General features: G+C 44.5%; 2 protein-coding genes and 1 non-coding gene across 3 annotated transcripts; all 3 read right to left on the bottom strand.

Annotated features, from left to right (window-relative positions):
- Nucleotides 1–9,607: 9,607 nt before the first annotated feature.
- On the bottom strand, nt 9,608–9,744 carry LOC113836982. The gene has a single exon (XR_003487524.1).
- Nucleotides 9,745–13,706: 3,962 nt separating this feature from the next.
- Snrpg (small nuclear ribonucleoprotein polypeptide G) lies at nt 13,707–22,812 on the bottom strand. Its single transcript, XM_027428582.2, has 4 exons — nt 22,675–22,812; nt 17,494–17,516; nt 16,524–16,648; nt 13,707–13,880 (listed from the first exon to the last, which is right to left on the bottom strand). The coding sequence occupies exons 1-4, from the start codon at nt 22,704–22,706 to the stop codon at nt 13,830–13,832; spliced, it is 231 nt and encodes a 76-aa protein (XP_027284383.1). The 5' UTR covers nt 22,707–22,812; the 3' UTR covers nt 13,707–13,829.
- Nucleotides 22,813–23,960: 1,148 nt separating this feature from the next.
- Nucleotides 23,961–29,232, bottom strand: Fam136a (family with sequence similarity 136 member A). Its single transcript, XM_027428581.2, has 3 exons — nt 29,094–29,232; nt 28,153–28,293; nt 23,961–25,200 (listed from the first exon to the last, which is right to left on the bottom strand). The coding sequence occupies exons 1-3, from the start codon at nt 29,178–29,180 to the stop codon at nt 25,012–25,014; spliced, it is 417 nt and encodes a 138-aa protein (XP_027284382.1). The 5' UTR covers nt 29,181–29,232; the 3' UTR covers nt 23,961–25,011.
- Between the last annotated feature and the right edge of the window lie 33,561 nt (nt 29,233–62,793).

Below are 62,793 nucleotides of genomic sequence, written 5' to 3'. Positions count from 1 at the left end.
TACTGTTACATCCTCTGAAGGAAGGGGAGTTCTTTCCTAACAGTTTGATGGACTTTACATTGTCTTCTTTTTTAGACATTTATTATTTGATGTGTATATGTGTTTGTGTGCATGTATGTATGAGCACTGCATATGTGCCTAATGTCTGCAAAGGCCAGAAAAGGGCATCAGATCCCCTGGAACTGGAGGTACAGATGGTTGTGAGATGTCATGTGGGTGCTGGGAGTCAAACTGAGTGGCCTGAAAGAGCAGCCAGTGCTCCTTATCACTAAGCCATCTCTCCAGCCCATTGTTTTTTTTTTTTTTTTTTTTTTTTTTTTTTGTTGTTGCTTTTTGTTTTTTTTTTTTTTCAGTAGTACACCTTACAGATCTTTTTTGAGATGGTCCATGAATGGGATCTGGCCATGGGTCATTAGGAGTTAGGGTCTGAGTGTTTAAGATATCACAAGTCGGGGTTGGAGAGATGGCTCAGAAGTTAAGAGCACTGACTGCTCTTCCAGGGGTCTTGAGTTCAATTCCCAGCAACCACGTGGTGGTGGCTCACAACCATCCGTTATGAGATCTGGTGCCCTCTTCTGGTGTGCAGATATACATGAAGGCAGAATGTTGTATACATAATAAATAAATAAAATCTTTTTAAAAAAATACCAAATCACTTGGGTCAGGCTCCAAGTAGTGGTCTGATTGTTATAGTGTGGGGATTTTTGCTCTGCTGTCATCCTGCTCCTTCCTATGCTAGTCCCTGACATTAGTAAAGTCAAATCATTGCCAAGGGATGAAGCTAATCTGGAGTTTCTGGACAGATGCCTAGTCAGCCTTAGTGATCTGTCATGGCTGTGAGACTATAAGGCATTGAAGGTGAAGGGAGCAGGCAAAAGCGCCTTGGCCTGAGTACTGCCATTTTGATTTCAGACTCCATTTTACCTGCAGGATGAAATAAAGTTCAGGTTCCCAAGCCCTAGGGGAGCTGAGAACTTCCCAATGACTCACCAACCTCCTCCGTAAACCATAGAAATAGTCATTATACATCTTTAGTTCTTTAGAAACATTACAACTTCTTAATACAAGAAAGAACAAATAATCTGATTGGTTGGACTGAAAGGCTTGCATTGTATATTGACTGACAATTCAAGGGAACCCCTAATCTATAATCTTGATTGGTGAAAATTGTAACTGTAACTTGGCAACAAATGTTTGTGATTTGTGTGCATAAAAACCCTGCTTCTGCTCCTGCCTGGTGCTGTCAGGAGAAACAAGGCTCCCGAGTCCTTGTCCTGCAGCCCTGATGGATCAGTGACCACTTAATTAATAAAATCTTTAGAACCATAAGTGTTGTCTCTCCTTTCTCGTGCCACATAATGGACTAGGTGTAACAAATGCTCCACAGGCATTTTGTTAGTAGAGAAAGTTGTTATCACAAGAGGTTTAAGGCTGGAATATGATGAAGGCTAAGAGGTCCTTGGTGCTAGGAAGCAGGCTTGATGCTGTTGGTGGCTGTTGATATCCCCGAGACCACACCATCTGGAGCCTAATGGCCTGTGATCTGGGAGATTACAGTAGTACCAGAAGAGTAAGCAAAGGCTGGAAAGAAGAAGAACACTGTTGAGCAGACCCCAGAGTGGTCATAACTAGGAAAGCCAGCCCCATGGCTGTTCCATAGGAACTATTTCTCAAAGGCTCTCTCTTAAATAAGATGTCTGTCATTTTAGGGTTCTAGCTGCATCTGTACTGTGCAAAACTCACTGGCAGAGACACAGCAGGACCAGCCAGGAACCCCTTGTAGCCCTGTAAGCATGTCCAGGACATGGTGGTTTTGGAGCACCCTGGGGCAGGAGGAGCAGCCTCGTCCTGAAGGCCTAAAGGGTCACTGAGATGTGGTCTAGTCCCGTAGCTAATTTGACTGACAAATTATGTTAAGCATAAGAAGAAACCCAAGTCCACTCATCTACTGTTTTAAAATTTCAGCAGGGCTGGAGAGATTGCTCCGTAGTTAAAAACACTGGCTGCTCTTCTAGAGGACTTAGGCTCAACTTCCAGCACACACTTGATGATTCACAACTCTCTGTACAGGTTTCAGGGGATCCAGTGTGGACCTAGGCATGCGTGTAGTACGCAGATGTACAGGCAGGCAAAATACCTATACACATAAAAACAAATTAAAAAGATCAAAACCAAAAGAAATCCAAAACAACACAAGGTAGAAATGGCCTCTCATTTGGCATCTGATTGATGTATTTTACTTTGAGCCCCAGTGCTGTGTCATGGTGAAGACCTTGCTTTAGTGGGACTCCTCTGGGCTTCCCCAAGCTGCCCCTGCTCCTAAGACTGCAGAAAGCCCAAGCTTCATGCACGTTCGGCAAGCTCTCTACCAGCCGAGCACACCTCCAGCCCTCCTCCTCCTTCACAGGTGCATCAAACACCTCTGTGTGCATGTGCTATGTTTCCTCTGTCCACTCATCCATCCATGGACGGCTCGGCTGATTCCAATACTTTGCTGTTGTGGATAGCACTATAGAAAACAAGGATGTGTGGGTATGTATCTCTGTGGTTTTTCTTTAGTGTGCTTTGGGTACATACCTGGAAGTCAGAGTTCGGTCCGTTTCCTCCTCCTCCTCCTCCTCCTCCTCCTCCTCCTCCTTCCTCCTCCTCTTCTTCTTCTTTTTTTTTTCGAGACAGGGTTTCTCTGTGTAGCTTTGGAGCCTATCCTGGCACTCGCTCTGGAGACCAGGCTGGCCTCCAACTCCCAGAGATCCGCCTGCCTCTGCCTCCCGAGTGCTGGGATTAAAGGCATGTGCCACCAACGCCTGGCAGTTCGGTCCATTTCTAAGTCACTGGTCTCAGGTGGTTTTTGTGTGTGTGTGTGTGTGTGTGTGTGTGTGTGTTGTTGTTGTTGTTGTTGTTATTTAAACAGGGTCTCACTATGCAGCCTTGACTGGCCTGGCACTTACTTTGTAGACCAGGCTTGTCTTAAATTCACAGTTGTATGCCTGCTTCTGACTCTGGAGTGCTGTGATTAAAGGCGTGTGACATCACATCTGGCAACCATGCTTTATTTTAAACTCCAGGGTCACTGGTCTGCTAGATAACTCCAGAATTTCCTCCCCAGGAACCAGAGGCCTGGTAGGAAAGTACTTTGCAAGCAAATGGAGACTGTGACTGAGCAGCCCCAGTCCTCTCAGTCCCCCAGTGGGCTTCCTTGGCACCAAAGGGAGACTCCCCCATCCCCCACCCTTGCAGAAGCAGCTTCCTTGGTACAAGTATTGGCATGTAGACTATTCTGTTTTGCTTCCCCCTTCATTTAACTGTAAGACAAATAGCACTTAAAGCCTCTCTTACTGAAAGTAAATTTCCTTTCCTGTTTCTCACCAACTCTTCTGCTGGCTTTTTCTCTGGTTTGGGCTGCTGACTAGAGTGCACTGGGATTTCTGGAAAGGCTTTTCCTCTGGAACTCCAGTGTTAACACTGAGAGAGCCAGCCCTGAGGTGAGTGAGTGCCATGCCCACAATGCTACAGCAGCCAAGTAGGGTATCCCACACTGGTGAAAGTAGGGAAGGCCTTCACGCAGCTGTTAAGTTAACATGTTTTATATGCCATTCCTTTTTATCCTTGTGCTGGGGCCAGCCCTGACAGCATTTTTTTTTTTTTTTTTTTTTTGCCACCATCTGGAGAAGCACAGAAATGACATTTCTTACGAGTTCACAGCCCTTTAGGTTGTAGCCATTGGCACATCCTTTCCCAATGTTGCTAGGGAACCCTGCCTGCTCTTTTTTTTTTTCTCTTTGTTGTCCTGGGGACTAAACCAGGATCCCTTATATACTATACAATCAGCTTATCTCTTCCTTTTTGTTTCAATACCTTTGGGCTTTTTTTTTTTTTAAGATTTTATTTATTTAATATGTATACAACATTCTGCTGTCATGTATATCTGCACACCAGAAGAGGGCACCAGATCTCATAACGGATGGTTGTGAGCCACCATGTAGTTGCTGGGAATTGAACTCAGGACCTCTGGAAGAGCAGTCGGTGCTCTTAACCTCTGAGCCATCTCTCCAGCCCACCTTTGGGCTTTTTGAGGCTCGGGACATTTTTTAAAAAAAATTTTTTTGGAGGTGGGGCTGGAGAGATGGCTTAGAGGTTAAGAGCACCGGCTGCTCTTCCAGAGGTCCTGAGTTCAATTCCTAGCAACCACATGGTGGCTCACAACCATCTATAATGAGACATGGTGCTATCTTCTGGCATGTAGGCAGAACAGTGCATACATATAAATAAATCTTTAAAAAATACATATACTTTTTGATTTTTCAAGATAGGTTTTCTCTGTGTAGCTCTGGAGGCTGTCCTGGAACTCACTCTGTAGATCAGGCTGGCCTCGAACTCACAGAGATCCACCTGTCTGTCTCCCGAGTGCTGAGATTAAAGGTGCTCGTCACCACCACCTGGCAAGAGTTTAAATTTTTATTTATGTGTATGTGTGTGTCTCTGTGTGTGTTGTGGGAATCTAAGTACTCCCATACTAACGAGAGTGGATGAAAGAGAAGTAGTCTCCAGTGGACCAAAGCCTGAACAGCTCCTTACAGGCCTTCATCCCAGGTCCAGTCTGCATTCTCGTTTTACATCTAAAACCACTAGGAGAATGAACAAGCAGGTGAGATTTTACAGAAGTATACTTGGCAGCCAGACTCTTGTTTTTAGAGACATAAATTATAGTTGACAGCGTAAGCTTTTGTGGCCAGGTTGTTAAGGGCAACAACACATTGTTTCAGCTATGTCTCCAGGTCATTCTGTTCCAGGTAGCAAGTAAAACATGCCTGAGAATGAGCAGTACTAACAGTGCTTTAAGAAACTTTAAGAAAGGCATTGGTGGCCTTTAATCCCAGCACTTGGGAGGTAGAGACAGGTGGATCTCTGTGAGTTCAAGGCCAGCCTGGTCTACAGAGGGAGTTCCAGGATAGCCTCCAAAGCTACACAGAGAAATCCTGTTTCAATAAATAAATAAAATGTAAAAAACCTTATCTGACTTCAATGTATATGCATGCATTTAAGGGGATGTCCATGAAGGCCAAAAGAAGTAGTTAGAGGCAGCTGTGAGTTGTCCAGTGTGGGTGTGTTGGTAAATGAATTAAGTTCATTATCTGGAAGAACAGCAACTCTTAACTGCTGAACAATCTCTCTAGCTCCTTAGGCCTTTTGATTTAAGTTAACTTAATTAATTCATTGAATACTTATTTTGAGATAGGATCTTTCTATGTAGCCCTGGATGTCCTAGAAGTTACTCTGTACACCAGGCTGGCCCTGATTAAAAGGCATACTCCACCATGCCTGGTTTTAGGCCATATTTTTTAAAAGAAGAAATATGAAAATTTCAGACTTTTTGGAACTAGGTCAAGAGACATAAGATACAGAGGTACCAGGGTGGTTTGGAGAACCCTGATGTAGCTTGTAACTAACGGTCCAGAATACTAAGTCCAAATCATCAGGAAGGCCCCTGTGGGAAATCCTAGCTAACTGGTCTACCAACAGCTAAGCACCTATGGTAGAGGAAGGTTACATGCTGTTACACAGCATGGCCTGTGTGGTAGATTAAGGAAAAAGATGACCTTCAAATGGGTCATTGAGATCCCAACTCAGTTTACAGCTCAAAAAATTTCCCCAAAGATCAGAAAAATAGGGCAAAATACCATATGTTCAACATTTTTCTCTTCCCATGTGACAACTAGGGTGTTGTTGAAGACAGGCTCTACAGAAAATGTCCTGGTGGCTTCGTTCCTTAGTTGTGTCTGTGCCACTGGCTGCCCGTTTCACTGTAGCCTGACAAGTAGAAGCTTTAGCTGGGCATACAGCAGCAGCCTTCAATCACAGCTGAGAAGAACCACTGTGCTGTTCTAGAAGGAGCTCACACCATGTGCATACCCCATCTCCACCGCTCTTAGCTCAAGCCTTTTCCCAGATCACAAACATGTCTCAAGCCTTTGCTTGGAATAATTGACGGCTAGAAGGCTGTCACCTGCAGTGCACATCTCTTGGGTCTGTGAGACACAAGGAAGTTCTGAGCTGGATGGCCATCTGATGAACATCATCTTCATTACCCTTCTCCGGAGGAACTGGCATACATGTTCTGAAAGCCTGTTTCTACCCTTCACAACGACTCCCCACTTAATGATCATATCACACATAAGCAGCCACATTGGTACTTCCTGGTCTTACACTGGGGAGATTTCTACTGTGCATGGGGTACTTGGGGAGTTTGCTCAGTTTGAACCTAGGGCCTTATGCAGGCCATGTTTGTGTTGTGAATTGCATCACAGTCCTGGTATAATATGATTAGAACATAGGAACAAAATGGTGGGAGGAGGGGAAAGGCTAACAGAAGACCTCTTGTAGGACATGAAACCACAGAGGCCTGTTAGAAGAGATCCATATCTAAATTGGAGTTATAAGCTTTATGAGATGCCAAGTCACCATGACTCAAGTCTCCTGAGGGCTGGGGTTACCTGCATGTGCTACCTTACCCATATGGTTTTATTTTTAAACAGGGACCATAATCCCTATCACAGACATAAGCTAGTTTCACTATGGTGCTGAGATCCAGAGGACTGAGATTATAGGTGTGCACCGCCTGACCTTGCCTTGAAAGAAGTGATAACACAAACCGTTGGTTTGAATTTAAATCATTATTATAAATAATGATTTAAAGTATTTCTCATATATTCACAGAAAAGGAGCTGCTAGAACATAGAATGTTTCTGTTTTAAATTTTGAAGCTCTCCTATACTGGCCCAGTGGTTGTGACATTTCCGTTTCCACCAACAGTGTAATGTACTTCAATTCCTCCACACCCTCAATACTTGTTATTATTCCAAATTTGTATTTAACTTGATTTTTGACTTTACTTATTTGACTATTTCTGGTTGCAGTTTTGCACTTTTCTGAATAATGGTTGTACTTTCTTGCACCTATTTGTTTGTTGTTAGGGAAAATATCTATTCAATTCTCTTGCCTGTTTTGTTTTTAAAATGTCTATACTCTAATGAACTCACTAATAAAAATGACACACAGCTATATTAAGGCAAACACTTAAATCCTGACATCAGGATCCCCAAAGAGGCTGCATTTCCATAGTTACTACATTATTAACAATGATGCTGGACTGCAGAGATGGCTCAGTGGTTAAGTGCACTGGCTGCTCTTCCAGAGGTCCTGAGTTCAATTCCCAGGAACCACCACATTGTAGCTCAAAACCTTCTATAGTGGGATCTGATGCTCTCTTCTGGCATGATAGAGCACTCATACATAAAATAAATAAATATTAAAAACAACAATGATGCTGCTCTGTAGAACAGATGAAGAAAATGGGGGAGGGCTGAGTCAAGGCTCAATGGTTAAGAACACTGGCTTAGAGGACTTGGGTTCAGTTCCCACAACCCAGATGTTGGCTTACAGCCATTTGTAACTCCAGTTCAAGGGGATTCAATGCCCTTATCTAGTGTCTGTGGGTACTTCATGCATGTGCACAGACATACATGCAGGAAAATACCCATATACATAAAATCATAAAAAATAATTTAAGGGCTGGAGAGATAGCTCAGCGGTTAAGAGCACTGACTACTCTTCCAGAGGTCCTGAGTTCAATTCCCGGCAACCACATGGTGGCTCACAACCACCTTGAATGAGATCTGGTGCCCTCTGCTGGCATGCAGGCAGAAGACTGTATACATAATAAAAAAATTAAAAGAATGACTTACAGTCAGCACAGCAGACAAATTCCATAAATTATAAAAGAGGAAACTGGGGGGTGGGGATACACATGTGAATGTGATTGTCAAACAGACACCAGGTACACACGCAATAGAATATAATTTAACCTTAAACATATAAGAAGATCTTTTCACTGGGTCTGGAGAGATGACTCAGTGTTGTGGGATATTTGTTCACTGTGTGGAGATGTGTTGTTGTGATTGGCGTAATAAAGAGCTGAATGGCCAATAGCTAGGCAGGAGAGGTTAGGTGGGACTTTTGGGCAGAGAGAGGAACTCAGGGATAGAATCTGGTGTGGCAGGAGAAGCCAGGAAGACACAGAAGGTGCTGGACAGAGGTACAGAATGGAGGAGCAGTAAAGAGCCGAGTGGCAGAACATAGATTAATAGAAGCAGGTTAATTTGAGTTATAAGGTCTAGTTGGGGAGCTGGAGAGATGGCTCAGAGGTTAAGAGCACTGACTGATCTTCCAGAGGTCCTGAGTTCAATTCCCAGCAACCACATGGTGGCTCACAACCATCCCTTATGAGATCTGGTGCCCTCTTCTGGTGTGAAGATATACATGGAAGCAGAATGTTGTATACATAATAAATAAAGTCTTTAAAAACAAAACAAAACAAAAAGAACACATTGCTCTTGCAGAGGACTCAGGTTTAATTTCCAGCACCCACATGGTGGCTCACAACCATCTGTAACTCCAGTTCTAGTGAATGCAATGTTCTCTTCTGAACTCCATGGGTACTAGGCACTCATGTGGTGTTCAGATACACATGTAGACAAGACATTCCACATAAAATAAATGAATCTAAAAATAAAATAACATGGGACATTTTGAAAAAAATATTACCATACAAATAGAATAGTAAAAAAGCGGTCATCTTCACATCTCTCCAGACCTTGTACAGGCTTCATTCATCACTTGTGTGTTCAGCGGAAAGGCAGGGAGAACCTACATGGATTATCAAGGACAAGGCCCTTTTTATTGAAAGGAAAATTTATAGCCATGTCACCAGGAAAGCAGGTGTCTGATCCAGCTACCATATTCATTAGGACTTAACACCAATGAAACCCACAAACTGAATAACCAACCCTTAGAGGGCCAGGGTCACACCAGACAGTAGAGGAAGCAACTTAGCTACCAGCTGTGCACAAAACTACCCCCAATAAGACAGTTGCCCAGTGCTCAGAGGTCCCAACACATCCCTTTGGGACCATATCCTTTTGCAGATTGGCAAATGGGTTTTAGCCAGATACCCGAGGTCATGGGAAACTACACACTGGTTCTGGCTTTTCTTTTTTCCAGCTGGACTGAGGCATATCCCTGAAACCCAGAAAAATCTCCAAGTGGCTTCAGTTTACATAAAGACATTATTCCCAGCTCTGGAATGTCTGACTCCTTAAGGAGATAATGGTCCTGCCTTCATCTCCATAATAAAGGAGTGGGGAGGGGCTGGAAGGGAACAGAGTTCCAGTTCACTGGAACTGTACACCACCCAGACACCTTGATTGACAGCTAATGGAAAGGGTAAACTGCAGAGACTTCAGGGTTGGGAAAATGACTCAATGGGTAAGAGTGTATGCTGTTCAGGTATGAGGACTTAAGTTGAGATCTGCAGATCTCCAGGCTGTAAATGTTATGATATGCGGTGCTACGGAGACCTTGGTAGATCCCATGGCTGGTGAGACAAACCCGCTATGTAGGCAATTTTCCTTCCTCAAGGGGTGTGATGCACTGTAAGCACTGAGCTGTTTGCTAATTATGACCTTTGTGTCTTAGTCTTTTTTTTTTTTCCCATCAATCAGTTTTTTGTCCTGTTCATCAGCTCCTCCTGCTAAGTTATCATGGTTAAGAAAAATGTGAGGCCAGGCTAGCCTGGGTGAGGCTCCTTCCTCAAACCTCCTATGAGAGAGGAGGCCTGGCCCCTTTGTTCTAGGCTCTGCTGAGGGGAAGTGGGGGCAGGCTGAGCCCACATCCCAGGAAATCAAGCCTGGTGTCTTAGTCTTACTATATGGGCCTGCTCCCTTCATCTGCTTCCAAAAGGGAAGGTCCTGATGTCTTTTTCCATTATATGGTATCATGCTGACTCCTCTACACTTACCAAGTGAACTCTTGCCCTTAACGGCCTCAGGCTCAGGACCTGGACTGTAGGACCTTTATACTTAGGGTGAGGTGTGTTCAGTTATCAAATCTTCAACTTTTCCGTTCTTCATGTAATCAGGAGGGCATAGTGGCGTTCCTGTGTGTAGAGTCCTGACACTTTATGGTTTCGAAGTGGCAGGGATTTTTTTCCAAAGAATTATTTAAAGAGGCTTCCATTTTATACATTTTCTTTTCTTTCTCTCTCTCTCTCTTTTCTTTTTTTTTTGAGACAGGGTTTCTCTGTGGAGCTTTGTAGACCAGGCTTGCCTCTAACTCACAGGGATCTGCCTGCCTTTGCCTCCAGGTATACATTTTCATTCTTCAAAGTCAACAAAATTTCCCAAAGGAAAAGGCATAAGGGAACTCCATAACACATAGTGAGAATCATTAAAGATGTAAGTAAGAGGGTGCTGGGAAATCGTCATCCACAAAGTCAAAATACTGAATTTGTCAAGCAGCAATGGTTGCTATGCAGTCCACACCGGACCCAAGGATCAACTAATGAGAAATGGATGGGCCCTTATCGTGTGCCCCTAACCACTCTCACCCTCGAGTTTTAGTTATGTTGTGGAGTCACATCTGAATGAGAAAGACCACCAGGCAGACTCTACTCCCTGGTTACTTGCAGATCGAGGCTGGGTGACATTCCTAGAAGGCAAGACTGATCTTAAGCCACCATGAATGAGATCACAGTTGCTTTTAATTTGTTCTTGTAGCTCAGACTGAGCTCACTGTAGTTCACTGTGGATGTATATGGTACTTACTGAAGTCCATCATTAGGCTGTAACAGGTTTTCTTGCCCCCTCTGTATCCCCCCCCCCCAGTCCCCATAAGTTTCTCCCTGATGCAGTACGCCAGACCAAACTGAATTGAAAAAGTGTAACAGGTTTATTGAGAGCAACTCCGGGACAGGTTCTCTGGTCCCAGAGATAGAGGCCAGAGAAGTCACAGCCCCAACTACAGATTTTATAGGTTGTAGGCAAGGGTTTATGATATGTCTGCCACAAGCTGGGTTTGTGCCCAAGTACAGTCAAAAGCTGAGTTCACAGGCAGGGACTAGGATGGCTGGTGACTTCAGGGGGGCGGGCAAGGGAAGCTGCAACAACAGCTAAGTAACTGTGCTTTTGGACTCTTTTTTTTTTTTTTTAAAGATTTTATTTATTATTATGCATACAGTGTTTTATCTGCATGTTTGCCTGCCGGTCAGTAAAGAGCATCAGATGTCATTATAGATGATTGTGAGTCACCATGTGGTTGCTGGAAATTGAACTCACGACCTCTGGAAGAGCAGCATAGTGCTCTTAACTTCTGAGCCATCTTTCCAGCCCCCAATAATATTTTTTAGGTTTTTCTTTGTTTTTGGAAACAGGGTTTTTCTGTGTAACAGTCCTGCCTGTCCTGGAATTCACTCTGTAGAGCAAGCTGGCCTCGAGCTGAGATCCTGCCTCTGTCTCACAAGTGCTGGGAATAAAAGCGTGCATGATCACTGCCTGGCAGCACCTTTTCTTTATTCAGAGACTCCCTGAGTAGGTGGGGTTTGGAGAGGTGGAGTAGGGGGTGGGGCATTCCAAACTGTGCAGGTGGAGCCATATACAGGCTTCAACAGTAGGCTTGAAACAAATAGGCTGCTCTAGAAAAACTGCAGTACTCTGAGAGAAAATTTCTTTTTTTTTTTGGTTTTTCAAGACAGGGTTTCTCTGTGTAGCTTTGGAGCCTATCCTGGCACTCACTCTGTAGACCAGGCTGGCCTCGAACTCACAGAGATCCGCCTGCCTCTGCCTCCCAAGTGCTGGGATTAAAGGCATGCACCACCAACACCCAGCAAAGAAAATTTCTATTTGGCTCAGGAATGTGAAACTTTCTCACTAACTGGTGAGAACTACGTCCTCTTTTTCAAAGTGGAACCCTACAATATTTATACTCTAGGTGAGGGAGCCAAGAGCAGTCAATGTCAGTCATAGGATAGACAAGCTTGGCTACAAAGGAGGGCTGCCTATGTACTGAAAAACTAAACGACTCTCAGAGTTGCCAGAATAATGAGCTGTATTATCTAACACATGTGGAATACAACTGTCTCACACCACTTCACTCCTGGGAGCCACAAACAAGAGTCTCACCATACCTTGGTTGGTCTGGAGCTCACCATGTAGACCAGGCTGGCCTTGAACTCTGCCTTGCTGGGATTAAAGCATTGACCACCACGCCCAGCCACAACTAGTTTTAGCTGAGTACACAGCAGCCACCTTTGATCATGGCTCAGACTCACTCTGCCATTCCAGAAGCTCCTCTGTGCACATACCAACCTTTCTTCAGTTTCTAACTCAGGCCTTACCCAGAGTCACAAAAAAGATCTCAAGAATGAAGCCTATGTGAGGCCTATGTATGTTCTGAGCTGGGTGGAACTGCCATATAAAGGAAAGTTGTTCTGAGCCTTGTTCCTCCTCACAAGCAAGGCATGGTGGCATACACAATCCTAGCATTGGGGAGGCAGAAGTTAACTATGAGTTCAAGGATAGTCTGGTCTACACAGCAAGTTCCAAGACAGAGCTGTAACTCATTGCAGCCAAAATCAAGCAAAAATACTGTATAGGCTAGCTGATGGGGATGTCCTTCTGTATATGTTTCTCTTATTGGTTGATGAACAAAACAGATTGGCCAGTAGCCAGGCAGGAAGTATAGTTGGGGCTACTAGACCAGAAGGCTGGGGAGAAGGCAGAGGGGTTGCCAGAGAGATGCCATGCTGCTGAAGGAGCAACATGCCAGATTACAGCAAAGTCATAGCCTTGTGGCAATACATACATTAAAAGAAATGGGTTAATAATTAAGAGAAAGCTAGCCAGTAAGAAGCCCTAGCCATTGGCCAAACAGTTTAATATAGTGTCTGTGTGTTTTTTTGGGGGAGAATCGGCTGCAGGACCAGATGGGACAGAAATTCCATCTTCAGCTAGCCAGATGGTTCATTGGTATAGGTACTTGCTGCCAAACCAATGACCTGAGTTCAATCCCTAGAACCCAAATGGTAGAACTGTTAGTTGACTGCTGCCAAGCTGTCCTTTGACCTCCACACATGCACTGACACACATATACACCCACACAAAAAAAGGGTAATATTATCAAGAGGCAACATATAGAGTTATGAATAGGAAATAATGAACTTCTTGTTTAGGTTTGGATCCTGTGGTGGCTTCACTGAGAACCATCCATGGGCTCATGTATTTGAGTATTTGGTCCCCAGTTGATGGAACTGTTTGGGAAGGATTAGGAGATGTGCTACTAGGGGTGGGCTTTAAGATTTCAAAAGCCCAGGGCATTCCCAGTCAGTTCTCTGCCTACAGATATAAGCTCTCAGCAACTGCTGCAGCACCAGGCCTGCCCACTGCCATGCTCCTTGCCATGACAGACATGGACTCATCCTCAAAACTGTAAGCCGCCAATAAACTTTTTCCTCTTATGAATTAGTCATGGTGTTTCTTCATAGTAATAGAAAAAGAATAAAGGCTGCTCCCATCCTAAGATAGTTCATGGCATATAATATTTTAAAATATGAAACCCCTTTGTCTTAGAATTTTGCATAAGGGACTCAACTCAAATTTGAAGTCACAGGAGGTCAAAGGCACTAGAACTAATGTTTGAAAGACCCACGTTTGCAGCCCATCTGCTCAGTGCTACTGATTAGTTATTACTGATTATTTGTCTCCTTTCATCCCGAGTCAAGAAGTTTCCACTTGAATGCAGGAAACAGCCTGGCCAAGAAGATCTGGTGAGAGAAGAGTACCCAATCAACTTCTACATTCAGAACTCCAGAAACACACTGAGTATCACAAAGGTTTATTTAGCAAAAAGTTTCTTATGAAAATGTACATGACCCAATTATACACCCCAGTCAAACAGTCCTTTGGGGAAGGATGTGAACTCCTCTGCTGAGCAGCCATTGTTCAGACTCTTTCCAAGGCTTCTAACATGATGATGCTGTTTCCTCGTATGACCTAAAGAAATCAGTTGAAAAGAATAATTCATTTAAATAAATCTTTTTTAAAAAAAGATTTATTTATTTATTTATTATACAGTGTTCTGCCTGCATATATCCCTGCAGTCCAGAAGAGGGCACCAGACTACATTACAGATGGTTGTGAGCCACCATGTGGTTGCTGGGAATTGAACTCAGGACCTCTGAAGAACAGCCAGTGATCTTAACCTCTGAACCATCACTCCAGACCATATAATACCTTTTCAACATGGCACATCAGCGAGGTTTTTCTCAAGCCACAAAGACCAACTTAATTCTTTCTTTCTTTCTTTCTTTCTTTCTTTCTTTCTTTCTTTCTTTCTTTCTTTCTTTCTTTCTTTCTTTCTTTCTTTCTTTCTTTCTTTCTTTCTAGACAGGGTTTCTCTGTATTGCTTTGGAGGCTGTCCTGGGACTCACTCTATGTATTCCAGATTGGCTTTTCTCACTGTTCTCTTGCCTCAGCCTCCTTAGTGATAGAATTGCCGATCTGAACTGTCACACCTGGCCTAAAGAAACATTTGTAAGTACCAACGAGAGTGGACATAAACTACAAATCCTTTTATTAAAGTCCAGGTATGAGCCAGGCAGTGGTGGCTCGAGCCTTTAATCCCAGCACTCGGGAGGCAGAGGCAGGAGGATCTCTGTGAGTTCGAGACCAGTCTGGTCTACAAGAGCTAGTTCCAGGAGAGCCTCCAAAGCCACAGGGAAAACCTGTCTTAAAAAACCAAAAAAGTCCAGGTATGGTAAGGCTTGCCTATAAATTAGCACACAGTGAGGCAGAAGGATATAAAGCTTGAGGACACCATGGTCCACATATCATTACCACATCTTTTTTGTTTTTGAGATAGGGTTTCTCTGTATTGCTTTGGAGGCTGCCCTGGCACTCGCTCTGTAGACCAGGCAGGCTGGCCTCGAACTCACAAGATATCCATCCACCTGCCTCTCTGCCTTCCGAGTGCTGGGATTAAAGGCATGTGCCACCAACACCCGGCCCAAGTTAATTTTTAAATTAAGACATGAGTGAGGTATGGTGGCACACACTTTTAATCCCAGTAACTCAGAGGCAGAGAATCTCTCGAGTTCCAGGCAAGACAAGGATGCACAGTAAAATTCTGTTTTAAGGAGAGGAGAGGGGAGGAAAAAGCCAAAACAAGCTATTCTAATAGGCCTATTAGAAGAGACTGATAGCAAAATAGAAAAAGGGGTCTACCTTTACCCTGATACTACCCAACCTTAACAAAACCAAGGGGTTGGGCACTCAGCTCAGTGGATGAGGTCCTATTTTCAACATAGGAGGTGTGGTAGTTTGAATGAAAATGGCCCCCACAGGCTCATAGGGAGTGCTCAAGCCAGGCACTGTTGCTTCCTGCTACACATGGATCCAGATGTAGAACTCTCAGCTCTGGCACCATGCTCCCCATCATAATGATAACAGACTAATACCTGTAAACTGTAAGTTCTTATATTTGAGGATTACAAAAACCTTTCTTTTGTGACCACATTTTGTAGGAGAGTCCATGTCTAACATGAAAGCTCAGCTGCATATGGTGGCTGCTGAAGCCTATAATTCCAGCCCTTTCATAACTTGTAGCAAGAGTACCCTGAGTTCCAGGCCAAATAGCCAGACCCTATCTTAACCCCCACCTCCCCGTTTGCCATTCAGGTTTATCTTATTTTTCTGTCATGAATGGCATGTTTATCACCCAGGCTAAAATGCAAGGTAATGCCTGTGTGTGTTAGGTAAACATTATAACACTGAGCTACATTCCTAGGCCCCAAACCTGTATTTTTCCTGATTATTTATTTTCAAAAAGATTCTATTCATTCATTCATTCATTATGTATATAACATTCTGCTTCTATGTATATCTGCACACCAGAAGAGGGCACCAGATCCCATTACAGATGGTTGTGAGCCACCATGTGGTTGCTGGGAATTGAACTCAGGACCTTTGGAAGATCAGTCAGTGCTCTTAACCTCTGAGCCATCTCTCCAACCCCCTGATTATTTATTTTATACAATTTTTTTTTACTGTGTCAAAGTTTTGACTTCATGTATGTACACGCACCATGAGCATGCCTGGTGCCCAAGGTCAGAGGAAGGGACTGGATTCCCTGCAACTGGGTTAAGGATGATTGGCAGCTGCAGTGTGGGTGCTAGGAATCCAGCCTCAGTCCTATATAAAAGCAACCAGTGCTCTCAAGAGCTATGCCAAGGGCTGGAGAGGTGACTTAGTGGTTAACAGCATTGGCTCTACCTGTACCTCCAGTTCTGGAGGACCTAATACCCTCTTCTGGACTCCACAGGCACCAGGCATACACATGGTACACAGACGTATATGTAGGCAAAAGTTTAAAAATGGTTTCCAACAGCTGGCTGTTTCAAGCTCTATGCTGAGAAAACTCTAAATTAAGAGATGAGATCTTATCCACAGGTACTTGGAATATTCTCACAGCTGAATGTGACCACACATAAAAGGAAAGAGGAATTACAAAGTCCCAATCTTTCCTTTTGTTTGTCTTTCAGAGGACAACAAACTTGAGTTTAATATGAGAAGTTGATATAACGGAAGTGAAGACACACACACACACACTCACTCACTCACTCATTCCACTTAACTTACCACCATGCCGATGTTATTCTGTTGTCCACTAGTTGCCATCTCCACACACTCATCAATCACAAGATTCATAAAGGGATCAAAGCCCCGTAGTATTCCTTGTACGTGTCTGCCACCATTTAACTTCACTGTAAGAAGGAAAAAAGAAGTTTCAATAAAGCCCTCCAATTGTCAACCATCCATCACAGATCGGGAGGGAAAAGACAGGTTGTTGGAATGTGAGACCCTTACTCCATACCTTTACTATCTGCCCAATACCAGGCTAATATTTTAGTTATTCTTTTCCTACATTTTAGCCTTTAAGACCCTATGAAGACATTACATGTGTTGTCTCATGACTATGATTCCAGCACTTGGCATAATGAAGGAGGACTGATTCAAAAGGAGTTTGAGACCAGATTGGGCCATATAACAAGACCCCATGTCAATCAATGATTCCCCACCAATAAAACCTCCCCAATGTATATAAGTAAAGTAGTATTATCTTTACACAACGGAATCGAAATTCCAAATAGCAGGGTTCTAGGCTAAGAGCTGTTGTTTAATAGATCAAATAAAGACTAAAATCCTCTTATTTTAAAAACTCAAATATATACTACAATGCACGGGGTCAGGTTTCTAATTAAGTCTGTATTTCCTACACATTCACAAGAAACAGCAGTGGCTGCTTGCCTGACTCCTTGGTAGCTTGTTTAAAGGAAAAACAGTTGATAAAGTTTCAAATATTACAACACAGGAAACTCCTAATTCTGTCAATGTCAGGGAGGCACAGATGAAATAATCTGAAGTTTTAGGTATTGGCAAATGGAAATTAGGCAAAGAAAAAAAAATGTCCAACTAGAACTCTAGAAACCTGATTAATGGAGATGAATCAGACGGTTTTGGGTACTTTAAATTTTACTGTCTCCAAAAGATTACATACTGCTAAGACAGGCAAAAAGAAACTGAGTAACTGACGTGGTGGCAAACTTACATGATAACTTCTTGTCCATAAATCTGAAAAACAAAGAGTAAAAATTATGATTTACTTTAAAAATTCTAAGCATAAACGAGCACAGACTCAGTTAAATTAAAACCGTATTCTGGGGTTGGAGAAGATGGCTCAGACGTTAAGAGAGCTTGATGCTCCTCCAGAGGACCTCAGATCAGCTCCTAGCACCCATGTCTATAACTCCAGCTCTAGAACATTCCAGGGCATCTGTGCTCAAATGCACACACCTACACATACACACCCACTCACACGTACGTCTCAAAAATATTTTGCTTGGAGCAACGGTGGTATATGCCTTTAATCCCAGCACTCAGGAGGCAGAGGCAGGTGGAGCTCCGTGATTTGAGGCCAGTCTAGTCTAAGTTCTTAGACACTTAGGGTTGTTATACAGAGAAACCCTGTCTTGAAAAACAAAAAACAAAACGAAACAAAAAAAGAAGCTAAAATCTGGGCTGGTGAGAAGACTCAGTGATTAAGGACATTTACTGTCAAACCTGATTTTGATTCCTAGAACCCACATCTTGGAAGCAGAGGACAAATTTCTTATTCTCTGACCTCCATACCTGATACATGTACACACATACACAAACTAATGTAAAAAGTAACTCTTTAGAATTTGTACAGCAGAAATACAATATTTCAAACAGTAAAAATCCTGTTTGTTTCTGTGTATGAGTGTATGTGTACCGGAACAGTTTATCAGTGGCCAGAAGAGCATCAGATACCCTAAAACTCCTCATAGACAGTTGTGAATTTCCCAAGGTTGATGCTGAGAACTGAACTCAGGTCACTCTTAACTGCTGAGTAACCTCTCCAGCTCCCAAGTCCCATATTGTTATGGGTCAGTATATTTAAATTATTTTAATAGGCAATACAGTGAATATTTACATTAATATAAAGATTTGGTGTCATTTTGGTTGTTCTAAAATAACAAAACTATTACCTAATTCAGCAAGTACAGCTAATGCTGGCCTGAAATCCTGTAGTCCAAACTGACCTCAATTTTGCAATCTTCCTGTTTCAGCCTCTTTAGTGTGTGTGTGTTATTATAGGGGTGTCTGACAATAGCGTTTTATTTAACAGTAAAGCATTAAGATATTAGTGAAATAAGTGCATATTTTGAAAATGTAACAGGTTACATATGAAAGTTTAATTTTATAAAGACATATAAGATCATTAAGACATGCTGTCAGGTCACTTGAAACTTAGTAATTTACATGTCTGTGTGAATATATGTTATGTATGAGTGGATATTTAAAGGGGCCAGAAGAGGGTGTCAGAGACCTTGAGAAGGTAGGAAGCACTCATGATCACTAGAGCCATCTATCTCTCTAGTGTCCAAATCAGCTCTTTTTTTTTTTTTTGAGACAGGTTTCTATGTAGCTCTGGCTGTCTTGGAACTCTGCAGACCAGGCTAGCCTTGAACAAAGAGATTTGCCTGCCTCTGCCTCTGGGATTAAAGGAGTGCAAAAGCACAGCCCTGCTAGCTAAAATGTCTTTAAAAATGTTGCGTTCATCATGGTGCCAATATGGAAGTCAGAGGACAACTTGAAGGAGTTGTCTTTGAACCTTCAACTGCTGCCTTCCAGGAATAGGCTACAAAGTTTCCTTTTCTTTCTCCCTTCCCTTTTTTCCTCACTACTGATGACTGAATTCTAGGCAAATGCTCTACCACCCAGTCACATCATCATCTCTCCTTTTTATTTTTCATTTTGAGACAGTCTTACTTAGTTACCCAGGTTGGCTTTGAACTTGCCTCAGCTTCTTCTGTAGCAGATATGTACTATACCAGGCCTTGCTTTATTGAGTTTTAATGTATAGAGAATCACAGAAAAATTCAAATATACAGTTAAGCCACAGAGTCTGATGGAAGGGGGAAATAGATACATTTACAAATAATAGTTCTAAAACTAAAAGAAAAAAATTTGTTTTTTGGTTTTTCGAGACAGGGTTTCTCTGTGGCTTTGGAGGCTGTCCTGGAACTAGCTCTTGTAGACCAGGCTCGTCTCGAACTCACAGAGATCCACCTGCCTCTGCCTCCCGAGTGCTGGGATTAAAGGCATGCATCACCAATGCCTGGCCAAAAAATTTTTTTTTGAGACAGTTTTTTTTTTTTTTTTTTTTCTGTCTAGCTCTGTAGACAGGGCTGGTCTCAATCTCAAAGAGATCCACCTGCCTCTGCCTCCTGAGTGCTGGGATTAAAGGTGTGCACCACCACCACCTGGCTTAAAACACTATTTTTTAATAGGAGTTATTTCATAAAGCAACAAACATAGGAGCATGTTTAACTCTTACAAAGAATGTACTATTATTACCATTTAAACAGATGCAGGACTAAGACTCAGTGTGGAGGTTTGAATGAGAATGGCCTCCTCAGGGTCATATATTTGTGTGCTTAATCAATCTCTAGCTGATTAACTGTTTGGGAGGAATTAGGAGGCATGTTCTTGTTGCTCGAGTTGTCACTGGGGTGCTGGTGGGGCAAGCCTTTAATCCCAGCATTGGGAGGCAGAGGCATGTGATCTGAGTTCGAGGCCAACCTGGTCTACAGAACAAGTTCCAGGACTGCCAGAGCTACACAGAGAAACTTTGTCTCCAAAAACCAAAACCAAACAAAAACAACTAATGCCAAGCCCAATGTCTCTACCCTGTCTACTTCTCAACATGATAACCATAGACTAACCTTCCAAAATTGTAAGCAAGTCCCCAATTAAATGCTTTCTTTTATAAGAGTTGGTCATGGTGTCTCTTCACAGCAACAGGACAGTAACTAAGACATCAAAGTTTAGAATTGTTCTCAGTCATATACCAAGTAAGAATATGGCTGCTGGACTGCAGATAGAGGGGCTCGAAAGCTGGGCTAAGAAGTCTGGATTTGAGTTTGCAGCAATAAATTGTTACAGCAAAGTCAATAAGTGGCTCACAACTGTCTATAATGAGATCTGGTGCCCTCTTCTGGTGTGTATGCAAACATGCAGGCAGAAACTGAAAATCTTAAAAAAAGAAAAGAAAAAGGTGGGAAGGAGACTGCACTTAGGCCAGGGAGCTCAACTTTGAAACTACTGAGATATTTGGCTAGAAGTGATTAAGAACCACTCTGCTATGCTAAACTAAGAATGAAATGGTGTATAAGAAGGATTTATGAGAAAATAAAGGAGGCAGATGTAACAGTATTTCAAAATTCATAAAATCTAGGGATGAGAAAGGTATGAACTTCAGGGAACAGATGATAAAAACTCAGCAGTATAGCAGCATGCACAAAGCCCTGCCTCAATCACAACACCACAAACAAGCCAACAAATAAACTGTCACACAATACAGACACAATCACTAGTTTCGGTCTCTGAAAGGCCCAAGTAAAGAATCAAAGGACATTTAAGATTACAAGTAGAGAACAGTCCTTTTGTTTAAAGCTGATGACCTTTTCTTTTTCCCAAATCCCCAATGAATCCAGAAAATACAAGACTTCATTCACTAGCTCATTAATAAAACCAACAGCAAAGGATAATTTCTACTTTTTAATATGTCCAACCTATGGTTTAATAATTTTTTTAACAGATCCAAACAAAAATGAGGGGGTTTCAGATCGAGGTTTCTTTGATAAAAATGTGCACTCAAATACAAAATCAGTAAATGTGACCTTTTCCCTGCATTGGAGTCTTTATAGGTCCATAATAAACCAAGCTATACACAAGTGCAGCCTAACAACTATGTGCAGAATCTCAGCATTACAAATGGGACAGGTTGGGCTGGAGATGGCTCAGAGGTTAAGAGCACTGGCTGCTCTTCCAGAGGTCCTGAGTTCAATTCCCAGTCACCACATGGTGGCTCACAAACCATCTGTAATGAGATCTGGTGCCCTCTTCTGTCGTGCAGGCATAGGTGGAGGCAGAGTGCTGTATACATAATAAATAAAATCTTAAAAAACAAACAAACAAAAAAACTAATGGGACAGGTCAGGCCAATCAGTAGTGTCTGAGGAGACCAAAGCTTTAAATTGGGTCCTGTTGAACCGGCATCTTACTGCCTGATTTTATTGAGTGCAGAATAAAACCCTGCAAAACACTAGCTTTCTCCGATCACAAAACGGATTTTCCTCCACGGACTTATTACCAGGGCAAGATACTACCTAACATCCAAATTTCACTTGCATGCAAGAAGGCACATAAGTACATCTGACTATGCACCAAAAACCCAATTCTTGGGGCTTGGCTCAGGACCTTCTGCTTTTCCAGAGAACCTGAATTCACCCACAGTACTCACGCCAAGGGGCTCACAACCTCCGTCGGATCCGAAGCCCTCTCAGCACCCATGTGCACAAACTCAATTAAACATGTCTGTGAGCATCAAAAAACAAACAAAAAACCTCACCATAAACTTAAAATGTTTACAAGGGTACAAAAAAGAGGGATGGTATTTCCAACCCCGTCCCCATACATACAAATTCATTGTTTTTGTTTGTGGCAGGGTCTCACTTTTTAAACCTAGACTAGCCTGGAACCCATGGTAATCCTCTTGCCCCAACCTCCTAAGTATTGGCCCTAAAGACAAGCGCAACCACGCCCAGCTGCAAATGCACCACCACCCCCATCCCCGAGACAAGGCTTTTCTGTGTAACAGCTGTAGCTTTATGGAATTCTCTTTGTAGACCAGGCTGGACTCTGCCTCCCGAGTGCTGGGATTAGTGAGCCACCAAGCCCGGCTTTTCAAACGCACTTAAAAAAAAAACAACCTATTTTTACTTTATGTGCATTGGTATTTTGCCTGCACCTAAGTCTGTAGGAGGGTGCCAGATCCCGGAGTTAGACAGTTGTGAGCTGCCATGTAGGTGCTGGGAATTGAACCCGGGTCCTCAGGAAGAACAGGCAACGCTCTTAACCACTGAGCCATCTCTCCAGTCTCAAATGCACTTTTTAAAGCTGTGAGTTTCCGGTTCCTCACAGGCAACCACGCGCCTCTGTGCCGCTAACAGGGTAGCCTCGGGCCGCCCGCTCCGAGTTTAGCTTTGGGAAGGCGGAGGAACCGCCACTGCCGTAACCATGCCGACCGGACCTCAGGGCCACTTCCGGCTCCCACGAGCGCCTGGACCTCACCCGCAGCCCAAGCGAGGCGGGAGGATGGTTCGTGCGGCCGGGAGGCCTCGGCCGGGCCGGCTTTACTCACTTCTTCAGTTCGGGAGGGTGGGCCTTGCTCATGGCGACTCTTCGGCGGGCTCGGCACTATGGAAAGGAGCGGGCGGCCTCACGAACGCGCGCGCAGCAGCCCGGGCGCTAGTGTCTGACGTCACCGCCGCGCGGGGCAATCGCCTTCCGGTACGCATTACCTTCATCTCGCGATACTGAGGGCGCTGGAACCGCCGCCACGCTTCCGGCTGCGTCGTCAGTGACTGGCTGGGACCGAGGGGCGGGGTCCCGGCCAGGCGGCCTTTGTGTGTGTGAAACCGAAGCGGCAGGTCCTGTACTTCTTTGCGCGTCACTTGCTTTCTTAACTTTTCCCTCTCCGTCGTTTCTCCTTTCCTTTCCGCTTCTCCCCTGCCCTGCTTCATTTTTGATGTAATTCATGCGGGCCTCGAGCGGAAGGGGCCGGGGCTGTCTGCATCCACTGCCTCCACAGCTTCACTTAGCACATCACAATCCCTGCACAGAAAATGGGAGGCGAGCCACACCAAAGTCCTGAGGTTTGAGCCTGCCTCTGCCTCCTGAGTGCCGGGATTAAAGGTGTGCCCTTTCCCAGGGGTGGGTGGCTCTGCCCTCAGTTAACTGGGCTTTCTCACATCAAGAAAACATCCCCGGAAGGCAGAGGCAGGCGGATATCTGTGAGTTCGAGACCAGCCTGGTCTACAAGAGCTAGTTCCAGGACAACCTCCAAAGCCACAGAAAAACATCCCCACAGACATGTTGTCTACAGACTTGTCGGTTGGAGGCAATTCTTCAACTGAGGTTCTTTCCACGTGACTAGTTTGTGTGGTTGTCAAAACAAACCAGTACAAACAGTCTCAATTTATACTCTTCCCCCCACTTGCTGCTAGTTGTAACTAGATTAACATACTAAAAAACTTGGCTTTTTATTTTTTTATTTTTTGAGGTCTCAGTATGTAGCCCAGGCTGTCCTCAAACCAGGGGTTCAATCCTCTTCCCCTAAACCTTAGAAGTACTGAGTTTACAGGTATGCATTCCTAATTTTTTTTTTTTCCTGGAGGGGATTTCGGGATGGGGTTTGTCTGTGTAGCCCTAGCTGTCCTCGAACTCATAGATTTTCCTGCCTCTGCCTCCCAAGTGCTGGACTAAAGTTGTGCCCCACCAAAGCTTGGCTCTGGGTATTTTCTACATTAACAGACTTTAAACTATGATGCTCTGACTTTATCTTAGTGTTTTCCATCCACTACTATGCACTCTCAGGATGTCTTAAAATTCAGAGACATACTGATAGATCACTACCAACTAGGAAAATGTTGGAGCAATGAAACTTTATTTAAAAACCAAACCACTTGGAAAATATATTGCAGGTTTGATAGCAAACTGACAAGTGTTATCACTATTTCAAGTAATTAATTGGTATGAATACAACATAGTACTTATCCAAAAGATAAGGTGTTATGTTGGGGCAGCAACACTGCACTGCAAAGCCCCAGGCAAAAAATGGCATTTGGTAATAGGTGTGCCTGTCTTGCTCTATAGTGGTCCTAGCTTCCCTTGGCCCAAGTTGCTTGCTTTTAGGCCTCCTTGTTGCTAGAAAACTATCTCTAAAAGGCTCTGTGAATTCAGGGGCTGAGGGAGTAATACTGGCTTTGGACTTTTGTTCTGTGAAATCTGGGGATATGTTACTTTGCTACACAAGTCAGAGAAGGAAGCTGTTTCCCATACACAGCATGATGCTACCCCACTTCTTCAGGGGCTTCTAGAATGACAAAATTTGAAGAACTAGGCTTTCCCATCTTGATGGCCAGAAAATACAAGGAACCTTTAGAAATCATTCAAGCTACTCTCCCACCTGTATCTTAAATCCATTTTGTGTCCTTTTAGACAACCAAACAGAAAAGATCTGGAAAGGAAACCTCTCCCCCCTCTAAATTACTAGTCTATTGGGTTTGCAAGGTGTGGTGACACTTGTGGTAAGCAGGTGCTTGGCAACAGACACATCTCTCCTCAAACTTTACCAGCAGGTTGAAGAAAGCTGCCAGCTTGATGTCTGTGCAGTAAGAATCGGAACCCTTGTTTAAGGGCAATCTCTACTGACAGAACAAGCACTTGCACATGAAAATTTAGAATCTAGAATTCTCCCCTGTGCTATCTGTGATCCATATTTTAGCACCAGCTTCTTTCCACTTCACTGTCTAAGATCCAGATGCAAAGGAACTGGTGTCCAGAGGTGAGTGGCATTTGTCTGGAACTTGCTGTGTCCTGAGTTTTCCTCATTCATAAACATTGCTTAACAGACTAAACTTTTCTTTCTTCCTTTTAAATATCGTGCCCTCAGCCCCATGGTCACTGGCAAACAATTTTATTTCCCGATGGATGACAGAGACTCCTTCATTTTTTTGGTCATTGTTGGGATGAGATTCATGTGGTCATCCACACACTTAGCCACACAGCTGTCCAGTTGTCGCTTCACCTGCAGCTCCTTATTTCCTGCATCTATCGAGTCTTTGGCTTTGTCATTGCAATGCATGGTGCACCGGGCCAGGCGGTCCTGTGGTGAGGAGGAAGAGAGAGGGGAAGGCTGAGAGTTTGGCTTCCATCGTCTGAATGTTGGTCCCATGTTAGTTCTTGGGCTACAGGCTTCATACAGATTGTTTCTCTGCCAGTTACTAAGTGCAGTATTTTCTTAGCTAAAACATAAGATACCACTGGAAAGGCTCAGACTAAGCACTGTTAGAAAGCAGAGGAATGAAAAAAAAAAAAGAATTTTATTCAAGATGCTTGCAGCAAACAAAAGACTATTAAGTTTTTCTTTTCTTCCATTTTTTCATGTGTGTGGTTTTGGATGTGTATTTGTGGATATGGAGGCCCAAAGTACATATTGGGAACCATCCTCCATTGTTCTTCTATATATTCACTGAAGACCCAGAACTCACTGATATCGCTAGTCTTGCTTGCCAGCCTCCTCTAGAGAGTCTCTGCTTCTGCCTTTTGAGGCTGGAATTACAGGTGGGCTGCCATGCCAAAGAGACAATGGTTTCTGGTAAACAGAACTGAGCATGCTTGTGTGGCAAGTGCTTTCTTTAACCCCTGAACCATCTCCCTAGCACACATTTTAATTCTTTAATGTCTGTCCTTGCTGTAGAAAAACAAGTCAAACATTTGCCAAGCATCTACTGTGTGCCAGGCTTTCTTGTGATGTGACATCAATACAGAAATGAGTGCAGGATAAATGTTCCTGTTCACGTGGAATTTACAGTCCGGTGTAGAGATGTTAAGAGATCGGGATATGTGAATCGGGAGTTCAGGAGTGAGGTCTTAAGGCCAGAGCTGTCAGGGATATCTAACATCTGGTTTCTCTTGGCCATACTGTTATCTACACTTTATGTTCAAGAAATATAAAACTACTAGGTGTGGTAGCACACACCTTTAATCCCAGCACTCGGGAGGCAGAGGCAGGAGGATCTCTGTGAGTTCGAGGCCAGCCTGGTCTCCAGAGCGAGTGCCAGGATAGGCTCCAAAGCTACACAGAGAAACCCTGTCTCGAAAAACCAAAAATAAATAAATAAAAATAAAATGACTTAAAGGAGCAATGCTTTCTTGTTATTACTTCACAATGACCAGGCCTTCGAAGAGTTTTGTACATCAGAGTGTGTACAAAACTTCACCTTAGGTATAACTGACATGAGAATGGAAACCAGGGCTAGTGCTTGCTTCTAAATCCCACAAAACACACTTGAGGATGGGAGGAAAATGAAGGTATGGACATTTTTGTTGTTGTTGTTCCAGGAGAGAAAGAGAGATTTATAGTACACTGTAGGGGCCTGGTGTCACAGGTTTGTAATCCCAGCACTTGGGAGGCTGACACAGTAGGACTGCTCTAAATTTCAGGCTAGCCTGCGCTACAGAGCTGAGACCCTGTTTCAAAAGCCTGTAGAATACAAATGCTTCTGAAGACTGAGCTTGAAGCCTCTCTCCAGGTGTCAAATAGGGGACATTCTGTGGAGGGTTTAAGTCTCAAATACCATTAAGATCTCACTCTAATCTGAACCTTTTAAAGTAAGTGTGTGTGTGTGTGTGTGATATGCCACTAAGATGAGAGGACAACTTGTGGAGTTGGTTCTCTCCTTTCCTCTTTATGTGGATTCTGGGGATCAAACTCAAGTTGCTAGACTTGTATGGCAAGTACTGAGCTAGCCACTAATTTACATCTTTTTAAGACTAATACCTTCCTCAGTCCATTTTTTAGGAAATTTCATTATTTTAAAAGATGAATCATGAAGTCACATTCTTAGCTGATGGGCAGGTTTTTTTTTTTTTTTTTTTTTTTTGAGATAGGGTTTCTTATGTCTAACCTGGAACTTGCTCTGTAGACCAAGCTGTCGTCAAACTCAGAGATCTTCCTGCCCCTGCCTCCAGAGTGCTAGGATTAAAGGGTGTACCACCACTGCCAGTTGGACAGCTTAAAACAAAATTTTTATATTTGTGTCCTTGAATATATGTATATGTACCATCTGCAGGGATCAGAAGAGTTGTCATATCCCATAGAACTGGAGTTGCAGATGGTGTGAGCTGCCATGTGGGTGCTGGGAACCCAACCTGGGTCTTCTTTAAGACCAGTAAGTGCTCTTATTCACTGAGCTATCTCTCCAGCCTGAGCTACTAGTGGTTAAAGGCTGCTGCAGGAAGAAGAGTAATTTTCCTTTAGTGATGTCACCACTGTTAAATTGCCCATTCTGCAGAGAGAAAAGTCCCATGCCCATGCTCATGCAATCAACCTTAATTAAATCCAGAGGACACAGTTAAAACAGGAGGAAGACTTGTAAAAATGGGTTCAGGAGATTGGGGGCATGGGGGTGAGGAGTAAGAATGTTTTCAAAATACATTCCATGTGTGAAATAGTCAAAGAATGAATAAAAAATAATTGAGTTTATGTTTTACTTTTTTTTTTTTGGTGATTTTTACCTTTTAAGTGTATGAGTGTTTGCCTAAGTATGTCTTCACCACATGTGTATAGTGACCACAGAGGGCCAAGGAGGGCTTCAGATCCTCTGTGACTGCAGTTATAGATGGTTGTGAGCTACCATGTTGGTGCTGGGAACTGCCCCTCTGGAAAAACAGCCAGTGCTCTTAACTGCTGAGCTACCTCTACAGCCCCAAGTTAATATACATTTTAAGGAGTTTTATCCTACACAGCATAGATTGTATTTGGCATTCAGCACATCAAATGACAACCAAAACGGCATAAGGATGCTTGGCTATAAATTCCCTTGGTCACTTTCTATTACTATGGAAAAATTACATTTCTGTGGGAAAATATGGCACAACTTAAAAAGCACTCAACTCCCAGGGCTATTTCCAAAATTTCAAATCCCAAGAATACCAGTTAGCCAAAGGGTTGCCACCAGTTTTAACAGAACCAAGGCCCTGAAGCAGAATAAATGAGTCTCATCTCCCGCCAAAGAGCTATTGAAGGACTTGAGAACTCTGAGGCATTCCTCACCTGGAACCTTTCCAGTTCACTGGTCACCAAGGCCTGGGCTTGAGCTAAAGGCGCATGGCAGCGCTCGATGCATTGGTGCACCTGCTGCATAGATGCCTGGTTATCCTCACAGCAGTTGGCACTGCACCGGAACATGAGGCCCTGGGGAGCGAGGGCAGAGCCTGGTTATAAAGGAAGACTCCGAGGACCGCCCACCAGGGACTACAAGGGCTTGGAGGCTACGTTTCTACCTGTATGTTCCTCGCCACCCTCTGCTTCACTTTCCCTAAGAATATCATCAGGATTTCATAAGACTGGGACGATCACCGGGCCTAGCATTTGTAGGATGAGGATATATGTTCTTCGGAGAGCGCCTGCCTAATTCGAGGACAGCCCTGTGTTCCATCCCGCACCGCATAAACACCAGGTTGGTGGCTCATGCCTGTAATCCCAGCACTCCGAAGGCGGAGGCAGGGAGACCAGAGGTTGGAAGCCAACCGGGGTTAAACGAGACGCTGTCTATTGCTACTAGCTCACTGGTACATAACGCACCCAAGACTGGGCGGAAGAAAACACGTTCTGAAAACCAGGTATCTGCAGCAGAGTTCAGAGGTCGGCCTGGCTAGTCAACGCCCCACCAGGGGACAACCCACACGGAGAACGGTGGGCTCGCTAGTTTAAGAGAAGCCAGCAAGGAAAGGGAGGCGGGGCCGCGCCCGTGGTGTTCAGGGTTCCTGGCATCTGAACCAGCACAGGACAGCACGAAGAGACTTCGGCCTGGTGGTTCTCTTGAGCTGGGTCCTTGGGGCCTCGTGCCGGATCACCCCAGCTGCGGCCGAACACACATAACCAAGGCCAGGCAGGAAGAAACGGCCCCGCGCGAGAGGCCCTGGGCTCGAACGTCACCGCCCCACCCCGCCCGAGCTTTCCAATGCCATCCCCGTGCGGGGCCGCGCCGCTACCTGCATCTTCCGAATGTTCTCTCTCTCCACACTTTTCACCATGGCGTCCACAGCCTCCTGCACTCGGAGCTGCTGCACCTCCGCCATGGCGAACCAGGGCCGCGCCGAGTCGGCGCCCGCGTGCACTCGCTGCGCCCCGCCCCTTACCTCACGCCCCGCCCCTCTCCGCCCCCCGCGCCCGTGCCGGATCCTCCCATCGCCCCGCCCCTATCTCACGCCCCGCCCCTCGCCTCCCAGCCCTCCGTAGATTCGCCACGCCCCCTAGCCACTCAGTCCCGCCCCTTCACATGAACCCGACCCCCCTCTCCCGCCGCCGGGTCACTGCGAAGTCTATCGGGTACCTTGCCCCGCCCCCTGGCCATCGCGCAACTTGCTCTCAGCACGCACTCCCTTCCCGGGCCCTCATCGCCCCCTGGTGTCCAGACTGTACACGCAGTAACTTCTTCATTAGAGCCAAGCCTTTCCCTCTCTCCTGTTCCTTCCAATTAAAAACAAAAACAAACAAAAAAATTAATGTAATTATCAGCTCTTGGGTGTACAGTTTGACCTGTTATTATTCTGCCTTGGTTTCTTTTTGTTGTGGAGTAGAACTGGATTATATACCACAATTTGTTTACTCAATTTCCCAGTTGGTGGGCATTTTTGTCGAGTTACTAGTTACTGTGAATAAAGGCTTCTCTTGAGGAAGTCATCTGTAGATACGGTTTTTCTTTACTTTTGGGTTAGGGTTAGGGCCGATGTATATTTATGCATGTAGTTGTGAAAGGAGTTAGCCTAAAGAGCAGTGCGGGTGTAGGGAGGCCTGTGGATATCGAGACTGTAGAGTGTATATGCCAGCAATAGCGAGCTGTTTCTGAGCTCCTGGATTGCTTTTAATCAGCCATGTGCCCGCACGCTCCCATTTCTATTGTCTTATGCTGGCATCTGTCAAACACACGTGGCCGCTGGTCTACGTAGGGGCGGGGCGCAGAGAGGAGCTTCCAAGGGAAGGAAGGGGGAAGCTGAAGGCTTCGTTGGAAGAGCTGGGCTGGAGGCGGTCCCACTGGAGAGAAAGGAGGCGGTCCGAGTGTTTCAGGAAATCTCTCCCCTAGGCGGTGAGCTTGCATTGAATCTCTGGGTTGAACCAGAGGTCCTTGCCTGGCATTCCAGAGGAGGAGGAGAATACTAGACAGGCACGATTAGCTGCAGTGAGCAAAACAGAGAAAAAGGTTAAAGTGTTTGTGGAAATCTGGAGCGGAAAAAAGAGACAGGCGTGTGAGTGCGGGAGACTTTAAGTACTTACGGCCACTGGCCACTAGATGGCAGGATAATTCCGGTTTGAGTCAGGGAAAGCCTGCCACAATCCATTGTCCTTTGAGGAAAGCTGCGCTTCTTTATGGCTGGACTGGGATTGGGGGCAAGACATGTTCACTATTTCACGCCAGGGATACAGGGGGCTTCCAGGAGCATCTGGAGTCAGGGCAATGACAGCGGCTACCAATAGTCCAGGTGTTTAGCAAGTACTTTGCTTGGGGTCTGAAGTGGGTTGTTCATTGTCCACTTTTCTCTCATTGGGCGGGGAATGCAGGCAGACGAGGTAAAGGCTCTGAAACTTTTAAATCCTAGTGGGGCAAGATGCCTCACCCAGCCCGCTGACACCGGACTGTGTCATGAGACTGACTTCATGATTCCAGAGTCCATAGAAAGTTCTTTATAATAGACAGTTTAACACTTCTCTCTGTCACACTGAACTGTGGTTGAAAGTCTTGGCTAACACGACTTTGCTAGTTTCAGTATGCAAGACAGTGTGGCTCTGTAATATTTATCGAAAGTGACTCCTGACACGTGGTGTCACAATATGGCCTGCCCTTTAGGACGGTGATCACTTTTTAAAGGACAGATCTCACAGCCTGAAGACAACAGGCCAGGCCTCTCTGCAGCTATCTGTGGGACCAAAAGTTAAGAAGCTAGCTGTCTGTGCTGTGGCCTCCGCGGGTATTCTCTGATTAATGGTTCTGACCAGTATTTGGCTCCTCCATCCTCTTTGTCATGGATGCTATGTTGAACTAATTTATATGGTATGAAATGCACCCCCCCATTTCCTCAAAACTTACATAGAAAGCTCATATTTTCACTGTTTGTAGGATTACTTTGGAGACGTTCTCTGAAGAGGCTCATCTGCCCCCACCGATGCCTCTCCTGGCAGTTTCTCTCTCTCTCTCTCTCTCTCTCTCTCTCTCTCTCTCTCTCTCTCACTCTCTCTCTCTCTCTCTCGTTCTGGGACTTAAAGGCATGTGCTACCATCGCCCGGCTTTATTCTTTTAAAATATATTTATTTTATGTGTATGTGTGTGTGTGTGTGTGCCTACATATATGTATGTACACCACATGTATCAGGAGCTCATGGAGGCCAGAAGACGGTGTCAGATCCCCTGGAACTGGAGTTACAAGTTGTTGTGAGCCTACATGTAGGTGCTGGGAATTGAACCTGGGTCCTCTGCAATAGTGGTAAGTACTTTTAAGTGCTGAACCACTGTTCCAGCCTCATCTTATACTCATTCATAATAAAGCCCCTCTCGAATTTTTTTCTTTTTGAGACAGGGTTTCTCTGTGGAGCCTGTCCTGGAACTCGCTCTGTAGTCCAGGCTGGCCTCAAACTGAGTGATCTGCCTGCTTCTGCCTCCTGAGTACTGGGATTAAAGACACGTACCACTATGCCTGGCATTATTTTTTTAGTGTTTGAGGCAGGGTCACACCATGTTACTCTGGGTGGTCGGAAACTAATAACTGAGCCCTGGAACTTGTTATGTAGAACAGGCTAACTTCAAACTCACAGAGATCCATCTGCCTCTGCTTCTTGAGTGCCAGGATTAGAGGCATGCACCACACTTAGCTCCCTCTCCAGGATTTAATGGGAAACCTTTTTCTCCTCTTTTGGGGTCAGCTATTGTCTCCACTTGCTCCCATATATTTAGTGACTGTATGGAAAATGGAAGAGGAATGAAATTAAAACACAAATATTATGACTTCAGCAAGTCCTAGGGGGGTGATTGTCAACAGAACCCTCAGATAGGTTGAATACTCCAGGGAAGAGTCAGGTGTGCCTTTAGAATCCCAAGAAGGAATGACCATGTGGTATATCTTGTGACAGGGGCTCAGAGGCACTCCAAGACTCAGTGTGATTAGCAATTGCCTCCCAACAGCAGGAAGCAGGCAGTGCCTCTGATGCCTCTGTGTGGGTCTTCAGTTCCCACTGAGTGTAAGCAGTGCTATAGGAATCGGTCATGATGGAGCAGAAGGCACTGGATTAGTACCTGGATCATTGACAGTAAGGGTCAAGGAACTCTTCTGTGAAAGTTTAGTTCAGATTTCAGATGTGTGTGTGTGTGTGTGTGTGTGTGTGTGTGTGTGTGTGTGTGAGAGAGAGAGAGAGAGAAAGAGAGAGAGAGAGAGAGAGAGAGAGAGAGAGAGAGAGAGAGAGAAAGAGAGAGGTGTGCATAGGTGTAAATGCAAATTATCTCCTTTTTATGATTTTTGTGTGTGTATATGTATAAGCACACATTAGTTTATGTGGATCAGATGCATACAGGAGCCCTTGGAGACCAGAAGAGGGTACTGGATCACTTGGAACTGGAGTCACCGGCAATTGTGAGCTACCATGTGGGTTCTGGGAACTAGATGGTGTCCTCTTCAAGAGCAAGCCTTCTTAACTACAGAGCCATGTCTCCAGCCACCCCTTCTTAAATTTCTTTTTGAAATTAATTTTAAGTGTTTGTAGGTGTGTGTGTGTGTGTGTGTGTAGGTACATGTGAGTGAAGGTGCCTGAAGAAACCAGAAGAGGGTGTTGGATCCTCTGGAGCTGGAGTGGTGGTTGTAAACTGCCCAATGTTGGTAATGGGAACTGAACTCACATCCTCTGTAAGAGCAGTGTGTGTCCTGAACTGCTTAGCCATCTCTCTAACCCAATTATGGTCTTCTACTCTGGATTATGATCAGGGTTGTTAAGTCTGGAGCTCAGGAAACACAATCTGCAGATTCTATCGTGGGCCGAGCATCAAACTGCTCTGTGTGTTCTCAGCCTCTAACTATGCGACCTCCAGTGATGGAGCCACCCTTCCTCCCTTCTGTAAAGTGTGGACAGTATTATTAACTCCTAGGTGTGGTGATGGCTGTGAGTTTGTGTCTGTGAGGAAAAGGTAAACAGTTATTACTGTTGCTGGAAAATTTGTGTTTCTTTCTCTCACTCTCTTATTAGTGTGGCTGACATAGACAAACAATGATGACACGGATAACAGTTTTGGAGCCAGCAGTGGCAGGTATACAAGTTACTAGTCTTGTAGCTGTGTGTCAAGAAGTGAATTAAGGGGCTGGAAGATGATGGCTTAGCAGCTAAGAACACTGGCTACTCTTGTACAGGACCCAGGTTCGATTCCTAGCACCCACACTGTGGCTTATAACCATCTGAAACTCCAGTTTTAGGGGATCAGATACTCTCTTCTGGCCTTTTTGGGCTCTGTATACTCATAGGGGCACAGACATACATGAGAGCAAACATTCATACACATGAGATGAAAATCAATCAGTTTTAAAGGAAGAACTCTGCTCTTGCAGAGGACCCAGAACCATTCCCAGCAGCAACATGTGGCTCACAACTGTCTGTAACTCACTTCTAGGAGATTTGGCTCTTCTGGTGGCCTCTAGGCTTTCCTCTTCTGGAACTTGATTTTATTACCTGGGAAATGAATTGGTTAGCCTATCCCTATGCTTCCCATCAACTTTCTATCAAGGAGACTGAAAGCCCTTTGCTAATTACGAAACATACCGTGAGCCGAAGTTGGAAGTGTTGAGGGAAGGAGAGCTCAATTCTGAGGCTGAGTCAGCTTTCTGCTACTATAAACGGGTGCCCATGCCCATTAACTTAGAAGGGAGGAAAAGCTTTACCTTGGCTGAAGGATTTAGAAGTTTCAGCCCACGATTCATTGCCTGTCACTTTTGGGTCTGTGGGAGGCAGCACACCACAGCAAAGTGTGCAGCTTGGGAAGCCACTAATTTGAGGGCAGGGGAGAAGCAGAGAGGAGGAGCTGGGGCCCCAATATCTCCTTCAAGAACACTCAGTTTCTTCCTACTGGCTCCCACCCCTTAAAGGTTCACCATCTCCCTGCAGTGCCACAGCTTGGGGGCCTTTGGCCGACTTGGATCCAAACCTTGGCAGGGCCCTTCTGAAGACTGATGGCTGTGGTGGGGTGTTGGGGCACAAAGGTCCTTGCACCCACAGATCACTAGGGAAACCAGGAATGCTAATCACACAGTGGTCTCTTCTCAGTGGAGCCTGGGCATAGATTTTGTTAATGACCTGGTGACCTTTTTTGTTATACATGGAGGCAGACTTCATCCACCTTTTGCTACAGAGGCAGACCTCACCCAGATTCCATAGAGTGATTATCCCAGACTCTTCCTTCCCTGGACTGTTACCCATCCTTAGGGGAGATGTCACATGGACGTTATGGCCTGCTGGCCTCTATGCTATAGGTCAGAGACCACACTTTTGGCTGTAGAACCCACTCTCATGGTCACATGTACTTTGTAAGGGGGTTTCTAAGTTGTCACATCTTAAGCTTTATTGATTGATCCCTGGAAATGTTTCTGCAAATCGTACTTGTTTTAACTATGCTGACAATGAACCACCTGGCATTAGACGTCCCAAAGTCTGTCCAGATTGAAGTCAATTTAAACCAGGTTCTCAGGTTCTCTCTCTCTGTCTCTGTCTCTGTCTCTCCTTTTCCTTCTCCTTCTCCTTCTCCTTCTCCTTCTCCTTCTCCTTCTCCTTCTCCTTCTCCTTCTCCTTTTTCTTCCTCCTCCTCCTCTTCTTCTTCTTTGGAGACAGGGTTTCTTTGTGTAGTGCTGACTGTCCAGGCTGGCCTGGAACTCACAGATATCCACTTACCTCTGCCTCCCGAGCTCTGGGATTAAAGACATGTGCCAGCACCATCCCATCCCATCCCCAGGTTTTCATTCTCACCCCTTCAAGGTTTCACTTCCCTGTCTGACACCTGTGAGTTGGATGAGATGTGCTGATGAGGTTCCTAGGCTCAATGGACTAGTGGGGTTTTACAGGGGACCCAGGGTTTCTGGGGACTCATTTAATCTATTGTGAATACTTTACCATGCAGTGCAGACAGCACAAACACACTCAGCTCAGCAGGAAGAGTGACAGATGGGTTGGATGGCATTTTTTTTCGGAGTATCAGGATGTCAGTAATTTCACACTGCAGGAGGTCTCTAATTAGACAGGATGAGAGCAATACAAGAAATAAAAAGTTGCCTTCCACTTTTGAAAATATGTACGAATATGTGATGGAGATGGGAGATGAAGGAGCGGAGTGGTTCAAGTACGGTGGCACTGGAGACGTGACAGCTGTGACTGCTGTGAGAGAAAGCTGAGATGGATGAGGAGCAGGTCCTTGCCCAGAGGGGTTGGAGAGGATTTTTCTTTAAGTTTTTTTATTTTCTTTTGTGGGGGAGGTTACAAGGGTGGAGGGCAGATATGGAAGGACTGGGAAATGAGTGGGATTGGGGTGCATAATGTGACATTCCCAAAGAATCAATAAAGAAATGCTTAAAAACAAATACATAAAATGATTTGTGTCATTAAGTCAATGTGACTGAGGCTCTGGTGTATGTCATGGGCGGGAAGAGGTGCTGTGCTGATGCCCTGTGCTGGGATGGGTGAGATATGATAAAGGGGCTGAAGAATTCTGCTGTCCCCTCAATAGCTCTGGGCCTTAGGACAACAAGCCTCAGCTGTGGCTCCTCAGGAACCCAAGACAGGCAGGACCATCTAAGCTGAGCTACACTCATAGTAGACTTGCTTTTCCATTTAATAGTTCCAGATGTGAGAAGGGAGATAACGACCAGGAAGGTAACCAGTGTGATCATCTTTCTTTCTTCCCTTTTGGGAGCAGGGAGGATACTTAGCAGAGGGCAAAGAAAGTATTATTTGAAGGCCAGGTGGTGGTGGTGCATGACTTTAATCCCAGCACTTGGGAGGCAGAGGCTGGTGGATCTCGGTGAGTTCGAGGCCAGCCTGGTCTACAGAGGGAGTTCCAGGACAGTTTCCAAAGCTACAGAGAAACCCTTTCTTGAAAAACCAAAAAAAAAAAAAAAAAAAAGGAAGTATTATTTGTGTGTGTGTGTGTGTGTTTGCATACTAGTGTGTGTATGCGTCTGTGGCTTCTTAAAAAAATTTAAAAATTTATTTATTTATTTACTATGTATAAGTATTTTGTCTGCATGTATGTCTTTGTACCACATGCATGCCTAGTGCCAAGGGAGGCCAGAAACAGGCATTGGATCCTCTGGGACTAGAGTTACAGACAGTTGTGGAGCTACCATATGGGTGCCAGAAATGAATTCCAGGTCCCCTGGAACAGCAACCAGTGATCTTAACTGGCTGAGCCATATCTCCAGTCCCAACACCTACCTTTTCATGTGAGCACTTTGGATTCCATCTCAGGTCTTTATGCAAGCACAATAAATGCTCTCACCCATTGATCCTTTATTTAGCTTTTGGTGTAGCTCAGGCTGGCCTTGTTCCTCTTGTCTCAGCCTCTTAAGTGCTGGGACTGAAGGTGTATACCACCACATCCAGCTTAAGCATATTCTTTAAAATTTTTATATCATTTTATGTATTCATTTTGAATACATGTGCGTATGGGTCATGCATACCACAGCATGTGAGTATGGAGATCAGACGACAATTTGTAGGTGTAGCAGGCTATTTTTTTGGCCACCAGCTTGCTCCCAAATCATAACATGCAGACTTGTTAGTTATGAATGCTCAGCCTTATCTTATGCTTGTTCCACTAGCTCTTATAACTTAAATTAGCCTGTTTCTCTTCATCTACATTTTACCTCAGGACTTTTTACCTTCCTTTCATTCTGTACGTCCTACTCCGTGTCTGGCTGGCTGGTGGCTGCCTGGTTCTGGGCATCTCCCTCTCTGTCTCTGTTGTTCTCAGTCCTCTTCTCTCAAGCCTAGGTTCCTCCTCTTACTTATTCTCTCTGCTTACCAGTCCTGACTATCCCTTTTATGCCTAGCTATTGGCCATTCAGCTTTTTATTAGACCAATCAGGTCTCTCTGCCCCACCTTACTACTTTCTGTCTCCTCTCTGTCTACAGTCCTCCAAACTTCAATGGTTAATTTAGGTCAGTTAGTGGCCAGTTCCACCCTCATACTCCAAGAAAGCTTTATTATCAGAATACAATCAAAATATCACACAACACCTTACAGGAGTGGGGCACAGGATATGGCTAAGTCTAGGCCTGGTACTCATATTGGAATAGTAACACTAACATGCACCTGACAGGCAGACACAAAGAAGACAAGATACTGTACCTGGACAAGATACTGTATCATTAAAGAGTGGAAGGTATGGGGGGCATGGTGAGTCACGTGGGGGGCATAATGACGCAGAGGGAAAGGAAGGAGCCTGCAGTAGGTGGTTGAAGAATTGTCTGGAGCATGGGTGAGTATGTAAATATGAATCTCAAGTGCATTTCAATGTCACAGTCCTTTTGTTCACTGAGGCTGCTGTATTCTGACGACAGCTGCTCATGTGGCCATGATGTGACTGTGGAAACAGACTGTGATGTTCAATCTTTTTTTTTTTTTTTTTTTTTTTTTTTAAGAGTCTCATTATGAGCCGGGCGTTGGTGGCACACGCCTTTAATCCCAACACTCAGGAGGCAGAGGCAGGCAGATCTCTGTGAGTTCGAGACCAGCCTGGTCTACAAGAGCTAGTTCCAGGACAGCCTCCAAAGCCACAGAGAAACCCTGTCTCGAAAAACAAAAACAACAAAAAAAAGAGTCTCATTATGTAGCTCTGGTTGTTCTTGAACTTACCACATAGACCAGGCTGGCCTTGAACTCACAGAGATCTGCTTGCTTCTGCCCCCAAATGCTGGGATTAAAGGCATAATGGTCAATCTTTTTCTTTTTTTTTCTTTTCTTTTTTTTTTGTTTTTTTGTTTTTGTTTTTGTTTTTCAAGACAGGGTTTCTCTGTGCAGCTTTGGAGGCTGTCCTGGAACTAGCTCTTGTAGACCAGGCTGGTCTCGAACTCACAGAGATCTGCCTGCCTCTGCCTCCTGAGTGTTGGGATTAAAGGCGTGTGCCACCAACGCTGGGCTATAATGGTCAATCTTGATTGTCAATTTAACAGGATCTAGAATCTCCATGGAAATAAATCTGTGGACATGCCTTGGAGGAATTGCATGGATGAGAATTGCAGAGGTGAGAAGACCCAGCATAACTGTAGGTGGCATCATCCCATGGACTGGTGTCTCAGACAGAATAAAAGAGAGAAAGTGAGCTGAGCACTGACATTCATCTCTCTCTGCTTCGTGAGTGTGGAAGCCATGTGACTAGCTGCCTCAGCTCCTGTCATTATGGCTTGCCCACTATGATGGGCTGTATCCCAAGCTGTAAGCCAAACAAACCCTTTTGTAAGTTGTTTTTGAAAGGTATTTTGTCACAACAATGAGACAAATAACTAAGAAGTGGATGACATCAGTTGAACCTGAAGAGCAAAATCTATCAGTGCTGTTTGTGCTAGAGGAAAGGTTGGCTACCATCACTTGCAGGAACTCAGTGGGCAGCAGAGAGGAGATGCTACATAAGGGGAGCAGGGACAAAGAACAGATGTGTCCTGATTGGAGATCATCAGCATGGGGAAGTTGTAGGTGGACTCACAGGAAGGAGAATATAATGCAGAAGGTCATATACGTGACTTTCCCTGTCTGGCTGAAAGTGGAGATAAAAACTGGGGAGACTGTCAATTGTTTATCAAGTCCTGGGCATCTGTAGCAGCTGTATTTGTTTCTGGGTGTCGCTGCCATGACAGTGGTTTCCAAGTTGTTTGCTGTAGATAAGGGGCTCACTTCCAGGATGGGGTGCTGCCTATGCTCTGGCTTTGTCTATTCATCCTCTTGGAGCTGTTCTGAAAGGACTCATCATGGGTCTGCAATATAGGGCTCCTTCCCCGAGGCAGGATTTTCCTCCGGAGAGCAGTGCTTGAGTCCTGGGACTGCGGCAGCTTCCTTTCTTCCTTTTTAAAAAAGATTTACTTATATTATTATATATGTATGAGTGTTGTATTAGGGCTCTCTAGATGAACAGAACTTATAGAATGAATCTAACGTGCGCACGTGCACACATGCACACACACACACACACACACACACACACATATATGTAGATCAGAGGACAACTTGCAGGAGTTGGTTCTCTTTTGTACCATGTAGAGCCTGGGGATAGAACTCAAGATTGGCAGGTGACCATCTTGAAAGAACTTTTTTTTTTATTTCATTTTTTTTTCTGACATAGCATCTAGTAAATCCCAGGCTAGCCTCCAACTTCCTGTATGTGTGAGGGTGACATTAACTCCTGATTTTTCTTCCTCTATCTTCTGAGTACTAGAATTACAGGCATGAGCTACCATTCCTGGTTTATGTGGTATAGGGGACTGAACCCAGGGCTTTGTGCATGCAAGGCAAGCACTCTACCAACTGAGCCACACCCCCAGGCCCTACTATAATTATACAGGGTGGATGATCCCACATTATCGGCAATGATGATTGAATTGTCATTAATTTAGCATATGGGGAACACTGTTAGCTGATGGCTTTCAGCTCCCAGATATTGCTTCTCTCTTGTTCTGTGATATGGCATGATTACTCTCTCAGGGTTTCTACTGATGTGATGAAACACCATGGCCAAAACAACTGTGAAGGAAAGAGTTTCTTTGGCTTACACTTCCATATCCCAGACCGTCACTGAAAGTCAGGACAGGAACTCAAACAGTGCAGGAAGCTGGAGGCAGGAGCTTAGCAGAGGCCATGTTTACCGGCTTGCTCCATATGGCTTTCTCAGTCTGCTTTCTTTGTGAACATTGGGAATTTCACATCATGCACCCTAATCAGAGTCATTTTCCAGTCCTTCCATATCTACCCCCCACTTATAACTCCCTGCCCAAAGAAAAAAATAAAATAAAAAAACCAACAAAAAAGCATCTTGCTAACTGCTTTAGGCAATGACCTGCCCCTCTGTTGACTGCCGCCTTCTCTCACACCGTTATAGCTGTTGCGTCTACAGTTCTGCCGTGCAGGCTCCACTCCACTCCTCCCTCTTTCCCACCTCTCCATCACATATTCATTCATTATAGTGGCATTGGGAGCTGTATCATGCAATAGACTCTTTTGCCCAAACAACTTTACTTGCAAATGTTCATTGCAATGAGTTGTGGGTCTGGTTCGAGGCCTCTGGCTTCTGCTATACCATCAGTACCAGACCCTCACTGAGGCTCCTCTTGGATATCCTGCTGTTGCCCAGAGTCATGGAGATCCTGTGACTCCGGTTCCACAGGAGGGCCCCTTCACGTGGTCCAGCAGCTCATAGATGAGGTAGATGTTGGGGTGGGCCTGGATCTGGGCCGGGGTGGTAGCTGAGTTGGTCAGCTTGCAAGAGCTCGTCCATGCCTCTAGAGCCAGCTCTCCCACAGGCAGCAGCGGGTGAGGGGCAGGGCCAGCTCAGCACAGCCCTCAGACATCAACATGGCTTCAGGCTGCAACCCAGACCATGGACATTCACATGGCCTTTAGTGGTAACATAGGCCATGGACATCAACACAGATCCCCACTCTCGGAGGGTCACTTAGACATGGCCCTTGGTGACAGCATGGGCCTGGAAATAACCATGGTCTTAGGTGGCAGCAAAGGCCTCTCATAATCAGGCTGCCCCCCACCATAATCTCCAGTTCCTCCTCTGCTTCTCTTTCTCTTCCCTCTCCCCACCGTATACTTACTCATCGTAGGGGCACCTGTGTGCCTACCCACACAGCAGGTGGTGGGTGGACCTCTGGCTGTCTTCTGCCCACCTGCACTTGAGGTGGCAGGCAGGCCTCAGTCAGCTTGCCTCCTTAGAGAACCCAAGAGGATCTGCCCAGAGGTGGCCCCGCCCACAATGGGCTTTGTCCTCCCACATCAATTACTAATTAAGAAAATGCCCTACAGGCCATCCTATAGCCTGATCTTATTGAAGCATTTTCTCAGCTCTTTCCTCTCCAGTGACTCTAGCTTGTGTCAAGTTGACATAAAGCCAGCCAGCACAATTACCTATACACCATGGCAGGTTATTTCCTAGATAGTCTGAGGGAGAGGGGCATTCCAGAATTCTGAAGGAACTTGAAATACCAATCATCCAAAGAAGAGGGACAGGTAGACCCCTGGAAATAGCCAAAGACTAGGAAGCTACCAGAATGTAGGGGGCCAGTCACTGCCCACGGGCTCCGAGTACTGAAAATGGGAACAGGTTTTTTTTGTCCTGGTTAATTTATTATTATTTTGTTTTTGCTTTTGAAGAGGCTAAAGTTGGTGAGAGCACCAAGTTTCTGAGGGAATCCCAAGAAGTCAAAATGAGTATCAAAGCTGTTTGGTTGTCAACTGGACTACATCTGGAATGAACTAAACCCAAGCACTGGGCACACCTGTGAGGGATTTATTTTTTTCTTAATTAAACCATTTGAAGTAGGAAGACCCACTTCTCATCCAGATCTTTGAGGTGAGAAGAAACAACTTTAACCTGAGCCACACCTTCTGCTGGCAGCCTGTGTACAGGACATGGAAGAAGACAGTTTGCTCCCTTTGCCTGCTTGCTCTCTTGATCTTGCTGGCAAGCTCACTCCTTCACTGACATTAGAGCCTACTTTGGGATTTCAGCATATACTGAAGACCAGCTGAGGCATCCAGCCTCATGAACCGAACAACTACCGGATTCTTAGACCTTCCATTGGCAGACAGCCATTGTTGGACTAGATGGACCACAGCCTGTAAGCCACTCTAATAAATCCCTTCTCTGTATAAGTAGATTCATCCTATCAGTTCTGTTCCTCTAGAGAACCTTGACTTACACAGGCCTCCAACGTCCTCCCAGGATGGGTCTGCTTTGGCTCCCTGGAAGAAAGAAGCATCTTGAACGGGTGACCTGTGAAATTCAAGAATGCACCTGAGTAGCCGAAAGAAGCACGAGAGTGGAGGGGGGACAGAGGTGGGAGGACATTTGGGAAGTGGCCTCTATTTATTTACCACCAGAGAAGATAGCTTTGTAGGTTTAGTGGGGGATTCTCAGATCTAAGAAGGCTGATTCTCTTGCTGTGAAGAGACATCGTGACCACAGCAACTTTTATATAAAAGAAAGCATTTAATTGGGGGCTGGTTTACAGTTTCAGAGGTTTAGTCCATTTTTTTTTTAAGATTTAGTCTTCTGTCTGCATGCCAGCAGAGGGCACCAGATCTCATTCAAGGTGGTTGTGAGCCACCATGTGATTGCCGGGAATTGAACAGGACCTCTGGAAGAACTGTCAGTGTTCTTAACTGCTGAGCCGTCTCTCCAGTCCTGGCTTAGACCATTTTTGTCATGGTGGGAAGCTTGACCCCACTCAGGCAGACATGGTGCTGGAGAAGTAGCTGAGAGATCTATATCTGGATACACAGGTAGCAGGAAGAGAGAGTGAGCCGTTAGGCTTTTGAAAAATCTCAAAGTCCACCCCCAGTGACACATTTCCTCCAACAAGGCCACACCTCCTAGATGGGGAATGTACTTCTTTGTATGTTTATCTTATTGACTGTTAAATAAAATATTGTTTGGCCAATGAAACGGCAAGTTAGGCAGGACTAGGAGTCAAAGAGGATTCTGGGAAATGTAGTAGAGAAGTGATGATCCAGACAGAAAAATGACATAGCAAGGAGACTCATATTTAAGGGAAGGAGAAACAGGAAGGGTCCCTTTTTTCCCCTTCCTCCTCCAGCGGCAGGATGTGATCCACTGGGAAAGAGGGATGCCAATAAGGCGTCCGATAAGATAAGTCTTATAATATATATAGATTTATGATAATTAAGACTGAGCTAGCAGATGAGAAGTCCTAGTCATTGGTCAAGCAGCATTGAACCTAATACAAGTTTCTGTGTATTCATTTGGGCCTAACTCAGGTGGGCGGCTGGTGTAAAGCACACACGTGGCGGTGGGGCTCAGGTGGCTTTGGCAGAAAGATTTATCGTAACACCTCCTGATCCTTTCAAGCAGTGCTACTTCCTGGTGGCCAAACATTCAGATGTATGAACCTCTGGGGGCCATTCGTACTCAAACCATCACAAGAGCAGTTCATCAAAAGGTAGGGAAGGGACCTCAGGTGACTCACAGCAGTCCTACCTGGTGTCATTCTCCTCAACTCTCCTTCTTAATAAGGAGCTAAGCTTGGGGAATTTGAGAAGCCATTGATGGCTTTGTTGTTAGCACTGGCAGAGAGAAGGTTAAATCCGGGCAGTGAAGTCTCTAGAAGCCATGCCATTATGTTCCAATATCCTTCCACGGATGGCACAGTCACAGAGGGTCTAGCAGCAGCTCTGTGGTACTCTTCACCTGCCAGGTGGGCAGTCACCATTTTGAGTCCTGAGTAACACTGTCTGGGGTGAGCATTTTGCTTGAGGATTGCAGAATGAGCGTGTTATCAGCTCACAGACGGAGACGGAGACGGAGACCGGGCTAGGTCTTGCTGAAGCTGAAGGTGGGGCAGGCTTCAAGAAGCCTGAGGCTTCAGACCCGGGAGGACTGGCAGGAAAATGCTGTAACTCTGGAGGGCATGCAGGAATCACCAGTTGCAGGGGATGGATGGGGTGCAGTGCTCTTTCCATAAACTGGCTCTCCTTCTTTAATTAATTATTTCCTCCAGGGAGGCCTCTGTCTACTTTGCCTTTTTCTGGAAAGGTCAGGCAGTGGGGAATGCATTATTATTATTATTATTATTATTATTATTATTATTATTATTATTATTTTCTTCAGGAACTGAGGCTTCCCAATTCAGGGGGTGAAATTTATCTTTCTTCCTCCTCTCAGAAAAGGATGAGCTCACCAGTGGTGACAAGAGTGGCCTTCTGTCCTTCCTTTTCTTCTCCAAATGCTGAGGGAAGTGGGAGGTTAGCTTGCAAATGTCACAGAATCCTACAAAATGCTGACTGACTGTGGATGCCAGGAATAACTGGGGTTGCTGGGTTGAGGAGATCGGCGACACCATCATCTGCTAAGAATCTATTGTTCTGCAGCTGCCTGGGACACAATGGTGAGACTGAGGCAGGGGAGATGGGCGGGCAGGGTGGGCACAGTGACTGGGTGTGTCTTTGCAAACCCTTACTTTTTGGGGGTGGTTAGAGGGGCAGAGCAGAGTCAACAGACAGTCTGCATGTGGGCTTAGAACACCTAAGAAACAAAACAAAACAAAACAACAAAAACAGGGCCACAAAGTCCCAACAAAACAAAGGAAAACAAAACAAAACACAAAAAAAGGGAGGCAGGAGACATCTGTTTGGGAAGAGTTTGAAACTCATTGCTTAAAAGAAACATTGAAGTCACCAAGGGGAAATCTAGAATTTTCTTCAGTGTTTTGTGTTTGAAGTTCCAAATGGTAGGTGGGCTTCATGTCCTTCACAGAGCAAAGGCGGTGTTTGGATTATGAGTCTGTGTAGTCAAGGATGATCTTGGACTTCTTTGTGCTGGGATTACAGGTGTGCACCACCATTTATGCCACACTGGGATGGAACCCAAGAATTAGTGCATGCTAATGGTGCAGGGGTTCCCTTGTGGGTGGTGGATGCCAGGCTGAGTGGCCCTGGACAGGCTGGTTTTGTGTGTGTGTGTGTGTGTGTAAAGATTTTTAATTTTTTTAATTTTAATTATTTTTTATATTTATTTTATTTATATGAGTATTTTGATTGCATACATGTATTTGTACCACATGCATGCCCAGTGCCCAAGAAGGTCAACAGGAGGTCTTGGAGTCCTTAGAACTGGAGTTAACTGATGGTTGTAAGACACCATGTGGGTGCTAGGAACTGAACCCAGGCCCTCTGATAGAACAACAAGTACCCTTAACTGCTGGGCCATCTCCCTAGCCCTGGAACACACCATTTGTTATTCTTTTGCTTAAATTAGAAAAAGGTGCAAAATGAGACATGAGAACAAGAGATACATTAGCCATAGTTTATTATAGGCTGGCAGAGCAGAGAGAGTAAGAGAGAAGAGAGACAGGGAGTAAGAGTGAGTAGAAGTGAAGTGAAGGGAGGAAGAGAGGCGAGGGTGAAAGAGAAGAGAGCGTAAGTGGGCAGGTGTTACAATAAATCTTTCCGCCAAAAGCCACCTGAACCCTGTAGCCACGTGGGTGTTTTCTGCCAGGCCGCCCAAGTTCTACCCGCTACCATGTTAAGGCCTCAGGTAACTCACAGAGACTTATATTAGGTACAAATGCTGCTTGGCCAATGACTAGGATTCTCATCTGTTAGCTCAGTCTTAATTATCATAAATCTATGTATTTTATAAGACTTATCTTATTTAGGATGCCTTCCATTGGCATTCTCATCCTGGGATCACATGGTGACTCTGGAGCAAGAGAGAAGGGGCCCACTTCGTTCTCCCTTGTTTATGTGTGAGTCTCCCTGCTATGTTATTTCCTGCCTGGATCATCACTTCTTTACTACATTTCCCAGAATCCTCCTTGACTCCTAGTCCCGCCTAACTTGCTGCCTCATTGGCCAAACAGTGCTTTATTCAACAATCAATAAGATGAACATACACAGAAGTACATTCCGCATCAGGCAGGGGTCTGTCTTTTAAAGGGGGTCCCTTACACCTGCGTGCAGACTTAGTTCCCATGGAACCCTGGGCTGACCAGGGTACTGCCTGAGTGGATTCTGCCAGGTAACAGGGGCAGGTCAGCATAATGCCTGAACCTTTGACCATTGATCCTTTCCAAAAATGACAGGCTGGAGAGGGCCAGAGGGCTGGCACTTCAGGTGGAGTTGAAAGTTAACTTTATATTTTACTTCATTTTGTTTTTCCCCCAGATATTTTGTATGCATATTCATTTGTTAATGTCAAATTATACAGCATGGGGTTGCATTCTCCTTATGAAGATTACTTGTTTTAGGGACTGGGCTGTCAGTAAAATGTTTGCCATATAAGTACAAGGTTCTCCTGGACTGGCAGAGCCCACATTAAAAAGCTGGAGGGTACTTTATATCTGTAAGCCTAGTGCCAAGGAGGCAGAGATAGGCAAATCCCTGGAACCCAATGGTCAATCAGCCAGCCTAGCCTAGTCATTGAGTCCCAGAGGTCCCAAACTCTCAAAAAAAAAAAAAAAAAAAAAAAAACAAGCAGAGGGGCTGGAGAGATGCCTTAGGGTAAAGAGCTCTAGATGCTCTTGCAAAGGACCCAAGTTTGGTTCCCTGCACCAGCAGCTTGGTTCACAACCGTCTGTAACTCTAGTTGCAAGGGGTCTGACACCATCTTCTGATTTCTATGGGTCTAGGCATACATGTGGTACACATGTATACATGCAGGCAAAACAGTCAAACACACAAGATAAAAATAAATCTTTTTTTCTTTTATTGAAAATGGATTTTTTTTCATACAATATATTCTGATTATGGTTTGTTTCTCCTTCCCTGACTTCTCCTAATTCCTCCCCCCACCTCTCCCTGCATTTGGGTATGCCCTTTTTGTCTCTTGTTAGAAAATAAACAGGTATCTAAGGAGTAGTAGTAAGATGAAATAAAAGAAAATAAGATAAATAAAAAATGAACAAATCAGAATATGTCAAAACAACCAAACAAGAAAAACAGCCAAAGAAAAAGCACAAGAAATGAATATAGATGCAGACACACATACACACATTCACACACTCAGAGATACCATAAAAACCCCAAACTGGAAGCTATAATACATACTAGAAAGATGTATAAGGTAGAAAAAACAAAACAAAACAAGAAATGCCAGCTGGGCGTTGGTGGAGCACACCTTTAATCCCAGCACTCAGGAGGCAGAGGCAGGCAGATCTCTATGAGTTCAAGGCTATCCTGGTCTATAGAGCGAGTTCCAGGATAAGCTCCAAAGCTACACAGAGAAACCCTGTCTCGAAAAACAAAAACAAACAAACAAACAAACAAAAAGCCTTGAGTTACTATATGAAACAAAGAACCTTCGAAGATGTTGTTGAGTTTGTTTTGTGTTGGCCATCTACTGCTGGGCCTGGGTCTACACTTAAGAGTGGTTTGCTTCCCCAGTGAGACTCCTCTGGAGAAAACTAGTTTTTCATTTGCAAGTGGCTACCAATTAGAGACAGCTTCTGGGTTAGGGATGGGGACATATGTGACCTTTTTTCAGCTCTAGGACCCCCCCTTGTGCAGACCTGTGCAGGTCCTGTGCATGCTGCCTCTCTATGAGTTCATATGTGTGCCAGTCCTGCTGTGTCTAGAAGACCTTAATTCTTTAGTGTCCTCCATTCCTTTTTTTTAAACACTCTTTTTTTTTTTTTTAAGATTTTATTTATTATGTATACAACATTCTGCTTCCATGTATATGTGCACACCAGAAGAGGGCACCAGATCTCATAACGGATGGTTGTGAGCCACCATGTGGTTGCTGGGAATTGAACTCAGGACCTCTGGAAGAACAGTCAGTGCTCTTAACCTCTGAGCCATCTCTCCAGCCCCTCCCTGTGGCTCCTAAACTCTTTCTGAATCCTCCTCCTCAGTGTTCCCTGAGCTCTAAGGGGAGTGAATTGAGGGAGACACGCCTTTTAGGGCAGAGTGATCCAGGGTCTCTCACTCTCTGAATATTGTCTGGCTATGGGTCTCTGTACTTGTTCCCATCTGTTGCAGAGGAAGCTTCTCTGATGATGGCTTAGCAAACTCTGATCTATAAGAATGTCATCAGAGGTCATTTTATTGCTACTTTTAAAAGCAGAACAGTAGTGTTTGTTTTTATCCTAGGTCACTGGCCTATCTAGCCTCAGGTTCTGGGCCACCCAAGCAGTATTGGGCATGGATTCCATCTCCTGGAGTGGGACTTGACTTAAATCAGATATTGACTGGTTAGTTACTCCCATAAACTTTGTGCACTATTGCACCAGTTTATCTCAGTGAGTGGCTTTAAAAAACACAAATGACATTGGGGCATTGGAGTCTTCTTTTCTTTTTTCTTTTGATTCTTTTCAAAAATAAAAACATATATATTCTTAATTTATTCCAATTGACATTAGGGTGGTGAATGACAGTAAAATTAAAACAAAATAACTTTTCTTCATTTCCCCTGCAATGGCTTCTGCAACATATCTGTATTGGCCCTTAGGAAATAGTATTCCCCTGAAGGAAAATGGTACTATTGTATTCACAGTCTCTCCTTTCAGAGCTTTGCAAAAAGAGTAAATAAATAATTTCTTTTTGAGTTGGCACCTCTATGGAGTTGACATTGATTGATGGAGAGGTTGAAATATAACTTTTTTAAGTCTCTCCTGGAGAAGGGCCCGGACTTCTTATCCCTTTGCAATTTCATATGGCGTCTGTTAAGTGTCTCCGCAGAGAAGAGGTGATTTTGATTTTTTGAGACAGAAACAGCCCTTGCTGTCCTAGAACTCACTCAGTAGACCAGGCTGGTTTTGAACTCACAGAGATCTGCCTACCTCTGCCTCCCAAGTGCTGGGATTAAAGGCACATCTTTTCCTTTTAATAATGTTTTTATAAAGAAGCTTACTGCTTATTAACTTTCAGATTTTTTTTCCATCTATTTCCCCTTCCCAGGACAATCCTTGTTTTACCTAGCTTCTCTGGAGCTGTGGATTGTAGTCTGGTTATCCTTTACTTTACATCTAGTATCAACTTGTGAATGAATACATACCATGTTTACCTTTCTGGGTTTGGGTTACCTCACTCAGGATAATTTTTTTGAGTTCCATCCATTTGCTGGCAAATTTTATGATGTCATTGTTTTTTTTTTTTTTCAGCTGAGTACTACTCCACTGTGTAAATGTACCACATTTTCTTTATCCATTTTTTTGGGTATCTAGGTTGTTTCCAGATTCTGGCTATTATGAATAATGCTGCTATGAACATAGTTGAGCAAGTGTCCTTGTGGTATGATTGAGCATCCTTTGGGAATATGCTCAAGAGTGGTATAACTAGGTCTTGAGGTAGATTGATTGCTAATTTTCTGAGAAGTTGATATACTGATTTCCAAAATGGCTGTACAAGTTTGCACTTCCATCAGCAATGGAGGAGTGTTCCCCTTACTCCATATCCTCTTGAATATAAGTTGTCCTCAGTGTTTTTGATCTTAGCCATTCTGACAGGTGTAAAATGGCATCTCAGAGTTGTTTTGATTTGCATTTCCCTGATGCCTAAGGATGCTCAGCAATTCCTTAAATGTCTTTTGGCCATTTGAGATTCTTCTGTTGAGAATTCTTTTCTTTTCTTTTCTTTTCTTTTCTTTTCTTTTCTTTTCTTTTCTTCTCTTTCCTTTCCCTTTCTTTCCTTCTTCTTCTTCTTCTTCTTCTTCTTCTTCTTCTTCTTCTTCTTCTTCTTCTTCTTCTTCTTTTTCTTCTTCTTCTTTTGGTTTTTCAAGACAGGTTTTCTCTGTATTGTTTTGGAGCTGTCCTGGCACTCGCTCTGTAGACCAGGCTGGCCTCGAACTCACAGAGATCTGCCTGCCTTTGCCTCCTGAGTGCTGGGATTAAAGGCGTGTGCCACCAACGCCCAGCCCTGTTGAGAATTCTTGGTTTAGATCTGTATTCTATTTTGACCTGGGTAAACTGGGGTGGGGGAGCAGTGAAGGGGAGGGGATAAGGGATGAGAGCATTTGGGAATGGGATGGGATGGAGGAGGAGGACAATGAAAGAGATATCTTGATAGAGGGAGCCATTATGGGGTTAGGGAGAAAACTGGTGCTAGGGAAATTCCCAGGAATCAACAAGGATGACCCCAGCTAAGACCCCTAGCAATAGTGGAGAGGGTGCCTGAATTGATTCTCCCCTGTAATCAGATTGGTGAATACCCTGTCACCATAGAGCCTTCATTCAATAACTGACGGAAGCAGATGCAGAGATCCACAGCCAAGTACCAGGCCAAGCTTCAGGAGTCCAGTCAAAGAGAGGGAGGAAGGATTATATAAGCAAGGGGGTGTGGTCAGGACCATGATGGGGAAATTTATAGAGACAGCCAAACGAAGCTTGTAGGAACTTATGAACTCTAGACAGTTGTGGAGCCTGCATGGGACTGAGATGGGCCCTCTGCAACAGTAATGTGTCTTGGTATGTTTGGGGTGGGTAGGACAGACGGACTGGCAGTGGGACTAGGATCTATTCCTGGTGCATGAGCTGGCTTTTTGGAGCCCATATCCTGTGGTGGAATGTCTTGCTCAACCTTGATGTAGGGGGAGGGGCTAGGTTTTGTTGACTCTCCATGGGAGGCCTTACCCTTTCAGGGTGGTAGATGGTGGGTGGGTTGGGAGAAGGTGGTGGGGCAGGGAGGATGGGTAGGAGGGGGATCTGTGGATGGTATGTAAGATAAGAAAATTAATAAAATAAAATAAAGATCTCCAGTGGGTGGCTCAGACCACCTTCACCCTCCAGGGCCAAGCACTCACTGGCTGCTGTACTGCTATAAAACCAATGAGGATTGTGGAGAAGGGTGGCCTTTGCCTCTTCCTCGTGGAGGAATGTTGCTTCTATGTCAATCAATTGGATATGGTAAAGGACAAGATCTGTCAACTCCAGACAGATCTCCCAAAACCATGAGGAACAGCTTGATGCCTCTGGCCAGTGGATCACTGATGGCCCAATATGGAACAAAATACTTCCTGTTTGTTTATTTGATGTAACTGCCCTGGCGTCCTAGAACTCACTTTATAGACCAGGCTGGCCTCAAACCCATGGAGAAACACCTGCCTTTCTCTGCCTCTCGAGAGTGCACCACCACCTGGTGATACAGCCTTTCTTAGCTCCCCTTCTCCTCCCTTTCCTAATCCTGCTAATTGCTCCCTGTCTTACAAATATCTTGCTTAGATTTCTTCGACAACGAATTGAAAAGATGTGGGCACTCACTCCTCTTTGGTTCTGTGAATACTTGTTTGTGTGCAAGTTATGTTGAATGACAGACTTTTCCTGGTGAGATACAACACACACACACACACGAATACTCGACTCAGATAGGGAGCCCATCACAGACACCAATTAATCCACAGACACCACCAGTGTCTAACTTCGTAAACTGATGAGTTTTATCACTTACAGGGATATGGGTGAGTGGTTACTTATTGGAGCAGAAATGACTCAGAGACAGCTGCATCACCAAGGCCCACCCATTGGGTGGGTGACTGACACCTCTCCAAAGCTGAAAATGAAGCACAGTCTGAAGGCAGGTCAACAGGTTGGAGAGTATGCTTTACAGTTGGCTCAGCTGGTCTAATTCTGTCTCTTCCAGACAGCTCTGCCATTCTCTACTTGCCAGGCTGCTTTCTGGGCATTTGGGCTGGTCCCAGTCTTCTTCACAGCTTGCCTTCTCTGAGCCTGACTCAGAAATCTTTATTGTCTACTATAGGAGGGGTCTGTGAACATGGTCAGTTTCAAGAATTTCCTGAACCTATTTTAAGTTGTTTACTTTGAAAAGTTTGAAGAGTTTCCCTGTAGGATGATATGTTTCAATATTTGAGGAAACTGATACACAACAGTTTCTTACTTCAAATCTGTTAGCACTGACCTCACAAAAACACCTTAAATTGCCCCAAGAAAATTTGGACTTAATGAACAAAGATGTAAAAATTGCTCATCATTAAATTTTTGCAAATGGAATGCAAGAAAACACCAAATACTCCAGAGCTACAGTGATGGGTCCATGTATGCAAAGGAATGAGTCTAACATGTAAACTAATGGAATGTAAACTAATGCATTCAAAGACGGAGGAATCACAGGGTCACTAAAGTTTAGGCACCAAATGCTTTTTAAAAGCTTTTATTCCGTTAAATTATATTCTTGTTTTTAAAAAGATTTTATTTATTTGTTATGTATACAGTTATCTGCATGTATGCTTGCAAACCTGAAGTGGGCACCAGATCTCATAACAGATGGTTGTGAGCCACCATGTGGTTGCTGGGAATTGAACTCAGGACCTCTGGAAGAGCAGTCAGTGCTCTTAATCTCTGAGCCATCTCTCCAGCCCAATTATTTTCTTTTATTGGATTTTTTTCAAACAATATATCTTGATTAATTATGATTTTCTCTCCCTCTACTATCCCAGTACCTCTCCATCTCCCTCCCATCTGGATCCACCCCCATTCTTTCTCTCCTTAGAAAACACATGCATCAGAGGGATAATAATAAAATATGGTAAGATAAAATGAAAGCAAATACATTGGAACAGGACAAAACAAACTGAAAAAAAGAGCAATGCTTCACCAATATCAATGTTTCATTGATAACAGAAGCAGTAGCCCTGGTGTGCTGCTGGTAATTTCACACATTAGTGCTCACCATTGCCTGAGGCCATTTTATAGAGCAAGAGATTAAAGCTGGGCTGGGGTGAGGGTGTCTCTGTGATCACCACAGCCAGCAGAGTAACCATCCAAGGGAGGTAAGAATGCAGTTCGATTCAACACGCTAAGTAGCTAGTGTTGGTTCAAACTTTGACTCTGAGTAGTGTATTTTAGGCATATTTAAGCATAGCAAAATTGGTGAAAACTGTCCTGGTGATAATTAACTCAATCCTGTATGCAATCCTATATAAAGCATACATATATCTTCATGAGCTATGATTTCATCAATATGCTTTGTAAAGTACATGTGACACCTTCAAAAAAGATGGGTTCTATAGATTGACTTCATGTGACATCTTCCATAAAGACAGGTTCTATAGATTGACTGAGAAAAAGAAGCCCATGATAAGGGTCTGGGAAGGATTCAGTGGGATCTTGGCCACACAGACAGACCTAGGGTCACCAGGCTGTTAACCACATCTGTTCCCAGCCTCCTGGGTAGGTAACAGGTTAAGCAACCCTTCCGTTGAAGGAACATCCCTGTGTGTTTAACATTCCAGATTCCTCTGGTGTTCATCTGTGAGCACAAAGACTTCTATGCCTCCTACATTGGGAATGTAGCTCAGTTGGTAGACTATTTGTCTAATGTGCATTCATATTGAACATAGTGTGTTCAGTCCCCAACTCTGCATTCAATTGGTCATGGTGGAACACATTGTGGTTGGCCCAGCTCTTGGGAGGAGGATTAGTAGTTCAAGGTTGTTGTTGCCTATATAGTAAATTCGAGGCCAGCCTGGGTTACATGAGACTTTCTTTTTAAAAAAATAAAAAACCAGAAAGACAGACAGAGGGAGAGGGGGAGGGGGAGAGAGAGAAAAGAAAAGAAAGCTTGAAGAAGCTAATCCAGGGTCCCAAGGTCAGTTAAGGTAGAGACTGGATTTGATTTCCAGATCTGTATGACTTCAAAGAGAGTTACATGAAGTTATGTATATATTTATTTATTATGTATTTGTTTAGCATGGAACACATGCTAAGCAAGCGCTCTACCACTATGTTATCCCCCACAACCCCAGACTACTACTCTTCTCATCTTACCCAAGATGTAGCTCATTAGCTAACGTTTTTATAGAACATTACAATGTAACAAAATCATTTTCATACATCACATCTTTGCCAAGAGAGAAGGCAAGTTGGTCTGTTGGAACATGTTTCAGAAAGTTTATTAAAAATGTAATTAGATGGTGCTTTGTGTAGTTATCACGTTTGACAGGGCAGCTACTTGTTGAAGGAAAGCCAAGATCATATATCTTTTCCTACAGGACAGCTTCTCAGAAGCAGGCTGACAGTTTCTGCAGACTTTTGAATCTCTCTCTTAGTTCTGCCCAACACCAGGTGCTCTGGGGACATGTTAAAGTGGTCTGTGCTTTGGCCAAGTCACCGTGACATCAACTTTGCCTATGTGTCCCAGCACATTGTGAGATGAGGATTGGCTGGAGGGAAGACTAAACCTCTGATTACTGAAACTTAAAATGATTTAGGGAAGTGAATAATAATTAACATAATGGACAGCCATTGTCCTACAGAATCCTTACTTCCTACCTTCATTTTCTCTGATATTGAGAAGCTTGAAAGTTCAAAAGAATAAAACCCACTTCGTGCCCTAGAGGAGCCCATGGCTTCGAAGAAAGACAGGTAATGTGTAGCTGAGTTACAGATATTGGATCTTCAGGATGTGGCCAAAAGCTATTGAGACAGGAGGATGTGAGCTGAGTAGGACACAGTGAAATGCGTAGACGTTGGAGGCCAGTCCATGGGGCTGATGGGTAAGTTTAGACATGGCTGAGGTGGGTGATAAGCTCCAAGGTGACCAGGCAGAAGCTGACCAATAGGTAAATTTCCCAAGTAAGGAAGCAGGCAGTGTTCACAGCATGAAGCCTAGCGGGAAGGTGGTCTGGCTATTCCTGGTGATGGCAGGCTTGCAAACGGATGAACTAGGGGGTCTGACTCCAACTTTGAGATAGTTTGTGACATCAAGGCAAGGTCAGCAGAGTAGATATGGCATCCCTGGGCTGAGGAGTGGAGGAGCCCAGGGCTGAGCATTTGAATGACAGCCCAGGAGATCATTTTAATTGTTTATTGTTGCAGAATAAAGCATCCCAAAGCTGAGTATCTTAAGATAGTCACTGTTTTTTGTTTGTTTGTGTTTTGTTTTTGATACAGGGTTTCTCTGTGTAGCTGTAGCTATCCTGGAACTTGCTCTGTAGACCAAGCTGGCCAAGAACTCAGAGATTTGCTTGCCTCTGCCTTCCGAGTGCTGGGATTGAAGGTGTGCACTACCACTGCTAGCTCAAGATAGCCACTGTTACCATTTGTTTTGTGGGTGTGTGTATGTATGTTCATATGTGCATGTGTGTATGTGCGTGGTGAAGCCCTAGGTTGATGTCAGGTGTCTTCTTTGATACTATGTATCTTCTTTATTTCTTTTTTAAAAAATGAAATATTTTAGTTTGGAGTTAAGATTTAGTGGTTAAAAGCACTCTGTTCTATCATTAGGACCAGAGTACAGTTCCCAGTATCCATGTCAGGTGGTGCACACCTTTAATCTCAGCACTTGGGAGGAAGAGGGATGCAGATCTCTGAGTTTGAGGCTAATCTAGTCTACAGAGTGAGTTCCAGGACATCAGGGCTACAAAAAACAAAAACAAAAATAAAAACAAACCCCCCCAAAACAAAAAAACCCCAAAAACAAAAAACCAAAACCAAAACCAAAACAAAAAAAAACCATTATCATCATCATCAAAATAAAAAAAATAAAAAGAGGCCACCGAGGCACCCAACCAACAGCCAAAAACTGATTGCCAGATGTGGGGATGGGACCAGGTTGTCCCTAATGGCTATGTAGCCACCATCTGTCCACAGCATTAGTGAGCAAGCACATCTAGATCACACAAGAATTGCAGGGCAACATAAATAACCCTTTAAGCAGGGTGCTAGAGAGGTGGCCAGATAGGCACTCAGAAAGCAGAAGAGGATGCTGGACTCCCTGGAGCTAGAGTTACAATTGCTCTCTACCTTAATTTCTTTAAAAAGATTTATTTATTTTTTTATGTATACGGTGCTTTGCTTGCATGCATGTCTGTACACCATGTGCTTGTAGTACCCACAGAAGCCAGAAGAGGGCACAAGATGCAGCTGGAGCTGGAGTTAGAGACAATTGTAACCTGCTGTGTGGGTACTAGGAATTGATCCTGGGTCTTCTTCAGGAGCAATAAGCACTCTTAATCACAGAACTACCATCTCTCTAGCCTCACCACCTTAATTTTTGAGACAGGGTCTTTCACTGAAATTGGAGCTCACTGGCTAGGCTCTGTCTCAGGGTTTCTATTGCTGTGGAGAGACACCATGACTTACAACTCTTATAATGGAAAACATTTAATGGAGGGTCACTTATAGTTCAGAGGTTTAGTCCATTACTGTCATGGTGGGAAGCAAGGCAGCATGCTGGCAGTCATGGTGCTGGAGAAGGAGAAGAGAGTTTTACATCTTGATCTGGAGGCATTAGAGAGGGGTTTGTGTACCACACTGAGCATAGCTTAAGCAAGGAGACTTCAAAGTCCACCCCCATAGTGACACACTTCCTTCAACAAGACCATACCTACTCCAATAAAGCTACACTTCTTGTCTTAGTTAGGGTTTCTATTGCTGTGAAGAGACATCATGACTATGGCAACTCTTATAAAGGAAAAACATTTAATTGGGGTGGCTTATATTTTCAGAGGTTTGGTCCATTGTCACCATGGTGGGACATGGCAGCCTGCAGGCAGACATGGTGCAGGAGAAGGAGCTACATCTTGATCCCACAGGCAACAGGAAGTGGTCTGAGATACTGGGTGTGGCTTGGGCATATAGGAGATCTCAAAGCCCGAGTCCACAGCAACACACTTCCTCCAACAAGGCCATACTTACCCCCCAAAAGCCACACTTCCTAATAGTGCCACTCCCTATGAGCTTACGGGGGTCAATTACATTCAAACTACCACAGGCTCTATTGGCTGTGCAGTTAGCTCCAGGGATCCACCTGTCTGCTCAGCATTGGGATTATAGGTATGTGCTGCTGCAGCCAGCTCTATACATGGGTGCTGGGGTTATAATCTTAGGTCCTCAGGCTTGAGTATCACACCCTTTACTGACTGAGCCATCTCCCTCTCCCCTGATGTGGGTTTTAAACTCTCAGGATCACCAAGGCAGAGGGGAGGGCCTGCCTGTCTTGCTTTCTTCCTATAAACCCAAGTCCTCTCACCCCATCAATAGCCACGATAGCCCCATGCTGATTGCTGGACCTTCCTTGTAGAGGACTGCTCATCTGTCTTAGTCTAGAGGTCCTAGCCTTCCCCCTAGCAAACATGACCCAGGTGTGCCAAGCTCTAGAGAGAGAAAAGCTGTTGGCAAGGGTTGTTCCCCTGCCTCCTCCAGGTATTGCCTTATCCCACCATGCGTCCCCTTCTACCCAAAGGAGGAGCAGAGGAAGCAGAGCCAGTCCTGGGTGGTGCTCCTTCAGGGTTCAAATGACACTTTTAGGCTGTGCCAAAGGCACTTCCTGCTTCAAAGAAAGGAGACTTATTGTGGGGTTCTGGTGGCTTGGTGCAGCCAGTAGAAGTGGTAAGTGGAAATGCACACAGGGCAGTTGCCATGCAAACGAGATTTCAAAGTCCCTGGGATTCAGGGTGTGGTTAGCTTCCTGAGATTGGCTGAAGGTCAAGGCCCTGGGTGGGTGAGATGATGCAGGCTGATGTGGGTGGGCTTTGAGTGTGGATGGGCCTTGTGTGTGTGTGCGCATGTGTGTTTTGCTGGCATATATGGGTCTTGTTGGTGTGTGTGGGCCTTGCCGGTGTGGGTGAGTTGTGTGTGTGTGTGTGTGTGTGTGTGTGTGTGTGTGTGTGTGCCTTGCTGGTGTGTGTGTGCCTTACTGGTATGGGTGTGCCTTGCTGGTGTGTGTGTGTGTGCCTGCTGTGTGTGTGTGTGTGTGTGTGTGTGTGTGTGTGTGTGTGTGTGTGCCTTGCTGGGTGTGTGTGTGCCTTGCTGGTATGGGTGGGCCTTGCTGGTGTGTGTGTGTGTGTGTGTGTGTGTGTGTGTGTGTGTGTGTGTCTGCCTTGCTGGTGTGTGTGTGCCTTGCTGGTATGGGTGGGCCTTGCTGGTGTGTGTACCTTGCTGTTGTGTGTGTACCTTGCTGGTATATATGTGCCTTGCTGGTGTATATGTGCCTTGCTGGTGTGTGTGTGTGTGTGCCTTTCTGGTGTGTGTGTGTGCCTTGCTGGTGTATATGTGCCTTGCTGGTGTGTGTGTGTGCCTTGCTGTATATGTGCCTTGCTGGTGTGTGTGTGCCTTGCTGGTGTGTGTGTGCCTTGCTGTATATGTGCCTTGCTGGTGTGTGTGTGTGCCTTGCTGGTGTGTGTGTGTGCCTTGCTGGTATGGGTGTGCCTTGCTGGTGTGTGTGTGTGTGTAGGGGGGGGGACTTGCTAATGTGGGAGGGTTCAAGGGTAGGAAGTGTGTGTAATCAGGATGCACTGTATGATATCCCCAAGTAATCAATACAAATATTATGTTGGAAAAAAACTGCTCTGCTTCCTAAGAAAAGAGTTTGGAGGGTCTGGGGAGATGGTTCAGCCATTATGAGTACTGACTACACTTCAAGGGGACCTGGGTCTGAGTCGAAGTACTTAACATGGCAACTCACCACTGTCTGTTGCCCTCTTCTGGCCTCCTGATCCAGACATAAACATACATGCAAACATCCATACACATGATTTTTTAAATTAAAATTATTTATGTTTGGCATGGCATGGTGGCACATGCCTTTAATCCCATTACTTGAGAGGCAGAAGCAGGTGGATCTCTGTGAGTTCAAAGTCAACCTGGTCCACAAAGTGAGTTCCAGGAAAGCTAGAGCTGTGATGCAGAGAAATCCTGCCTTGAAAAACCAAACCAAACAAACAAACAAAAGCTTTGGTAGGCCATATATTACTCTGCTAAATGGACAAAAATAAATGTTTTTTTACTTTATTTTAATTCTCCCAAGTATCAAACTGACTTTTGATGACTTATCTACCACCCGTAGATTAGTGCAGCCTCCAGTCTCATCAGAGAGACTTCTTCTTGTAGAAGACGGCAACTGACTCATAGCTTGTCAAGGTGCAAAGAGGAAGAGACTTAAGCATGCTCAATCCCAGATGGAACATTTGTATCATGCCTCTCCTCCAAGGCTCAGGGCTCACGGTGGAATAGGAGTCAGAAAGATTGTAAAAGCCAGAAGCAGTAGACACTACAAGGAAGCAATGTTTTCTAAACACAGCAGGGCAGCTGCACACATGGACTCCCAAGCTTGTGATGGCATGCACAAGAACTGTGCGAGCTGAAGTCAGACAAGATTTCAGCATGCAGAGGGGAGGCAGGCATGTTTCCTGTCTCCCACCCCAGGAGCTATTGGCAATGGAGACCTATTGGGAGTGGGAGAGTCAGTCTTCTTAAAAGTGGGACCAATGGCAGGCTGACTACACTCCAGTGGAAGACAACATATTCTAGAGTACACGGTAGCACAAATTGTACTTCATTGGTTTTAAAAAGTGGGGAGGGAAGAACCCAAGCTAAGTGGGTAAGGAAAGGGAATGGATTTGGGAAGATTTATGAGGTGGATGTGAATGTGATTAAAATACATTGTATGAAATTCTCAAGAACTAATAAAAAGTGAGAAAAAAGAATGTTCAAATTGTCATTGCTATTACATGCAAATTTGAGAATTTTAATGTGATCCTAAGACTACTCTGAATTTTTTGGTGTGTGAATATTGAGTATTCTGTAATGTTCTCATCTTTGTACTGAGTTTTCTTCTGACCTAGATTAAAAGCTTCAAGAGTAAACACTTAGCACACATGCATAGGCTGTCCAATAAATAGCTGTCTATACAACAAATATATAGATTTATTATTTATTTTTATTTATGTATATGTCTGTGTGTCTTTGCATGTAGAATGGAGTGCCTGCAGAGGCTAGAAGAATGCATCAGATAGATCCCCTGGAACTAGAGTAATGGTGATTGGGAGCCACCCAGTGTGGGTGCTGGGAACCAAACTCTACTCCTTGGGAAGAACAGCAAATGCTCTTAACTATTGAACCATCTCTCCAGTTCCCTAATTTTATTTTCTCAGAACTTCCATACTATTTTCTGTAATGGCCATATCAATCAAGGTTATTTGAGCTCACTTCACAGCTAACGTCTCTAGGAAGCTGGTCATTCTTTATAGAAAAGGAAAGAAATCTACAAATTCACTCTGGCTGGATGTCACTCTGGTAGAGCATTCTACCCTCATGAAAATAGGAAGGCAACATAATATGATATAATTAGTGAGTTGGTTCTCTGTGTTCTGGAAGAGCCATGGCCAATGGTCTGTGTCTTGGTGGCTGTTCCATGGAGAAAACAGGTCAGAAGGGAAGAAGAGAGATAGCAGTTGGGACAGAATAGCACATTCCATGTGGGAATCAGGAGGAACATGTTCAGAAAGGTGGAAAGCCAGCTTGGTGGAACATTCTGTAGCCCAAGAGCTTATCAGAAGTCACGAAAGCTGCCAGATTCCTTGCTGCTTTCATTCTGTATCTGTGAAATGTGTTTGACAGGAAGACCAAGACCACATTGTATTTTCTTTTCTTTATATCTATCTATCTATCTATCTATCTATCTATCTATCTATCTATCTATCTATCTATCTATCTATCTATCTTCTATTTTGTTTGAGGCAGGCTTTCTCTGTGTAGCCTTGGCTGTCCTGGAACTCACTCTGTAGACCAGGCTCTGTCTTCTGAGTGCTGAGATGAAAGACGTGTGCTACCACCACCCTTCAGAGTTTCCTTTTTAAAATTAGTTTATTTTTAAGTTTAAAAAAGATTTATATTATTGGTGTGTGTGTGTGTGTGTGTGTGTGTGTGTGTGTGTGTGTGTGAGAGAGAGAGAGAGAGAGAGAGAGAGAGAGAGAGAGAGAGAGAGAGAGAGAGAGAGAGAACTTGTGTATGCCATGGCACTTTGGAGGTCACAGGACAACTTCTAGGAGTCCATTTTCCCCTTCTCCCCTGTAGAGACAGGCTCCCTCTTGTTTCAGCCCAGCTGAAGAATAGATGGCCTGTGAGCTTCTGGCCCAATTCTCCTATCTTGGCTTCCTGTCTCAGGGTTTTTGGGGTTAGAGATATGTACCTGAGTCTGGTTTTATTTGTTGTTTTGAGAAAAGGTCTATGTTGCCCTTGACAGCCTGAAACTCAATATGTAATCCAGACTGTCTCGAACCCACAGAGGTCCACCTGTCTCTGCCTCCTGAGTGGGATTAAAGCTGTGTGCCACGCACTATGTCCAGCTGTGTCTGTTTTTATATGGGTTCTGGGGATTGAACTCTGGGTCAGGCTTGTGGGCTAAATACTTTTAGCTGCTGAGCCATTTTCTTGGTTCCATGCCAGGTCTTCTTTTTTTTAATCATTTTTTTTTAAATTTTAAAACAATCTTTTCTCATTTTACATACCAATCCCAGTTCCCATTCCCTTCCCTCCTCCTGCTCTCCTCACCTTGCCCCCACACCACCCCTCATCCATTCCTCAGAGAGGATAAGGCTTCCCATGGGAGTCAATGAAGTCTGGCATATCTCTTTGAGGCAAGGCCAAGGCCTTCCCCCTACATCTAGCATGCCATGTCCTTTAAAGAAAAATCAACGAAGGCATAAAGTATTTATTCATTCAATAGGAAAACTTTTCACCTGCATCCCCACCTCAGCCTGAAGAGCTTGTACAAAGAGCTATGTAAGATCTGTATGGCACACACTAGAGAAATCTCTAGAAAAAAAGGCATGGCCAGCTTGACTTCAGGTAGAGGCAAGGGTTCCTCCCAAAGCCGATCTACTTGCAAAGCAGAGAACTTGAGCAGGAGAAAGGAGCAGCCTCCACCCCAAGCTTGCCAGAGTGTAACAGCTTTAAACTCCACTGTGAGGGCTCCTTGCCTTCATAGGGAGCCAGGGCTCAAGCAGGAGAGCTGGGAAAGGCTACAACCCCTTTGTTTTCTGAGGCAAGAGGCTGTTGAGTTGGGGAAAGGCAAGGGAGTGGTGTGCCAAAAGGGAAAATTGGAGGTCAAGTGTGGGGTGTGCTAGGAGCAGCCTGAGATGACCAAAACCGAGCCTCCTTCCTTGGAAAACCGGCTGTTGGGTGGTGGGTGTTCTTCTAAACTCTAAACTCCAAACTCTCGTGATTCAGTGTGGTGGCTCTAGCAAGATCAAAGCAGGACTTTCCCATGCACATAAATGGCCAATTACCTCCAACTGTCAAAAGGCCCCAGAAGTCTTAAGTCAGGATCAGTTCCCCCAAAGCCAGAGAATGGGCAAGTTTTAGGGACAGACCCAAAGACAGCATGGCTCTGTGTGGCGTGTATGAGGTGGCATGGGGGTCTTTTGAAAAGAGCAGTGTGATTGGGGTGGAGTTCACATATCGTACACTTTATCCATGAAAAACATTCAGTTCTCTGGTCTTTGGTATATGACAGAGTCATAACCCATCATCACAGTCAATTAAAAATTTCCAATCATTTAAAGACCTTATTTGAAGTAAAAAGACTTTTTATTTTATTCTATGTATATGAGATTTTACCTGTGCATATGTGTTCACTCTGTATATATGTGCCCGATGCCCACAGAGGCCAGAAGAGAGCGCTAGATCCCATGAAACTGGAGTAACACATGGTTCTAAATTGCCATCTAGGTATTGGGAACCCTAAGTGGGTCCCTGAAAGAGCAGGAAGTATTCTTAATGGCTTCGCCATCTTTCCAGCCCATTATTAAAAAACAATGAATTATGTGTATCCATGTGTCTGTGAATGTGGTGTACACCTAAGTAAGGTGCCTGAGGAAGCCAGAAGAGGGTGTCAGGTCCCCCAGTGCTGGAGTCACAGATGAGCTAGCAGAGGTGGGTGCTGGGAACTGCATAGACACAAATCATTGAGCTGTCTGTCCAGCCCCAGTCATAGTCAATTGTAGAATACGATTACAACAGAAAGAAATCCTATCACCCCAATACCACCCCTAAATAACCATGAGTCTGCACACTCCTGTTCTGGACTTTCATGGGGATGTACAGTACAGTACAGGCTTCTGCACATGGCTCCTGCCGCTCAGAGTGAAGATCCCAGGGCTGGCCCATTTGTAAGCCCGTCACCCCTTTCTGTGGTTATTCCTTTGTATGAGTGTGATGTTTTGTTCACCAAGTCACCTGTTGGACATCCAGGTTGTTTCTAACATT

This window comes from Cricetulus griseus, chromosome 8, assembly GCF_003668045.3.
Source record: "Cricetulus griseus strain 17A/GY chromosome 8, alternate assembly CriGri-PICRH-1.0, whole genome shotgun sequence".
Taxonomy (NCBI): domain Eukaryota; kingdom Metazoa; phylum Chordata; class Mammalia; order Rodentia; family Cricetidae; genus Cricetulus; species Cricetulus griseus.
Note: the sequence above shows the minus strand (reverse complement) of the source record. Positions and strands in the feature narration are given on the sequence as shown.

Bases quoted from the DNA above. Each gene is read 5' to 3' on its own strand.
- Snrpg (XM_027428582.2), bottom strand. From the start codon at position 22,706: ATGAGCAAGGCCCACCCTCCCGAACTGAAGAA. The intron at 17,517-22,674 runs GTGAGTAAAGCC...TTTGTTTTTCAG, and splicing joins CACCCTCCCGAACTGAAGAA to ATTTATGGACAAGAAGTTAT. The intron at 13,881-16,523 runs GTAAGTTAAGTG...TGATTTCTTTAG, and splicing joins AGAATAACATCGGCATGGTG to GTCATACGAGGAAACAGCAT.
- Fam136a (XM_027428581.2), bottom strand. From the start codon at position 29,180: ATGGCGGAGGTGCAGCAGCTCCGAGTGCAGGAGGCTGTGGACGCCATG. The intron at 28,294-29,093 runs GTAGCGGCGCGG...CTCGCTCCCCAG, and splicing joins AGAACATTCGGAAGATGCAG to GGCCTCATGTTCCGGTGCAG. The intron at 25,201-28,152 runs GTGAGGAATGCC...TCCTCACCACAG, and splicing joins GTGAACTGGAAAGGTTCCAG to GACCGCCTGGCCCGGTGCAC.